We start from the raw sequence: 72,089 nt of genomic DNA on the forward strand, positions 1-72,089 counted from the left end.
TGATATATTGCTCACACATGCTATGGGCATATGTGAAATGACACCCCAAAATACATTCTGCTGCTTCTCCTGAGTACGGGGATACCACATGTGTGGGACTTTTTGGGAGCCTAGCCACGTACGGGACCCCAAAATCCAAGCACCGCCTTCAGGATTTCTAAGGGCATACATTTTTTATTTTACTCCTCACTACCTATCACAGTTTTGAAGGCCATAAAATGCCAAGATGGCACAAAACCCCCCCAAATGAGCCCATTTTGGAAAGTAGACACCCCAAGCTATTTGCTGAGGGCCATGTTGAGACCATTGAATATTTTTTTTTGTCCCAAGGGATTGAATAATGACAAAAAATAAAAAAAAAATTTTTTTTTTTACAAAAAGTTGTCACTAAATGATATATTGCTCACACATGCCATGGTTATATGTGGAATTGCACCCCAAAATATATTCCGCTACTTCTCCCGAGTATGGGGATACCACATGTGTGGGACTTTTTGGGAGTCTAGTCGCACACGGCACCCTGAAAACCAACCACCACCTTCAGGATTTCTAAGGGTGCAAATTTTTGATTTAACTCCTTACTACTTATCACAGTTTCGAAGGCCATAAAATGCCAAAATAGCACAAAACCCCCCAAAATTACCCCATTTTGGAAAGTAGACACCCAAAGCTATTTACTGAGAGGCATGTTGAGTCCATGGAATATTTTATATTTTGCCACAAGTTGCGGGAATATTACAAACTTTTTTTTTTTTGCACAAAGTTGTCACTAAATGATATATTGCTCACACATGCTATGGGCAGAAGTCAAATTACACCCCAAAATAAATTCTGCTGCTTCTCCCGAGTACGGGGATACCACACGTGGGGGACTTTTTGGGAGCCTAGCCACGTACGGGACCCCGAAAACCAAGCACTGCCTTCCGGATTTAAATATAAAATGCTACCAAAAAAACTGTTAGCGATCGCAGGGATCAGGCCTGACTCTGCGATCGCTGTAGTTATGTGTTTAGTGTTTTGTAAGTGACAGTGATCGAGCGATACTGCACTTGGGTGGGCTGGGCAGAGGGGCAAAACGCAGGTGCTAGCAGGTATCTGGGCTGATCCCGCTAACAATGCGTTTTTTTGGAACCCTAAACTGCTGGGGACGCTAGTATAGATCTGATCAGATCAGATATTGATCTTTTCAGATTCTATACCACTACGGGAGGTGTATGCTTTGCGCTGCCTGGGGCGACACAGACCCTGATCCTAAAACCTAATTGATATCACCCGCCGGGTGATCAGGGGGGTTAAACCTTTATTGGGTAATAAATGGTGGGTGCCCTGATGCTATAAAAAGCAAACTAACCAGAGTCACCCGTAACACTTATACGGTGATCAGTGGTGAAAGGGTTAAATAGGGCAATCAAGGGGTTCAAATTTTTATTAGGTAGTATATGGGGGTCCCTGGCGCTATATAAAAACCTGACGGGGAACCTAAATAACTAACTGGCTAACCAGCGTCACCAGTGACACTTATACTGTGATCGCTAGTGAAAGGGTTAACTAGGGGCAATCAGGGGGTTAAAAACATTATTGGGTAGTATATCGGGGTACCTAGCGCTATAAAAACCTGGCGGTGAACCTAAAAAAATAACTAGCTACCTACCGACAGTAGCGACACTGATGCAGCGATCAGAAAAATTATCGCTTAGTGACACTGGCAAAAGGGGGTGAAAGGGTTAACTAGGGGCAATCAGGATGTTAAAACCATTATTGGGTAGTATATCGGGGTACCTAGCAATATAAAAACCTGGCGGTGAACCTAAAAAAATAACTAGCTACCTAGCGACAGTAGCGACACTGATGCAGCGATCAGAAAAATGATCGCTTAGTGAAATGGATATTTTGATGATAGGCAACTCCTATCCTCATATTGATTAGTGGCTCCAAATTAATAACTACTGCAGTAGGGAACAGACACAAAAGATACGCTCAGCATCTTTCCAAATAACCGTTCTCCTTTATTATGACGCATTTGAAGGCTTTTATACACATGATTACGTAGGTATCACATTAATATTACAATTGTACATTTATGGTAACAAGGGGCGTTACATAGGCAGGCTAATTCTAATCTGGACTTGAAAGAATGCAAAACATGTACTGAAAACATTATTAGTGCCGTGTGCACAGTGAGGGCATTGTGCAATACATATAAAATAGAATACAATTATATACAGAACCTACAAATTTCCATTACAGTCTCCTCTCTTTTGATCAATATTTTGATCACTAACCATACCTGCTATCACCTTTAACCTGGAACCTCTACACGCTTAGGTGGAGGTAGTCCTGGCCAAAGAGGCAAAAACTCCATTGTGGAGAAAATAATAGCTGAGCAGCTTTTTTCATTACAAAATGACATTTCACTGTGAAAAACAAATGATTGATAAGACATATATACAGAGTACTGGCTGTACACTCCTGTGGCCAGAATGGCCTTCTAGCTTAATTGCTGGTATGCTGACTTATCAGCACATGTAAACACCGACAATTCTACATAAAATGGAAGAGGTACAAAAGACAAATATGACTTCAACATGGCTAAACTACTTTTCAAATATATGTATCCCTTACAATTAAAGTAATTGAATCAAAAATTACCCTAGACTGTGATCGCAAGAGGGAAACAAATCAAACACAGAGATTTCTTTCATTTAGTCATTTTTTGCAGTGTCTGGTGTGGATCCAGGTGACTTTTCCTTCAAGTTTTACAAAACTGTACATGAAATAGATGCTGTATTGAGTCTCCAAACATTTCCTTATATATAAATGTCTCTTAACAATCCACAAGTCAACTGGCTTTAGTTTTAGATCCTTCCAAACTTTTAGGATCTGGAATTGGGGAGAAAACACATAAATGAGTTTGTCAAAAACCTTAAAAGATCAGCAACATTCTCTGTGAGATCCGAATGGAGGGCTTCAGCTGCTGAGACAAAATATAAGCAAGTGAGTAACACACTCCCAACCCAAATCCCATAGGGAGAGAGTCCAACAGCCCCTTACAGGCTTGATAAAATATAATAAAACATTTAGGGAAACGTTTTCTAGTGTCTTACTCTACTTTGTCTGCTACATTGTAGACAGTAGGGGGTGTAAAAATAAAACCTCAAAACTTCTAATAAGGACTCTCCTATAAAAATGATTTCCTCTGTTACTCTCTGTAGATTCTGCACTCTGTACTTAAAACCGACTTCTGATAACACTTTTTACTGTGGCCTTTGCAGTAGCATTTGCCACTGGACATCCAGAAAACATGTCCATACAAACAAAATACATACTCGTAACATCCTGACTTGGGCATCTGGATATATCTTTTTGCTATCTCTGGAAGGGATGTTCAGCTTTTGGTAACACCTTTGGTAACAGGTAAAACAAGAAGTGGTATGTTATAAAAACAACTGTGGTGAACCCTGGCTCTATCCCACACTCATTTACTAAGGCAGCCATAACTACTTGTGACTGATGACACGGTCCACGTGTCAAGCTGAAGGGAAAAGAGTGTCTGGCAGACATAAATGATCACCTTTTCCAAAGTCTTGTTTCGTAAGAAGTTGCCCTCTGTGGACCACTTGTGCTTCTCGTTCTGGGGTCCTAAACCACTTGCCGCCCGCCCTATTACAAATTGACGGCGGCAAAGTGGTTTCATTATCCTAACCGGACGTCATATGACGTCCTCAGGATAATGAGCCGCTGCGCGCCCCCGGGGGCGCGCATCGCGGCGATCGTTGTTGCGGGGTGTCAGTCTGACACCCGGCAACTACGATCTCGGTAAAGAGTCTCCGACGGAGACTCTTTACCATGTGATCAGCCGTGTCCAATCACGGCTGATCACAGTGTAAATGGGAAGAGCCGGTGATCGGCTTTCCCTCACTCGCGTCTGTCAGACGTGAGTAGAGGAGAGCCGATCGGCTGCTCCTCTGACAGCGGGGGTCTGTGCTGATCGATTATCAGCACAGCCCCCCCGAGGATGCCCACACTGGACCACCAGGGACGCCACTAGACCACCAGGGAAAAGGTAATTAAAATCAGTAATCCCCCTAGACCACCAGGGTGCCAGTCAGCACAATGGGTGCCAATCAGTGCCCATAATGGATGCCAATCAGTGGCCACAATGGGCATCACTGATTGGCATGCATTATTGTTTGGCACTGATTGGCATCCATTACTGTAACACCGATGCCGCCTATGAGTGCCCACCTGTGCCGCCTATGAGTGCCCACCTGTGCCGCCTGAGTGCCCACCTGTGCCGCCTGAGTGCCCACCTGTGCCGCCTGAGTGCCCACCTGTGCCGCCTATCCATGCCCACCTGTGCCGCCTATCCATGCCCACCTGTGCCGCCTATCCATGCCCATCCGTGCCAGCTATCAGTGCCAATTTGTGCCACCTATCAGTGTCCGTCCGTGTCGCCCATCCGTGTCGCCCATCAGTGCCGCCTATCAGTGCCGCCTATCAGTGCCACTTCATTGGTGCCCATCAGTGCCACCTTATCAGTGCCCATCAGTGTAGCCCCATCAGTGCCCATCAGTGAAGGAGAAAACGTACTTATTTACAAAGTTTTGAAACTGAAACAAAAAAAAACATTTTTTTTTTCAAAATTTTCTGTATTTTTTTATTTGTAGCGCAAAAAATAAAAACCGTAGAGGTGATCAAATACCACCAAAAGAAAGCTCTATTTGTGGGAAAAAAATGATAAAAATTTCATTTGGGTACAGTGTAGCATGACCGCGCAATTGTCATTCAAAGTGCGACAGCGCTGAAAGCTCAAAATTGGTCTGGGCAGGAAGGTGTTTAAGTGCCCGGTATTGAAGTGGTTAAAGTTGAATTATTAATCCCAGCTATACTGGGCCAGAACTAGGGTGGAATCTGTGAGTTGCACAGACCCAGCAAGTGTCCGGGGCTGTAAATGCAGCATCCTAAGAGTTGCCTGGTCTGCTTCCATATGTGAGTTTTACTGTTAGTATGGCTACCCTAGCAAGAACCTGGTATGCTGAAAACAGCCGATCAAATTAACTTAGCATGCTTGATTGGTTTACCTGCCGAAGTAAAAACAAACTTCTGGCCTATCAAATGGAACCAAAAGCTCTCTATATCTCAACTATCTATATAAATATATACTCTTTTTATAGCTCACAGGCTTTTCTAAAACATGGGGCTCTGCTTCTTGAGCTGGGGAAAAAGGATCCAATGACTCTGAATACAGAGAATCCTTCTGGCTGATAAACTTCATACTCAGTATAAAACCAGGAATAACACTATAAAAAAGTAAATACTCGGGTCTTCTGGGAGTGTGTCCTGCACTGGGCTCACAGCAGATGATTCCCACGTCATCAATTTAACACATGTGCTTTTTCTTTGTCTCCAGCCTCCTCCAATAGAGGTAATAAGGTGGCTGGATTCAAATGTACACATTTTTCATTGTTAGATTTGTACATAAACACACAAAACAAATTCATATTTTGAACCTTTCATTAGACAAACACTTAGCTATATATTTGCTGTGCAGAATGTCGGACTATTAAAAATTAAATATTCAACCAAAATAATATCTGTAACTTTGTCTAAATAGCAACTTTGCATAAAGCTACAGCTCTGATATATCGGAGTGAACCCTTCATTACTGGGTCCAGCTTGCATAAATATAACAATAGCTTTTTCCTATCATGCTGTTTGTGTAAGAACTCCTGTTTCATGTTTCAAAAAGACAACTTTTTCCTGGCAATAATATAATAAATGATAAGAATACCCTGCAGTCATGCAGAGATGTCCATAAATCCAAAATATTCTTCTACTTATACCCACTGCACTTACAAGGAAAAGGGGCACATCATTTCACAATCCACACATTCTACTTTGGATTTCAAAAATAAAAATACATAAAAACAAAAGGACTAACAATATGTATGATGGACCAGAAAGCACTCGGCCATCAAAAGCTATAAACCAACTGGCTGCAGGCAGCAGCTATCCTAACAGGGTGTATGGACTTGATGTGATGGGTCTGTTATATTTAAATGTCATTATTACTCTCACATCATGGACTGCACATTAAGTTATTATCAGACTTTGTTGTGGTGATTTTGAAATATAATATTTATATCAAGGTGTTTAAAGGAAACCATTCTGAATGTAGGACTTAATATTTTCAGGTCTATGTAGGATAGCACCCAGATTGACCACAATATCTGCACAACGTTCCATCCCTGCCATTAGGGGTGCGAACAGTGCAAGTTAGATTTTTTTTTTTTTTTTTTTTTGATCCTGGAACGGAGTCATCAACCAATCTATTACGACTCATAGGCAACCTGGATACTACCCCCTGCCTGCCTATCCTTGCAAAGTGATGCTGGACAGAGCAAGTTGGTTTTACTAACCCCTTCCCTGATATGTAGCACAAGACCTCCCAATGTGGTCCAGAGTATCTCCAGCTCCGTAGTGTTATAAGGTACCCAGTGCCCCACCTCCAACTCTGAAGGCAGTCTCCCTTAACCCTCTCTTTTATCCTAAGTATGGGAAATGTTCTGAGTATCCGAATTGAAACCACCTGCCAACAGGTACACCTTCTCCCTCCTTTATCAATTTGGTAATCAGACCATGTTATCCTTCACCGATACAAAACAAACTGTCCACACTCTTTAGACCGGACTCCCATGAATGACAGTGGCACAGTGCAACATTGGGGCACTGGTCTTCTTGGCACGCAGGCCATAGACCACTAGTTAAGGTACCCTAGGACAGGGAGGACACTGGTAGGTATTAACTGATGAGAATACAGCATGCCCACACATATATCTAAAGTGAGGGTCCTTGGAACAGCCAAGAGCACCCCATACAAACTTCCAGCACAACTTTTCTCCAGACTGAACCCAAACTACACAATACGGGGCCAGACCTATACACTTTCAACTTGTCTTCAATCTGGCATATAGTATGCAAACTACACATCTGCAGGTAAATCGCATGCAAGGAAAAAGAAAAAAATTGTCTATGGTAATGGTGATATTCTTTGTTCTGTAAGCCAGGAAACCCAATTATTGAATCTGAGGGATAAAAACACCAATAAATTTAGTAATAAACATTACATTTTTCTCGCCTGAAAAAAAACTGGTTATATACCTGTGATAAGACATTATTAGCATGTGAAACCAATATACATTACATTACAAAAATAGTGCACTTTTTTTAAACTACCCAAAAAATTGTTGAGCCCAACTCATTAATATGTATTACTTAGTACATATTAATACCACGTGGATTTTTGTTTTATGGTATACCAATAATTCCCCCAAAAAAAATGTATTCACCATGGTGAGAGAGAAAAAAAATTAGCAACTTGTAATAAACCTTTCTAGCGGTTACCAATTCATCTCGCAGACCTGTCCTTTCTGGAAAAACAAACACAATTTAGTAAATGCACCTTTTCAGTTCATTAGTACAAGTCTTGGCTCAAGTCATTTGCATGTCAATACAGTTTGCTTTACATTTTCACTGACCTGGTCAGAAAGAAGGGGGGTCATTAGAATGGGCTGTCAGCAGCTGAGAACAAACTTCACACGACACATCAGTATTGCATACTCCACACCCCCACACTCACACAATTAGGTCAAAGATGACCTCTAGATATCACACCTATTAACATTTCTATCAGAACCTGTACTTCTTGTTAAACCCATAACATCTGTTTGGTAAGTTTGAAATTCGTTCCGAGATCCATCCCATTTCATTCGCCCCTTCTCCGCCTGTATGGGGGCAATAAAAACTCTTACCTTCCTGGGATTTATTCTTGCAGAAACACCAGGAATGGAACATTGTTGGTACATACCTTAAGTGTGGAGGATGTCCCCCTGAATTCAGACATACCCAAATCCCTTGCTCTGTTATCTCCTGGGCAGCTGAAGTCCTATGGCCGTGTCATCTTAGTGCGATGAGCACAGTACAGATCTTCCCGTACATTAAGTTTCTTACAATACCTCTTTACAGTTCACCGATCCCAATCTTGCATATATAACCCAAGGCCCATATTTATCTATCCTCTCTTCCGTTGGGGTCACGTAGTATGGTTTCTCGGGCTCTGCGTACAGAGAACCCGGCGCTTTACCTTCAGAGCGGCTATAGATGGCGCCTTCATCACTATAACCGGCCCCGCATCTCCGATTATTGTACACGGCCTGTGCGGGCTGCTAGCGTACTACTCTGAATGTACCCACGGTTAGACACCCTCTTTGAAGTGATTCGATTACCCATCCTTTATGGACGATGGACCTTGATTCCCCCAAACTTTTTACAGGTTGTCTTTACCCCAGAGGTAGCTAATCTCTGGCCAAGAATTGGGTTGACAGGCCCTGCCCCTGTCATCGTTGCTGCTTTTTTTTTCACTACTTGTCTGAGTATCCGAATTGAAACCACCTGCCACCAGGTACACCTTCTCCCTCTTTTATCAATTTGGTAATCAGACCATGTTATCCTTCACCGATACAAAACAAACTGTCCACACTCTTTAGACCGGACTCCCATGAATGACAGTGGCACAGTGCAACATTGGGGCACTGGTCTTCTTGGCACGCAGGCCATAGACCACTAGTTAAGGTACACTAGGACAGGGAGGACACTGATAGGTATTAACTAATGAGAATACAGCATGCCCACACATATATCCAAAGTGAGGGTCCTTGGAACAGCCAAGAGCACCCCATACAAACTTCCAGCACAACTTTTCTCCAGACTGAACCCAAACTATACAATACGGGGCCAGACCTATATACTTTCAACTTGTATACAATCTGGCATACAGTATGCAAACTACACATCTGCAGGTAAATCGCATGCAAGGAAGTTGGAGAATAAAAATTGCATAATGTATATCCCGCTCGAGGAACTGTTGCTACCCGACATAACTTGCCAACAGGCAAAGAAAAATCCTTTGCAGGACTAAGGCGCTGTGATCACTGAACAGTAGTAGGTACACGAGCCGACCGGTGTTCCTTGAAACACACCAATATTCATTAGGTAATTGATAACAAATAGAAACATCAAAGCAGACAAACAGGAAATTCTAGGAGAAAATAGGATTGCATGGTGACACAGAAGGAACCAGTTGTGAACTACACTTGGGGACACCCAGATAGCTAGGCACATTAACATACTGTAGCCTAAGGCAAAAAGCTAAGCTTGCAAAGAAAGCACTGGCTGTGTGTACCTAATTACAATGACAGCAGGGGGGGGTGAAGCAGTCTTTAACACAAGTCTTGTGAGATAACATCTAATCGCTGACCCTTACCAGTTAAATCCATGGAACTACAAGTATCAACATGGCTAATCAGTGGTACAAAGAAACTCGTTCATACCAGAGCTTCATACATGTTGGATCAGAACATACCACACCCACTCAGGTAGTCCGAGACACAGCTGATTGTAGTCTGGGCAACAGCTGATTGGGCTAACCAATAGAAGCACCCACTAGATATCGGTGCTGAAACCAGGAAAAAAACAATTGTCTATGGTGATGGTGATATTCTTTGTTCTGTAAGCCAGGAAACCCAATTATTGAATCTGAGGGATAAAAACACCAATAAAATAAAACATTCAATTTTTCTTGCCTGTAAAAAAACTGGTTATATATCTGTGATAAGACGTTATTAGCATGTGAAACCAATATACATCACATTACATTACAAAAATAGTGCACTTTTTTTTAAAATACCCAAAAAATTGTTGAGCTCAACTCATTAATATGTATTACTTAGTACATATTAATACCACGTGGATTTTTGTTTTATGGTATACCAATAATTCCCCCCAAAAAAATGTATTCACCATGGTGAGAGAGAAAAATTAGCAACTTGTAATAAACCTTCTAGCGGTTACCAATTCATCTCGCAGACCTGTCTTTTCTGGAAAAAACAAACACAATTTAGTAAATGCACCTTTTCAGTTCATTAGTACAAGTCTTGGCTCAGGTCATTTGCATGTCAATACAGTTTGCTTTACATTCTCACTGACCTGGTCCGAAAGAAGGGGGGTCATTAGAATGGGCTGTCAGCAGCTGTGAACAAACTTCACAGGACACATCAGTATTGCATACTCCACACCCCCACACTCACACAATTAGGTCAAAGATGACCTCTAGATATCACTATCTCTATTCTATTCTATCACAGATCTCTATTAACATGTTTTCTATCAGAACCTGTACTTCTTGTTAAACCCATAACATCTGTTTGGTAAGTTTGAAATTCTTTCCGAGATCCATCCCATTTCATTTGCCCCTTCTCCGCCTGTATGGGGGCAATAAAAACTCTTACCTTCCCGGGATTTATTCTTGCAGATACACCAGGAATGGAACATTGTTGGTACATACCTTAAGTGTGGAGGATGTCCCCCTGAATTCAGACATACCCAAATCCCTTGCTCTGTTATCTCCTGGGCAGCTGAAGTCCTATGGCCATGTCATCTTAGTGCGATGAGCACAGTACAGATCTTCCCATACATTAAGTTTCTTACAATGCTTCTTTACAGTCCACCGATCCCAATCTTGCATAACCCAAGGCCCATATTTATCTATCCTCTCTTCCTTCGGGGTCATGTGGTAGGGTTTCTCGGGCTCTGCGTACAGAGAACCCGGCGCTTTAAATTCAGAGCGGTTATAGTTTACGATCACTATAACCGGCCCCGCATCTCCGATTATTGTACACGGCCTGTGCGGTCTGCTAGCGTACTACTCCGAATGTCCCCACGGTTAAACACCCTCTTTGAAGCGATTCAATTACCCATCCTTTATGGATGATGGACCTTGATTCCCCCAACCTTTTCACAGGTTGTCTTTACCCCAGAGGTAGCTACTCTCTGGCCAAGAATTGGGTTGACAGGCCCTGCCCCTGTCACCTTTGCTGCTTTTTTCTTCACTACTTGTCAGAACAGTTTTTTTTTTTTTTTTCTCGGGCTCTGCGTACAGAGAACCCGGCGCTTTACTTTGGAGCGGTTATTGTTTGCGATCACTATAACCGGCCCCGCATCTTCCGATTATTGTACACGGCCTGTGCGGGCTGCTAGCGTACTACTCCGATTGTTCCCTGTTCTGACTATAGTCCTTCAAAAAACTTAGCCTGGAGATTATCCAAACTATAATAGTTCAATCTCCCCGTGGACTTTTCTGAAGTACTTTAAAAGAAATGCTTAATGAAGGGCTATTCTCAATGATTAATCAGAACCCTGATGCTTGTAGTACAGGAGGCCATTCACTGAGGCACACCTAATTTCAATATGATTTGTAGCATTTATAATGTTTACAGGTCTAATTACAAAGCTTACCATCCACAGTTAGCAGTTTACAAAAAGACAGATTCATACTAGGGCTGAAACAACTAATCGGCCATGAAATCAATTGACTACTACCTTCACAAATCGATCAATCGGCCAGTAACATAATGGGGTAAAAGAAGCAAAATCGAGCCCTCTATTGTACAAAAAAACAACACTTTCACAGATCTACAGTACAAATTAACCCCTTATATTAGTGACTATCTGCTCCTCCTGCACCACAAAGGAATCCTGCCTCAACGCAAAAAGGTGCCTTTTTGGTTCAACACACTTTAATGGAGAGGCTGCAGAAAAACATGCAATGCGCCCCTGCAGCAAGCCGTGTGCTAAAAGAAAATGCAAATCGCAGCAAAATCGCATGCCTGAAAATCAAAAACGCACAGCAAAAAAGCACTGCAGAAACAGATCAAGAGCAAACTGCATAGGCCTGCACCAAGCTCCATGCTGGCCACACATCTCAACTCTCAGATGAGAAAACATTGACGAAAAAATCCACGTACATTCGCTGAATGTTTGAAATTTAACTTGTTTTTAACATCCTGTTTTTAAAATCAACTTAATTTCTGAACGAAAACCACACACACCGCCAAAAAAATCCTTTGACCAAGAAGTTCCCTATTCTCTCCAAATCTTCCCATCACTGTAGTTGCAAACAAACATTGATCCGACCCCCATCAACGGTCAAAAACAACTTAACCGAACGCTCCCAAAATTACATCCTTCTTGACGGAAGAATTAAACAGTAAAAGCAGTAAACACAGCATACATCCTCTGTCTGCCACACTCCATATAGATGGTTATTTACATTCACCACTGCATAGAAATATTTAAGAACAAACCGCCTCTTTCTTCAAACCCCACATATTAACCAAATCATACACCATGCTTTCCCCCAAGGCTATAGTACAAGTCTTGAAAAAAATAATCGCCCAACCAATCGATTATGAACACAATCGTCAGTTGCAGCCCCAATTTATACACATGAGGTCATTCCGTGCGACTTAGGCTCTGTTTCCACTAATGCAACTTGCCATGCGACTTTGGACACAAAGTCGCATTACAAGTCCCAGCCCATTGAGTTCCATAGCACCAGTCCCAATTTATGCGACCCAAAGCTGCAATGACTATGAAAAGGTACCTGCAACACTTCTATGCGACTCCGGATGCGACTCCGACCCAGAGTGTAAATTTGGATCAAAGTTGCATTCAAAGCCACACCAAAGTCGTCCTGCACAGTCACACTCTAAATCATGAGACTCTGGAGTTGCACAAGTGGAAACACAGCTCTATGCCCACCGGTGTGTTTCCATTACAACGATTGGCCTAATCTCACTCAAGGGGTCAACTGAAATTGCTTTCTGGTAGAGACACATCCTTTTCTCAGAGATTCCAAATTTCACCATTATTCGCACGTACAATTTCATTTTATATAGCCACATTATTCAAAATCAGTCTCATTAAAGTATTAGTACAGACAAAAGGTTATATAAATATAAACAATGTTCAAAAGAAGCTTGTTAGTTTGATGGTCCTACAGGGAAGACAAACATACAAACAATGACATAAAAATTCTTACCGTTTCTCGAGTTTGTCTTGCCTTCCACATACAAACGTTACGCTTCCTCACAAAGGGGCACCATCTGTTATGGCGATTTTTATATCTCACTTAAATGACTAACGATACAAGAAAATAAGTGATTAAACCTTTGTCTACATAAGAATAAAAATGAACGATAACAGTGCGAAAAGATAAACAATTACATTTATTTATACAGAAAAGAAACTTTAGAATAATTTGAACTTATCATATAACTCAAGTGATGTTACAAATACAGTGTTGCTTAGGCTGCCAAAATCATTTAGGTCATATGCTTACAACAGACATACACTTTCTATATATTTATCAATATTTCAAGATAAGTCCTAAGAAAGAAATAATTAGAAATAGAAAAGAGACATAATAAAAAGGAGAGAGAGAGAGAGGGGGAGAGAGAGAGAGGGGGAGAGAGATACAAGTATACGTTACATGGACTTCCGGTGGTCTGGAATTCAAGCGACTGGGGAGCTAATCTTAGCCCTATTTTATATGCATTCTGGGCCAATCAGAAGATGGAACGCACCCATTGGCTCTGAGTTTACATCAACCTCTGATTGGTTAATTCTCAAGCTCCAAAAAATGTTCATAGATCAGGCCTGAATGTCACCTCCTTTGATCTCTGACCCTGCCAGTTCCGACATAAGACCGGTTTAATTATCTCTGGATGTACAACTGTCAGCCCTCTTTGATACAACATAAATTAGCACTTCAAGGACTTGTGGCACAGGAAGAGGCATTATATCTGAAATGGCCATCTCTGAGAACAATAGGGTATACAAAGAGCAGACCAACAGGTTTGTGTGTTTGAGATACCAAGAACAGTAAATATTCTAGTATACATGTTACACACACATATATATATATATATATATATCTAAAACAGGGCATAGTAAGTTAATTGGTCCTCACAATGGCTTTCTTTTAAGCTCTTTGATATAAATATTATCCTTCAAAATCGCTACCACAGCTCCTTTGATCTTTAAACCCAAGTAGTTCCGACATTAGCATGTTAATGTCCCCTGGTGAGATGGAGCCTCACTGTCTGAACAGATGATTGGGAAGACAATGGGGAATACGCTGAACAACTGGGGCCATTCAATGGTTCATCAGGTGTATTAAAACCTCTGTTCACACACACACATAGACCTGAAAATATTAAGTCCTACATTCAGAATGGTTTCCTTTAAACACCTTGATATAAATATTATATTTCAAAATCACCACAACAACTTTAAGATTTCATTTCTGTAGAAAAACTTCCTTATGTATCCCATCCATCTTGGCTTTGTTAAACATTATTGCAGCTGTATTCAAATTAACAACCTCATCTTAATCTTTCTTTTCTTTCCACTCAATAAATGTAAAATTACAAAATTGTTATCTTAATCTAAACTAATTCCATTTTTACCAATTTCCCCATTAACCTGGATTTCATTTCCAACCAAAGGTTGTCTAAACCAGTTTCAATATATCTATATTTATTAATAAAACTGTTAAACTCATATTAGAAATGAATACTCATATGATAATTTCAATATCACACACTAATATATATGCACAGATAAATGTCCTTAACCACTTCCCACCCGGCCAATGTATATATACGGCCGGGTGGGAGCCGCCTGCTCCTGATAGGACGTTCAGGAACGTCCTTCAGGAGCAGCGGGATCGCGCGCGCGCGCGCCCGCGCAGCGGCGCGATCCCGATGTGCTCGTGTCACCCGGACACGGCACATCTAAGATCGGCAGGAGGGCTCTGTGATTGGCCCTCCTGATCACATGACGGCCGTGTCCAATCACGGCCGTCATGTGATGTAAACAAACAGCCGGTTGCTAGGCAATCGGCTCTCCTCTCCTCACACGGAAGTCACCGCTGAGGAGAGGAGAGAAGAACGCTGCAGCCGGCTGATGATCAGTGAGTATGGGCTGCTTTTCACAGCTTTTTACTCACTGATCATCAGTGTAGTGTAAACACACAACACACCACACAGTGAAAACACAGTCCCCACATATGTCCCCAAAACACACATGTCCCCAAAACATACATGTCCCCAAATAATAAAAACACATGTCCCTAATAATAAAAACATGTCCCCCACATATGTCCCACTAAAATCACATGTCCCAATGATTATCTGCACACATATGTACGTGATCACCTGCACACATATGTACATGATCATTTGCGTACATATGTCCGTGATCACACAAACCAATTATTATACACTTAACGGAATTTTTTTTACCAAAAACATGTAGCAGAATACATTTTGGCTTAAATTTATGACAAAATTTGATTTTATTGGATTTCTTTTCAAATAGAAAAAAGAAAATATTGTTTTTTTCCCAAATTTCCGCTTTTTTTGCGCTTATATCGCAAAAAAAAAAAAACGGAGTCGTGAATAAATACCACCAAAATAAAGCTCTATTTGTGCGAACAAAATGATAACAATTTCATTTGGGTACAGTGTAGCATGACCGCGCAATTGTCACTGAAAGCGCTAGAGCGCTGAAAGCTGAAAATTGGGCTGGGAAGGAAGGGGGTGAAAGTGCCCTGTATTGAAGTGGTTAAAGGGGGACATATTACTTCATTTAACTCAATTTCTCTCTCTCTTTTTTTTAAATGCACTGTTTCCACTATCAAAGGATATTCAATTTGTATAAGACACGGTTAATTTGTAACCTTCATTTTACCATGTTTGGAAAACAGATTCAAAAATAATTGTGATCACATTGTTTATCATTAACCCGGCACATTTTGTTATAAATGTTTTGTCTAAAAAAACTGAAATTGGCATGGTGTCCTTGCAGCTTATCACCAATCTCTCATCCCAGCTACATTCTTTGAGGAGAGCACAAAGGAAAGGGGTCACATCTGCGTACATGACACAAGCGAGCGAACTAAAGGTTCCAGCATTCACAAACATACTCAAATATATCTCTAAAATCGCTTACATTATTCCCATTTGTACACAACACATGCCTATCATTCTCTCACTTTCTTTTAACGCTTTTTAATACTTCCTTGCTTAAATTTCTGCTTTCTTTATTTTGTTCTGATATCTTTTGCATCCAGTGTATTGTAATTCCATACTTCACATACTGTACCTTCAATGATCAGACGGGCAGCCATAGTGCTCATCCCATCTTTCCTCTCTGACAACATATAAAGGATTCTGTTTTAACTCTCATTTCTCTGTTTCTTGACTTTACTAGTTGTAGTGCCTGACCCCAAATTCATAAGTTAACATCAAAAAGTCCCTTTCTGTCTAGTGTTAATGTCACTCTTGATCCATCCTGCTCACATAAATAGCTGTTTCTCTAGCTGTATACTCTGCATGATTCTTTGTCCCTATGGACTTTGGTGGTAACCCAGTTACCCTTTGTGGATCCCTGTCCACTTTAACCATTAATCTAGGGGCTCAGTATAGGCGGAACCGCACCTTCGGTTCATATATAGCGCTCCTCTTGCGCTGGGCATTTTTGAGGGTCTCTTACCCATCATTCCCTTACTTAATTTAATGCCCATAATGACTGGCCAGTCTTCTCTACGTGTGCCTATACCCTCTTGCCTCTAAACTACTTTATCTAGCAGATGTACTACATATACCTGTGAATAGTATTATTCTTCCCTTTCTCTATAACACTCTGATGGACAGTAGACAGTGACAACATAACATATAACCACTAATCAATACAGTTCGATTAAGGGGAGTAAAATAGGTACCCTTTGTCCCGAAAATGCCTTACCGATCAAGGAAGTCTGATAACTCAAATGTAAGCAAAAGGCTTACCTCAGCCGGCTGATTATCAGAAATTCCCGGATCGTCTCAAGCTCCTCGTTTCGGATACTCAGGGTCACCTGATAACCCCTGCTGGGCTGGCTTCGCCACCTGAAATGGATATTTTGATGATAGGCAACTCCTATCCTCATATTGATTAGTGGTTCCAAATTAATAACTACTGCAGTAGGGAACAGACACAAAAGATACGCTCAGCATTAGTGCCGTGTGCACAGTGAGGGCATTGTGCAATACATATAAAATAGAATACAATTATATACAGAACCTACAAATTTCCATTACACTTAGTGACACTGGCAAAAGGGGGTGAAAGGGTTAACTAGGGGCAATCAGGATGTTAAAACCATTATTGGGTAGTATATCGGGGTACCTAGCACTATAAAAACCTGGCGGTGAACCTAAAAAAATAACTAGCTACCTAGCGACAGTAGCGACACTGATGCAGCGATCAGAAAAATGATCGCTTAGTGACACTGGCAAAAGGGGGTAAAAGGGTTAACTAGGGGCAATCAGGATGTTAAAACCATTATTGGGTAGTATATCGGGGTACCTAGCGATATAAAAACCTGGCGGTGAACCTAAAAAAATAACTAGCTACCTAGCGACAGTAGCGACACTAATGCAGCGATCAGAAAAATGATCGCTTAGTGACAGTGGCAAAAGGGGGTGAAAGGGTTAACTAGGGGCAATCAGGATGTTAAAACCAATATTGGGTAGTATATTGGGGTACCTAGCGCTATAAAAACCTGGCGGTGAACCTAAAAAAATAACTAGCTACCTAGCGACAGTAGCGACACTGATGCAGCGATCAGAAAAATGATCGCTTAGTGACAGTGGCAAAAGGGGGTGAAAGGGTTAACTAGGGGCAATCAGGATGTTAAAACCATTATTGGGTAGTATATCGGGGTACCTAGCGATATAAAAACCTGGCGGTGAACCTAAAAAAATAACTAGCTACCTAGCGACACTAGCGACACTACTGCAGCGATCAGAAAAATTATCGCTTAGTGACACTGGCAAAAGGGGGTGAAAGGGTTAACTCCAGGGGCAATCAGGGGGTTAAATCTTTATTGGGGGGTGATAGGGGGCTACCCTGGACCTAACACTAACTGCCCTGACAGTTTTTACTTTTACAACTGACACTGAATGCATTGATCAGTAAAGAAATGATCAATGCAATCAGTGACACTGTGACGGGGGGGAGGGGGGGCGGGGGGGATCAGGGGGCGATCGGGGGGGGATCGGGGGGGTTGTGTGCCTGTGTGTACCTACATGTCAGTGTAGTGTTGGTGCACACTTACTATTAGTCTTCTCCTCGTAGTCCGGTCAAAAAGACCGCCCCGAGGAGAATGACATCACTTCCTCCTTCCTGTGTAAACAATACACAGTGGGAGGAAGCTTGTTATTGGCCAGGAGCGATCCAGAGGGGGTGGCCGAAAACCAACGGCCATCCCCTCATCACGGATCGCTGCTGGAGGGAAACGGACCGCCGTATCCAGCGGGAGGGGGTCCGATCGGACCCCCCACCCGCTGGAAGGCAGGCACGTAGATCTACGTGATTGTGCCTGCCTGTGCCATTCTGATGACGTAGAATGGCAACATGGCAATACGGCGGTCCTTAAGTGGTTAACAAATTTCAAATTTCCAAAATTATGAATTTTCACATTTCTAATTTTCTAATTTCCTAATTTCCAAATCTCCAAAATTACAAATTTTGGAAAGTCGTAAATTTGTAATTTCGTAAATTCATAAATTTGGAATTTCGGAAATTTGCAAATTCATAATTTCGGAAATTTGGAAATTCAAAATTTGAATAAGGAAATTTGAATACTCATAGATTTTCATTCTTATGCCCTGTACACAAGGTCGGACTTTCTGAAAGAAAATGTGCGCTCGGATTGTGTTGTTGGAAAATCTGAACATGTATGGGCTCCATCGGACTTTTTCCATAAGAATTTCTGAAACACAAAGTTTGAGAGCAGGATCTAAAATTTTCTGACAACAAAATCCGATCGTTTAAATTCCGATCGTGTGTAGATAATTCCGACAGACAAAGTGCCACGCATGATCTGCCTTGTTTACATAAGAAGAACTTCGTTCTGAGTCTCTGCCCCACAATCGGTGGGTGCCAGAGGACATCAAGTGCCCGCCACCTGCAGGTTGGCTTCTGTTGTGAATAAGACCGCATACACACGAGAGGATTGTCCGCCCAACTTAGTCGTTTCAGCGGACAATCCACTCGTGTGTGGGCTTCAGCGGACGTTTTCAGCGGACAGTCTGGCGAACCAAGTCTTGCGGAATTTCCGTAATTTTGTCCGTCCAAACTTGGTTTCAGCGGACAGTCCGCTCGTGAGTAGGCAAGTTCGACGTACTAAGTTTGGCGCATGCTCAGAAAGGATTTCCACGGTGGAAGGTTGCATTGCAGTGTATTGGACGTCGAATTTCTAGTCCCATCGTACGTGCTGTATACGTCATCACGCAAGTTTTCAGCGGACTGTCTGTTCATCGTATGTGGTCAAGTCTGTTCATTCAAAAGTTGGACGGACTGTCTGCCAGACTGTCTGACGAACTTAGTTGGGCGGACAATCCGCCCGTGTGTACGTGGCCTTAGAGTGATCAAAGGGTTAAATGTGTGCCTAACCAGTGTTTATGTGTGTACTATATGGTGTTTTCAATAAGGGATGTGCTGGTTTTTATTCCCGATGTAGCCAGGAGCTGGCTAATTCTGCCTGCATTGTCAGGAAACACTGTGCAGCATCGCTGCTGTAGAGTTGTTCTTGTCTAGTGCTCAGCTGGACTCTGTGTTGTCATATCCTAAATATCGGATTGGCATGTGTAGTCCATGGAGTCAAGATTTGCATTCAGCAGGACTGTTTTGAACTACAAATACCAGCTGACTGGTAGACATGTGCACTGACGAAAAAAAATTAATTTGTTTTTGCTTTTTTCGTAAATTTGGAAATTCGGAAATCCGAAAATTCAGATTTTGACATTTGCCAATTTTTGAAATTTCGAATTTCCATATCTTCACATTTCCAAATTTTTCAAATTTTCGGAATTCGAAAATTTGGAAATTCCAAAATCCGAAAATCTGAAAAAAAGAAAGAAAATCAGAACAATTCGAAATAATAACTACTGGTAACTATTAAATTATAGGTATTGGAATTTCCTTTCAAATTTAGCTGTTTGTGAACATAATGAAAACAAATTTATCTGAAGTTACGAATTATCGGAAATAACAAATGCTGCATCTAAACGAATGGAATGGAACAAATTAATAATAAATAATAATAAACTTTTTTTAAATTATTATTATTGTTTTTTATTGTTATTAGATCATTACGTTCCATTCGTTTAGATGTGACATTCGTTATTTCAGATAATTTGTAACTTCGGATAAATTCGTACTCGTTACTTTCACAAACAGCCAAATTTGAAAGGAAATTCCAATACCTATAATTTAATATGTATTATTAGTTAGTTAAATTTCCAAAATTTTGAATTTTAGAAAATTTGAAATTGAAAATTCGGAAATTCAAAATGTCGGAAATTGAAAAATTCGGAAATTTTGGAATGAACTAATTTATCAAAATTCGTTTAAAAACTAATTCGGAAGTAAAAGAATTGCACATGTCTGCTGACATGATGCTGGGAGAGGTGATAATCGGCCTCTTTGCAGTGGGACCCAGGCCTGGAAGCTGATAGCGAGTGACCCTGTGTTGGTGTGTGCTGTGGCCAAGTTGTGACCTATGCTGCGAAGAGAGGGAGCGTCACATAAGCTTCAGCTGAATAGAGTGTTGCAGCCTCTATCTGGTACAATGCTGTCACCAGAACGGGGAGCGCAAGGAATATTTATTCTTCAGATATCAATGGTGCAAACTACCAAGACATACTTTGTTCCCTTTGGGAAGTGTACATTTCCTTATGCAAGGCTAAACATCCTAGATTGATTTAATCTATAGCAGGGGGGACATTAGCTTTTTCGGCAGGACACCGGCAGCAGGGTGTATGTCCTAGTAAGGCTGGTGAAGTTGCTGGAAGGCTTCAGCAGGAAGACTGACAGGCAGGCAGGCAGCTGGTGCAGGTGAGGCCGCGTACACACGGGCGGACTGTATGGCCTACTTAGTCCGCCGAAACACATTTCAGCGGACAGTCCGCTCGTGTGTGGGCTTCAGCGGACTTTTTCAGCGTGCAGTCTGGCGTACTAAGTATTTCGGAATTTTCGAAATTCTGTCCGTCCTACTTTGGTTTCAGCGGACAATCCGCTCATCAGTAGGCTAGTTCGACGGACTAAGAATGGCGCATGCTCAGAAAGGATTTACGCGGCGGAAGGGTGCATTGCTGTGTATTGGACTTCCTATTTCTAGTCCCGTCGTACGTGCTGTACACGTCATCGCGCAAGCTTTCGATGGACTGTTTGGCTATCCGTGTGTGGTCAAGTCCGTTCATTCGAAAGTAGGACGGACTGTCCGTCGGATTGTATGACGGACTAAGTAGGCCATACAGTCCGCCCGTGTGTACACGGCTTGACAGCAACAGAGTAGCAATGTCAGGCAGGCTGGGTTATACACGGCTAGGAGAATCGGATGCAGGTTATGCATCGTGGTCAGGAGGCAAGCCAGGTCAATAGCTGGATCAGTAGTACAGAAGCCAAGAATAAGACAGGAGATTGGTCAAAGGACAAGCTGATCTCGGTGCAGGTGCATTTCAAGACAAACCGGTGGATAACAGGAATCAAGATACAGGATGCACAGAAGCTGAAGACGAAGCAGCACTGAAGCTAGTTACTAGCTGAGCCTAAATAGTCTCACTTGGCGCCAGCATTAATCACGGGTGCACGTAAGCGTTGACGCGCACAGGGGTGCGCGATGGCTTATGTTTGCACTCCAGTCCACGCATGCGCACTTCTAAGCGACAAAGCCCAATTACTATGAGCAACAGGAATGCGTGTTCTTCTGCGCCTCAGAGTTCTTCTAGGGAGACTAATCTGTCTGCTGGAATTCTGACTAGGGATGGGCTTTATGCCCGAGTCGAACATGAGTTCAACTCAAACGTTGCCTGTTCGCCTGTTCACTGAATAGCGAACACTTTGTGGTGTTAGCGGCAAATTTGAAAGCCGCGGAACACCCTTTAAAAGTCTATGGGAGAAAAGTGCCCATTTTAAATGCTAATATGCAAGTTATTGTCATAAAAAGTGTTTGGGGACCCGGGTCCTGCTCCAGGGGACATGTATCAATGCAAAAAAAGTTTGAAAAACTGACGTTTTTTCGGGGGCAGTGATTTTAATAATGCTTAAAGTGAAACAATAAAAGTGTAATATTCCTTTAAATTTCATACCTGGGGGTATGTATAGTATGCCAGTGAAGGGGCGCATGTTTCCCGTGTTTAGAACAGTCTAACAGCAAATGACCAGACCCTTTATATTAGATCAGAGTCTTGTTTAGAGGTTCTCAGCAATCTTGATGGAATCGCTGACACCTCCAATCCTGTCGCTCACTCGTGTGAATGGCCGCTCCTGATCACTGAAGCAGAATATAAATAAAGCAGTAAGGGTTTTCTGGGTGATATCATTGAACAAATATGCACATGACCATGTTTGGGGCGATGACATCACGTGTGAATTCAGAGACTCTGGAGACTTAATAAATAGAAGGTGTTCCGAGTGAGAAAAAGAAGGGCTGATGGTTTCTTCTTTTAGCCTCCCTGTTTCTCTGTGAACAGTTGCTGAGTATATCTACTATGTATGCTTGCAAAGCACCAGCCATCCTCCCAACCACCTGGTGGTGGGCTTAACCGGCAGAGAGCTTTGGAATCCTTTTTCTCCTCACGCATGGACAGGCCCAGCAATGAAACCAAGATGGTGCCCAGCTCCTTAGCCAGCTTCCCCGGAATATGGTGAAGACCACGCTATGTCTCTGTCAGGGTTGGGCTCGGCCCTTCCTTCTTTAAACTGGCCGCTCAGCTGTCGGCTAATTGCCAGCTCCTATCTCTCCACAGTGACTCACCTGTTGATAATATCCTGCTCATCAGTCCTGCCTTCTTAAGCCATCCAGACCAGATGATCTCTGCCTTCACCTTGGTCAACATCACAGAGACTTTCTCCTCTGCTCCTGTTAAAGGCTTGGCTGACATTCCTTCTGGCTCCAGATCCTGCTTGCTTTTCCACTATGCTGATTCCTGGGTTGCTGACTTTCTGGCTTGTCTGATTATCCATTCCAGTTACCGAACTTTGGCTATGTTTTGAGTACATTTGTCTATTTACTTTTATTATTAAACAAGTAGGATTTAACTGTATTTCTGTCTCGGTATGAGTCATGGTTTCTGACAGTAGGCGAAGGCCATGAATTCAGAAGATGCAGTCAATCCATTTGTTGGTAATATTTTTTCCACATTGGATGAGCAGGATCTCTGCATGGATCAGTTTGCCATAGCATTACAAGCACTCCCCATCTGGAATCTCTCACTGTGCCTGCTCCGGTAAAACCTGTGTTGCAGGCCGTCCCTGCTGCTGCTCCAGTCTCTGTGTAGGCACCTGCCTCCAGTACAGCCTTTATAAGAGGTATGTCTGGTTCTGCTCCGCTTCCCCAGCGATTTGGGGCCGATCCAGTCCAATGCAGAGGGTTTCTCAAGCAGGTTGAGGTATACTTTGAGATGCTGTCCCAGGCATTTCCAGTGGACAGAAGCAAAATAGATTTTGCGATATCTTTGCTTTCTGAGAGAGCTTTGGCCTGGGCAAACCCTCTATGGGAGATGCAAAAAACCATAGTCCTGAGTTACCCAGAGGTGGTGGCTTCCTTTAAAAAGGTATTTGACGTGCTTGCAAACTCCACTTCTGCTGTCAAGTGCCTCATGTCCATCAGAGTATGAAAACTGTTGCTGATTACGCCATTGAATTCTGTACTCTGGCAGCAGAAGTTGCTTAGAACAATGAGACCCTCGTGGCTGCTTTTTCTCATGGTCTCTTGCATAACATCAAGAATGAGATAGCAGCCTGAGATATACCCACAGAGCTGGAGAAGTTGATCACGTTTGCCATCCTCATTGACTCCAGACTCAGAGAAAGACTCTCTTTTAAGGAGCGCGTGTGGAACCCTCCTATACCTTTGTCTCCGAGCTTTGCAGTCCCACCCTTGCTTCCCGGTACGAGTTGGTCAGTGAAGGTGAACCCACTTGGTCTTCACGCGTCTCTCTGCGGATGAGAGAGCCCTCAGGAGGAGGGAGAGATTCTGCCTTTATTGTAGCCAGAGAACGATTGATTGCTGTGCTCTGGGGTGGTAATCAAAACACCCCGAATGACAAAGTGCCACATCCTAATATAGAAGAATTGAAGGATAAGGAAAAATGGACTTTAATGGCACGTAAAGAAAAATATAACAAATTTTAATAGTTAATAGTTCACATTAACTACATATACAGTGCACATTCAATAAAACACATTTAAATATTGAATACAGATAAAATAACCCATTGATCAACCCAAAACATAGAAGCTGCTTATATACTTCCTATGGGGATATACTTGATATACATTGGAAAAGCCCACGCTGAGATACGGCATTCACTGTTGGGGTTTTCAAAGGTCCTTGAAGAGTTAAAAGATGCTCAACATGTTTTGTGGCCAGGATTCACAGGAGCTTTTGTATCTCTAATTGAAGAGATAGATTGTAATTAAAAAAAGATACAAACATTTTAATATATAGTTACTGTAGTATGTATACATATGCTTAACCATATATGTAGGTTATGTGGACTCACCAAACTTGGGTTTGAGGAAAATCTTAGCTCTCACCCCCACTGATGGGACACTGCTACTGACCAAAGAGCCTCTCCTGATGGAAGGGAGAGAGGAAGACCATGGAACTTGGCTCCAAGCACAACAGGGCGGCAACCCAGGATATAAAATGAGATATGGGGGTACATCAGGTAGCTAAAATTATAACTAAACTGGCTTATACATTGCTTGACATATACGACAATTGCGATAGTAAGCAATTCCGTACGCACATATATACTGTACCTTCATTTCCACAAATGCCCATAGGCACTATGAAGGGCCTTGTGTAGGAACTGTACTGTCTAAAAGAAGATATAAGGTATGTTTGTACTTTATAAATTATATTCCTATGCTATGTATATGCCTATGCTTTTACATTTTGATGGGGAATCATCCTCCTGACAGTGAATCGGGTAATGGCATCAGCCATTACCCCTTGGGATTTTTCAACCTTACAACCCCTTTTCCAACAATGTTACTTCAGTAGTTAATCAAAATAAAGTCCCATACACACTATCAGATTTTCTGCTGATTTTTTCCTTCAGATTTACCAAAACCATATAATATGAGGTCAAACCTTAGGAGTTTCAATGTGTATGCAATCAGGCAGGCCCTTCCACTACATGGTTTTGGTAAATCTGAAGACAAAAATCATCAGAAAATCTGATAGTGTGTATGGGGCTTAACAGGTGTTAATCTGAATTCTACATGTACTTGTAGAAACATGTTATGAAACAGGGACAGGGTTACTTTCTACAGCATGGGTAACATGCATCCTACATTGTTTACTGTGTTGTCTTTCTCTCTGTGTTATTGAATGCAGGGATACTGTTGCAGTTACCCATTATGACCACTGGGACACACTTCAACCGGAGAGTGACGCGGCCGCCCAAGCCGTGGGTATCACGTCCCACTCGCCCTTGTCTCAGTCCTGAGAGGGTTAGGAGCAGGGGACTTTGTTTACCCCAACAAACTGCAGGTATGTAAGGTCATGGAATCCTCTTGACCGCTCAATAGAAGCATTTAGGAACCTGAATGCTCCTTTTCTCTGTACTTAATAGCTGTATCCTTATGTTCCTTATGTTTATGTCTATAGGACAAACACCATTGATGCAATCTCTTGAGCCTATGGTTCCCCAGCTGTCCGATACAGGCACATTATTTAGCAACCCTAGCCAGGTAGTATGCTTTTTGTTTATCTGGCTAATTGTGTATACAATGATTCAATCTAATTATATTAATCCCAGTCGAAATTATCCATATTAAATTTTAACAGCTAAATATATTGGCAGGCAATTATGTACCAAACAGGTATGTGTATATATATATATATATATATATAGAAAGGCCAGTATGGTGGCCTGAAATTATGGGAGGAGCCCGGTGGAATATATAACCAGCCCGTTCGCCTGTCCTCCTCGTCGGTTCCGGCGCGCGATACCCGATACGTCAGGTATCAAGCGCCGGCTATTCAGACCAGACGCAGTGAGCCCGTTCGTCAGTTCCCGCATTTTTCGTCCCCGTCTTGACAGCTCGTCTCCTCGTTCAGCAGCGTCCGTCGGTTTCGCCGTCGGAGTGTCGCCGTACCCATCGAATTTGTCGTTGCACGTCGGGCTGGCTGTCGCAGGTAGGGCTTCGGCACCCCCTTTTTTCAATCCATGTATTCGATGTACCGCCAACATTCCCTGTACTCACGAGCCGCTCGCTGCTTTCAAATCGAATGTTTTCTGTGGCCCTCGTACGCATGTCGCTGTTTTCTACTTTCGATGCAGTCGTTATCACTTTTCGACACGTTCGATTACGCCACGTCAGGCGATTCATTCGCAGGTACGGCATTTGAAACCGTTCGACTGCCCGAGCATTTCGATTAGTATCGGTCGAATCGTTCGACTCACAGCCGACTGCTTGTTATGACAAGGCAAGCAGTCCGCACGTTTCGCTTGCTCTCCTTCAATTCGAATATCTCTTCATTCATGTAGTTATGTTATGTATTTCATTCCATCTCATTCCAAGTTATTTCAGTCCCAGTCATTTCTTCCATTTCGAATCATTTCTGTCACTAGTCGCGCTCCGGCGCGAATCCTGTTGCACCTCTGGTGCACCGATTCGCTTTGAAGTGCCCCCAGGGTTTGGCCTCATTTCTGTACATGCTCCAGAGACCGAATCACTCGCAGGTTCACGCACGATCCCTGATTCTTGTCTTTGTCATGGCATATCATTTCTGTCACTTATTACGCTCCAATTCGAATCCTGTCGCATTCTTTTATGCACTGATTCGTCTTGGCGTGCCCAGCTGCTACGCCTCATTTCGGTACATGCTCCAGAGACGGATTCTTTGTAACCTACAGTCCAGTCGTTGAATCCTGTCTCTGTCATGGGATATCATTTCTGTCACTTATTACACTCCAATTCGAATCCTGTCGCATTCTTTTATGCACCGATTCGTTCTGGTGTGCCCAGCTGCTACGCCTCATTTCAGTACATGCTCCAGAGACGGATTCTTTATTGTTACCATCAGTCCAGTCGTTGAATCTTGTTTCTGTCATGGGATATCATTTCTGTCACTTATTACGCTCCAATTCGAATCCTGTCGCATTCTTTTATGCACCGATTTGTTCTGGTGTGCCCAGCTGCTACGCCTCATTTCAGTACATGCTCCAGAGTCGGATTCTTTGTTGTAACCATCAGTCCAGTCGTTGAATCTTATCTCTGTCATGGCATATCATTTCGGTCACTTATTACGCTCCGATTCGAATCCTGTCGCATTTATTTATGCACCGATTCGTTCCGGTGCGCCCAGCTGTTACGCCTCATTTCAGTACATGCTCCAAGGACAGGATTCATCTGTTTGGTTCAAGGGCTCGTCCTCTGATTCTTGTCTTTGTCATGGGTTTCATTTCATTTCACCTATCACGTTCCGGTACGAATAGTCACATCTGTGTACCAAATTCATCCCGGCGTGCCCCAGGAATGGCCTCATTTCAGTACATGCTCCAAGGACAGGATTCATCCGTTTGGTTCAAGGGCCTCGTCCTCTGATTCTTGTCTTTGTCATGGGTTTTCATTTCATTTCACCTATCACGTTCCGGTACGAATAGTCACTTCGGTGTACCAAATTCGTCTCGGCGTGCCCCAGGAACGGCCTCATTTCAGTACATGCTCCAGAATCCGTTTCGTGCTCAGTCGCAAAGTTGTGGCATGGCGATCCGGATCTCTGTCATGGCAGCTTCTCTCATCTCACTATCACATGCCGCTCCCCGGTTTGGGTCCAGTTGATTTTCAAGGTTTGGATGCCTACCAGGGGGGCCTTGCTCCTCGGCCTCATTTCATTATAAAGTTGCCTCAAAAGGGAAAAACACAGCTTCGTTTAGGCGTGTTTCGTTGTTTTTCTCCACATTCAAGCGTAGACTTCGTGCAATCGTCGTAAATACACATCCAAGCGTAGACTTCTTGCAATCGTTGCAAGCACGCATCCAGAGATAGACTAATCGCAATCATTGTAGACCTCTCGCACTCATTGCAAGCACGCATACGAGCGGAGACCTCTTGCAGTCGTTGCAAGCACGCATTCGAGCCTAGACCTCTTGCACTCGTTACAAGCACGCATTCGAGCATAGACCTCTTGCACTCATTACAAGCACGCGTTCGTGCATAGACCTCTTGCAGTCGTCGCAAGCACGCATTCGAGCATTAACCTCTTGCGGTCGTTGCAAGCACGCATTCGAGCATAAACCTCTTGCAATCGTTGCAAGCACGCATTCGAGCATAGACCTCTTTCAATCGTTGCAAGCACGCATTCGAGCATACACCTCTAGCGATCAGTGCAAGCACGCATTCGAGCGTAGACCTCTTGCAATCATGGCAAGCACGCATTCAAGCATAGGCCTCTTGCAATCATTGCAAGCTGATGTCCGGGCACAACTTATGGCAATCATTGCTGGCAGGCACTTCTGCCTGCTCAATAGGTTGCTTTGGGGAAAGCCTGGATACCTTCCTAAATGTTCGTTGTATTACAGGGTACTTATACTTATAGGCATAGTTGATCCAGGGAAAATCTGATTGCCTCTCGAGGGGTCAGGAAGGAATTTTTTCCCCTACCGTAGCAAATTGGCCATGCTCTGTTGGGGTTTTTTGCCTTCCTCTGGATCAGCTGCGGGCGTAGAATTGGGGTGTCGGGTGGTGTGATACCTTATTATTTCGATTTGTGGTTGGACCGGATGGACTTCTGTCTTTCCCGGCCTGGCTACCCACGAAGCCTACTGTAAATCCTTGCAATCGCTGCAGGCACGCGTCCTAGCATAACATCTTGCATTCATGGCAAGCACGCATACTGAGTAACATCTTGCAACCATCGCAAGCACGCGTCCTAACATACATGCAAGCACAACTCCCGCAGTCTTCGCAGTGCACATGCGGTAACACGAATTGCTCACAGTCACCACGTACACTTCTCCTCTGACAAACTACCGGGCAATTGTCGCAAGCACACGTGCAAACACAACCTTTAGTCATGCCAAGGCTCGCGACTTGGCATAACTTCTTGCAATCATTTGTTGCAAGCACGTTCTCAGTGGTACGCTAACTGGCTACACGTCGTTTTCAGCAGCACTTAATTGGCCACTCGTCTCCTGTGGCCTTTCTTACAAGCCACTCACTGTTGCCTGTCTGTCTGTCTCTTCCTTGGGACAGTTGAGTTCAACCTCCGTCCGCACCAGGATCATGTTGACATACGCGACTGGCTTCTTCCTGTAGCACGCCCAGGCTATTTCTAGCCAGCGTTCAACATTTCTTATCCTTACAATGCTCGGAGAGCCATCTGTTGTTACAGCCCATACAGCAAGATCCCCACTGCGATGCGTCCGGAGGCATCGGCCCATGGTCGTCGGCCGGTGCTCGCCCATTGCGGCTGCCATCTTTACGGACATATAATACCCTCGCATATTCCCCAGTTTAGTCATCCGGAGGACACCTACAGTCCCTTCACGGCGTGTCGAGCGTCCCTATGCACATCATCCCTCAGGGGTCGCGCCTTTGTGTCACGCCGATTGGTCTTGCTGTCTCTCTCACAGGATCCAGAGCAAGTCCTCAGCCGGGTCCCCGCGGCAATAGCGGTCCTTGCTATGCGGGAGGAGTTCCTGTCGTCTGGGAATGACGTCTCTCTGTTCATTCCCTTCGCGTCTTCCCTTTCTCCCCAGGTGATGACCGACGCAGCGGCCTCCACGGGCTTGCGGCTGGTTTTTGGCCACCTCTGGCTCGCAGCTCCCTGGCCTCCCCAGTTACTGGCAATTCCTGGCTGCGCCAAGGCGCCCTCTCTGTTGGTTATGTACTTCCTACGTCGACTGGTCCAGCTCTTGTTGTTGTTTCAGTTCAACATCCATTCTTCCTTTATCCCCGGTAAGTTCAATCAGGCAGCGGACGCCCTCTCCCGCTTTTAACCTTGTCGCGTTTTCGTTCAGGTACCCGGAGCCGGACCAACATCAGCAGCTATCCCGGACTGGTCTCAACTGACCCTGGATTAGCCCCTCACCTCCTAGCGGCTACCCAACTCATTTGATCACTCCCTTTCCCGCAATACCCTCAAGGCCTATCAATCAGCCTGGAGGGCCTTTAACCAACTTCGTCACGTATCACAGTACAGAGACGTCCCGTGTCAAGCAAGTCACAGCCTTCATTTCCTACTGCCACTCGCAATTGGCGTTATCCTTTAATACGATCCGGCTATACCTGACCGGTGTACAATATTTTACGTCCCTCCAGGACCCTACCGTACCCTTCCTATTTTTCCACGTCGTTCGGGCTGTTATGCGCGGTATCCAGGAAGCGCCAGCCGATGACCGGCACCAAAACGACCGCCTATCACAGGAGACGTTTAGAAATATGTCAGATTTCCTGGCTACTTCACCTTTTCGGTCTCCACATTGGTGTCATTTACAAGCAGCCATACACCTGGCCTTCTACGGCTTCTTACGGCCAAACGAGTTTACTTGTTGTAGCCTCACGGCACGCATGCTGTACGAGCACCACCTGGTCCGATACAAAGACCATTTCGTCTTACACTTAGCAGTCTCCAAGACGCAGCAGCTTGGCTCGGGTTCGGACATACACCGCTATAAGTCCAACAACCGCTGGTACCCGGTCGCCATTTTCACGCGCCTGTCGGCCCCTTTTTGGCTGATCAACCAGGAGTTAGTCCTCTTCTGCCATTTCTCACTAAACCTCTGAACGCTGCCCGGTGGAACGTGTCAGGATACTCCCGGGTGTCCTTCACCTCTGTCCTACTCACATTATCAAGAAGTTGGGCAGATGGAGGTCCACCTGTTTCGCCCGCTACATACCCAATCCGCAAGCGGAGATGACCCAGGCCTTTGTCGAGCTCACCCAGTAACAAACTTGGATCAATAAAATACAACCCCTACCTGAATGATTTTGCCCCCTTATTTTGGTATACCGTACGTCAGACCAGGGCACACTTTCAGGTCCATTTCAAGTAAGCGAGTTTATGTTAACCTTGTTTGTCATCCTTAACCGTATCGGTCAGAGGGCTCCACACCATAAATAGAAAGGCCAGTATGGTGGCCTGAAATTATGGGAGGAGCCCGGTGGAATATATAACCAGCCCATTCGCCTGTCCTCCTCGTCGGTTCCGGCGCGCGATACCCACCCACCCATCCCCTTTTTCAGGGCATTTCTCAAACATCATACTCCTCATGAGAGTACTCATTTCACTCCATTCATATTCATTTCATTTATCACCCACTTTCTATCTAAGGTATGCCCCCTTATTTTGGTATACCGTACGTCAGACCAGGGCACACTTTCAGGTCCATTTCAAGTAAGCGAGTTTATGTTAACCTTGTTTGTCATCCTTAACCGTATCGGTCAGAGGGCTCCACACCATAAATATATATATATATATATATATATATATATATATATATATATATATATATTTATAGCTTGTAAATACAAATGTAATTAAATACAATGAGCTTTACTAGCTCTTAATATGAATGTTTTTGATAATTGGGAATATAATTTATAAAGTACACATATACCTTTGTCTTCTTTTAGACAGTACAGCTCCTACATAAGACCCTTCATAGTGCCTATGGGCATTTGTGGAAATTAGGGTGCAGCATATATGTGAGTACGGAATTATTTACTATCGCAATTGTCGTATACTGTATGTTAAGCAATGTATAAGCCAGTGTAGTCAAACATATATACCTTATAATTTTAGCTACCTGATGTACCCCCATATCTCAATTTATTTGTTAGGTTGCCGTCCTATTGTGCTTGGGGTCGAGTTCCATGATCTTCCTCTCTCCCTTCCATCGGGAGAGGCTCTTTGGTCAGTAGCAGTGTTCCATCAGTGGGGGTGAGCACTAAGATTTTCCTCAACACCAAGTTTGGTAAGTCCACATAACTTACATATAGGGTTACGCATATGTATATATACTACAAAAACTACCATATTTATCGGCGTATAACACACATTTTTTCCCCCTAAAATCAGGGGGGAGTTGGGGGTGGGTGTTATACGCCGATTCCCCGCTGTTTGTAACCCTTTTTGACATTCTCGGCGGCTTCTGGGTATTTTCGGATGCGCTTGGCCGTTCTCGGCTATCTTTGGCCATTCTCGGCTATTTTCAGCCACACTCAGCCGTTCTCGGAAAATTACCGTAGCCGACAGTCCTCGGTCCCTCAGCACCTGGCTTTCAACAGCCATGCCGTTAAAACCAGCAACGGTTCCCTGACCACTTGTCCCCAACTGCAAATCGCAGGAATCTCTGGTGTCTGACACATATGGGGACATGCAAGTATGCGTCCTTGAAATCCCTTTGATGCAGTGCAGTGACCACGGAATGAACCGATTCCATCTTGAACCTTCACACCTTCACAAAGCAATTGAGGGCCTTGATATCCAGGACCGGATGGACCCCTTCCTTCTTCGAGTCTACAAACAGATTGGAGTACAATCAGTGAAACCTTTCCAACGTTGGTATAGGCATTATCAACCCCCACAGAAGTAAGTCCTGTACTGCCCCAAACAGGGCCTCCGAACGAGCCGGAAGAAGATGAAGGTTATTTAACCTGGATACCAGAGGGTCAACAACCGGTGCAGATGTCCATTTTTTCAGGAAACTCCACTCAAAGGGTTAAACCGCCATTCGCCTCGGGACTGAAAAGGCCCGCTGCAGGCTTCCCCACTACTTGTAAATAAACTTATCAAAATAAGTTAAATAAGGAAACACCTTAGCAAGTGTGGGCCGGCTTGTGGGACCCAAAAGGTACCGACACCCCTGCAGATGCCCCCGCTGTATCCTCTTTCTTTAAGGTATCCCACACTGCTGTGATAAGTGCTCCTACTAGTGCTCTTTCCTGTGCTGACCCAGATGCGGAAGTCTTCCTCCTCACTGTCTGAATGGTCCTGGTCCGCATCCTCTGAAACATCAGAACAGCGGCTGCCTGCCACTGTGGGAGTCTGAATCAGAGCTCTCCTCAGAAGACAGGGGGCTTTTTTTACCCCCCTTGCACCTGCACAACGCTTCCACTCTGGCAACAAATGATTCCAGGACTGCCGACAGAGCATAAATAGGCATTGCAAGTGCAGGGGAACCAGTTGCTATAACAGGGGTGTCTGGAGATGAAGCGCCAGCTCCTGATACCATGCTCACCCACGATCACCGGTCACCCTTAGGGACCTAAGGCAAGCAACAAAAAATGTGCACCCTCCTAGCTGCCACAGACTGAGGGGCCATCCGCTCTCCCCTCTGCCTGCCACAAGGTGTCCTGTGTCCGTTTTCACGCTGTACCAGTCTAAACCAGCCACCCAGTGCTAGAATACAGACTTGAGGCTACAAGAAAATGGTTACTGGGCGCCTCAGTAAAACTGTCTGAAAAAGTTGGAAAAATTCCCACGGCGACCATTCCCCCCACATGACAGCACACAGACACCCAAAAAGGCACCAAAAACAGGGAAAAAAATGAGCGGACCACCAACCGCACAGAGCAGCCCCCTGCCAGGACCCAGAGAATGGGGAGGAGCGAAATATGCAGGGAGAGAAGAAAGGGAGAGAGCAAGACTCCTAGTTGACCTCCCAGGGAATGTCCAGCTGCTCCATCCTGCCTAAACAGGTGGAACCATACTTACCCCTCCTGCAGGGACTGCTGTATGCACTCCACAGGCAGACCCATCACCTGAGCAGTAAGAGGTGGCTGTCGGCCATGGCACACTGTGACTCGGGCAGCAGTATCCCGGTCATATGTGTGCCCAGGAGCATATAGATCACCAGTGCATAGCTAAGGTCTGCACGCACCCAATGGCCAGGCTGGGGAGACTACCAGGAACTATATTATCCAGCCTGTCACCCAGCCCGGCTGTTGACTGTAGATCACAGGAAGCAAAAACAGCAAAAAAGAAAAAAATCCAAAGACCACTGGTCCCCACAGGGAGCCAGGTCCTTATCCTAGACTAGGCAGAATAAAACTGAGCTGCTGGGAGCAGAGTGAGGTGTTATAGCCAGTAGGAACGCCCCTGGGCGGTGCTGTGTTGTTTTTTATGTGTTCTGCCTAGTTCTCTCCTAAAGGTGGCGATATAACCCTAAGGTTGAGATTAAGGTGCTGTGTCCATCAATGAAAGAAAGATAAACTGCATTTAATATCACAACAGGCCATTATGAGTACCTTGTAATGCCATTTGGCCTTTGTAACGCTCCGCCAGTTTTACAGGAATTTATTAAGAATGTCCTTAGAGTTTTGTGGTAGTTATGTGTGGTGGTTTATCTTGACGATATCTTCATATTTTCAAGTCCCTGGAGAGAAACCACACAGATGTCTGTCGTGTGCTTCAGAAACTAAGAGAGAACAATCTCTATTGTAAATTGGAGAAGTGCAAATTCTATCGTGAACATTAAATTCCTGGGTTATGTCATTTCCACTGTTGGTTTTTCAACCCAGAGAAACTTTCAGCAGTCCTACAGTGCCCCCGACCCATGTATTTACGTCCTCTGCCGCATTTTCTTGGCTTTGTCAACTATTATCAGAAGTTTATTCGTAACTTCTTGTCTTTGGTCAAGCCCCTGACTGATATGACCAGAAAGGGCGTTAACCCACAGAGTTGGTCTCCGGAGTACATTAACCCCCCTAGCAGTAATGAGTAGGAGCGGTAACCCCGAGCCAGACTCGGGATGACTTCGCTCGATGCAGGGGAGGACACAGGGATCGTTACTCACCTTGTCCCCTGGATCCAGCGATGTCCGCCACGCTGTGTGATCGAGCCGTCCTGCACTCGATTCACAGTGCCGAATGCTGCTGGGCTCCATTCCCTGCGACGTTACGGCGCACGGGAGCGGAGAACGGCGGCAAATTCAAAAAAGTTAAAACACACTAAACACACACAGCACTATAATCTTACAGATTACAGTGCTGTATTAAAAAATACACACCCCCTTTGTCCCTAGTGCTTTGTGCAATGCCCTGCATGTACTTTTATATTATAAATACTGTTTTTTACTGCCTGGAATATGGAGATTGTCCATAGCAACCAAAAAGTGTCAATTTTTCAGTGTTTTAGGATTTTATTACATTATTGAATAAATTTTATTATTCTTTATTATATTATAAACTTTATCATACCCGGGATGTCTGCTAGACTCTGGTTTGAACATATTTAAGAGTGTTATTCCTAAGAATTACAGGACTACAAAATAAAAGCCAGATTTCCGTGCAAAATAATTGTACCACTTTCAGCACCTAATTCCAGACTGAATCATACCGCCAGGGAGGTTAAGGCCTTTGAGAGTCTCAAGGTTTCCTTTATTTCTGCTCCCGTGTTGGCACATCCTGATCCTACATTGCCTTTTATCTTAAAAGTTGATGCTTCTGAGACTGGAGTTGGTACCCTTCTGTCTCAACGTCCTACATCTGAGAGCGCTATGCATCCTTGTGGCTACTTTTCCAAGAAATTGTCACCTGCAGAGTGCAATTACGAGATTGGGGACAGAGAGCTGTTGCAATCATTTTAGCCCTGAAAGAATGGAGACATCTCCTCGAAAGTACCACTGTGCTGGTTCTCATTTTTACTGACCATAAGAATCTCACATTCTTGTCTGAGGCTGAACGCCTCTCTCCCAGAAGGGCACGATGGGCTCTTTTCTTATCAAATTTCAATTACATTGTCTCATTCTTACCTGGTACTAAGAATGTAGGGGCTGATGTTTGTCGTGACAATTTCCATCCACTTCCAAGATGGAGTCGGTTTCGGTTTCCTGCCATTCCTCCTGGTCGTATTCTGGCTACAGTTCGCACCAGTCTCATTCCTTTGGGTGACAAAATGTTTTCCGCCCACGTCCATGCTCCTCCTGAGAAACCTTGTGACCATGGCTTTGTCCCAGAGAGTGTCCGTACTGCCGTGCTCCAGACTTACCATTCTCCCAAGGCTGCTGGCCACCCTGGGAAGAAGCTTACTAGATCTTTCTTGCTCAGTTGCTTCCTCAAAACAGGCTAGTCCTAAGTGCAGGATTTGCCTGCATTTTCACAATATGAGTGGTATCCTCGGGGTGGGGTTTGACACCTTCTTCTCTATGCTACCATCCCATTTAGTATTTGTAATTACAACCAGTGTACTATTTTTTTTTCTATATGTTTTTACTGCTTTGTTACTTTCTTCTGAGGGAAATATGGTTACTATTTAGAGTACACCATGTGTTGACAGCAGCTTTTTCATATTTGAAACTGCTTATTATATAGACGCAATGCTCTCTGATTTTCTGTCCTTACACTATGGCCTCTAAGTTGAAATTTACAAATTCAGATAGTTCAGGCACAAGGAATGCATACAAACAGCAATTCAGGTGGATAAAACAGCAGATGGGGTTGTATCAGTCTATAGAGTCCTTTGTAGCAGGCAGTGTAAAAATGGAAGCATGCATGCAAGGCACTGGAGGTTGCTGTCCTCAGAGTTGAGCCAGGTCTGTGAAGAAGACAAGAAAGGAAGGAAAAGGGGAAGTGCCACCCAAGTGCAGCACTACAATAAGAGGTTTATTGCCAATAGTTAAGAACACTTACAAGATGAAAATGATACATTCGCTTATTGTGTCAGTATGACGTCCGACCATTGTCTTCTGTCCTGCAAGGTCCACCGGGATTGGGTCCACTGAAGTTGGATGACGTCACCTCTGCTGGTGACATCACGTCCGCCGGAATGTCTCGCAATGGTCGGTGTGGATTCCCTGTCATCTACAAAGCATCCATTCCTCTTCCATACATCTTCAGTGGACCCGATCCCGACAGAGCTTGCAGGACAGAGGACAGTGGCGGATGCCATACCCACACGATAAGCAATTTTATGATTTTCATTTTGCAAGTGTTTTTAACCATTGGCAATAAACCTCTCATTGTGATGCTGCACTTAGCTGGTGCTTCCCCTTTTCCTTCCTTTCTTGTCTAAGTTGAAATTATTGTCTTAAAATACAAGGAGGTTCTGCTCTCTGCAGAAGATGGGGCAGTTGTGGCCAGGGCCGTTTTTAAGGCAGGGCAAAAGGGGCAACTGCCCTGGGCCCTGTCATTGTTGTGGGGCCCAAAGCAGCTGCCACATACTTGCCAACTATCCTGGTTTAAATTCCCTTGTTCCTTGAAGTTTTAGTCCCCTGCCGTGTCCCAATATCTCAGTGTGAAGTGCTGCCTCTAATGCTGCCCAGCTCTGCCCCATCGTTGTGTACAGATGACTCACCTGCAGACCCTGTGTTTACATGTAAATAGTGGCGCTATTCATATGTATATCATGTCCCCCCAGGTAAAATCCACCATCACCTATACTGAATGCTTCCCACTGGGGAGGTAAAGGGGCATGCTTGAAAGTCCTGCCTACAACTGTGGTCATTAAGCCTAACATCTGCCTGTTCTTCAAAGGCAAGCGAATAGGTGGGTCCAAAGATGAGCAGAGTAGGCAGGTAGAGTTAAAGGGGGTAGAGGGTTGGTGTGGAGAGGATGGGGGAGGTTTGGGGTGCAGAGGTTAGCAGGGGTTTTATGATGCAAAGGTGTACTGACAGGGTGGATAAAGATGTAGGTCGCGTGTGGGGCAGTCCATTCATTTCAATGGGCTGCTCTATGTGCTAGAAATGCGGATGAAGGTCCCTAACCCTTTTTCAAAATCACACGGTGCCGAGACACATGTCAGCAGATGTGTGAGGGTGTCATTAACAATTGATGGCATTACTGTGTATCTTTTAAAGGGCAGCTGCAGATTTTGCATGTGTTCCTGACACACAAATGTGAACGCAGGCTAAATGTCTGAGTTACATTGGTGGTCAGTGTAAATCTTCTCATTACATTGGGGCTTGGTGTAGAATCCTTTCACTCATGCCTGATCTGATACAGTAAAACGATTTTGAGTCTAGCTGCTATTTATTGTATATCTCAGAGCAGGTGGAGAGCGAAATTGCATGGGGGGGTGGGTTGGGCTTTGGCGTTGGGGGCCCCAATTTTTGCCCAAGGCCCAATCCATATTAAAGACAGCCCTGGTTGTGGCAGAAATTGCACCACCTGGTTCCGGACATTGTACTACTCCAGAAGAAGCATTTTATGTCCATGTTCACCCCACCTTTACCTTTGGTGGTGTTTGACCAATGGTATCAAAGCCCCTCTCCTGTTTCCAAAGCCAGAGGTGTCACTAATTCCATGTACAAAACATGCCCGTTTTCTCGACTTTCACTTATTTCTGGCTTCTTTTTATTAAGGGTCTAATCCATGGCCAAAAATATACCATTCCAAATATCTATGCCCCTAACTCACAGACTGTTAATTTCCTTTCTGCCACCCTAAAAAAATTAACACACTTCCATGGGGGCCTGATGTTATTGGTTGGGACATTAATGTAACCCTGGCTCCCAGTTTAGATACCTCCTTGGGGGGAATCTTCTCTCTCCTTTCAGATTTTAGTTACTATTCTATCCAATACTATCCGGAAGAAGTCAGTTGTAATGAAATACGTAAGGCTGAGTGACACAGTATCATAGCATAGACCAGAAGTGACTGTAACTAATGCCATACAAAAAGGAAGAAACAAAGTCCTGCGAGTCTCAATGTCTCCCTATGCCAAACTTACACCACTATTAAGCTGCACGCGTTAAACATTTCTCGAAAATTCATGCATAAGCAAGAACTAATATATATTACACTGCGCTAAAAGTGTGCCACAATGTGAGTCTGCATCATAGTCTATTCCCTTAAACCCACAGACACATGTAAACATATATAAAAAAAACTGAAAATATATACATCAAAAATGATATACACACAACTAGGGATGAGCCGAACACCCCCCGGTTCGGTTCGCACCAGAACTTGCGAATGACCCCCGCGTTCGGCACGAACGTTAGAACCCCATTGAAGTCTATGGGACTCGAACGTTCGAATTGGAAAGTGCTAATTTTAACGGCTAATATGCAAGATAGTGTGCTAAAAAGGGTTTGGCGATCTGCCTCCTGCCTCAGGGGACATGGGTCACTGCAAAAAAAAGTTTTAAAAACTACCGTTTTGGCGGGAGTACTGATTTTAATGACGATTAAAGTGAAAAAAAAAAAAGTGAAATATTCCTTTAAATATGGTGCCTGGGGGGTGTCTATAGTATGCCTGTGAAGTGCCACGTGTTTCCCGTGTTTAGAACAGTCCCTGCACAAAATGACATTAAACGGAAATAACACCATTTAAAACTGCTTGCGGTTTTAATGTTATATCTGGTTCCTGCAATATGGTTGAAAATCATTCAGAAAAATGGCATGGGTAGCCCTCCCTGCCCATTACCAGCCTATTTGGGTCTTGTACGCATATTAAGGGGAACCCCGTACCCATATTAAAAAAAGGAAATGCGTGTGGCCCCCAGGCCCTATATACTCAGAACAGCAGTATACAGGCGGTGCAAACAAGACAGGGACTGTGTAGGTTTGTTGTGTTAAGTTGAATCTGTTTGTAATTTTCAACTGGTACATTTTTAAAGTGTAGCTCCAGTCAAAAAAACTATTTTTAAGCTTTTTGGAAAACATAGGGAAGGATTATCACCCCTGTATAATTTGTTTTGTCGTCCATCTTTTTTCATCTCACTTGCTGTTGTCTCCTTCCGTTTGCAAGTAGGAGATGTTTGTAAATTGGATGTTTGAAAGTAGGGGCCTGCCCTATATGCTCTGCAGAAATGGCGGAACAAGGTGTTGGTTTTGCAACAACATTGTAAGCCTTCAAAGTGACTCTTGGTGGCCGCTGGAGCGCCCTGCTGTGAACGATTATATCAAGAATTGTAATTACATGCCATTGTTGATCAGTGGTAGAAAAATTGACCTTTGGTGGTTGTGGTGCTGGTGCCACAACACTATAAGTCCTCACAGTTACTCTGGGTGGGCACAGGAAGGGGCCCTCCTGTGAAATATTATATCAAGAATTGTAATTACATGTCCCTGTTAAACAGGGGCAGAAAAATTGGGCCTTAGGCACTGGTGCCATCACACTGCAACCTCTGCCATACACTCTAGTTTTTTTGCAGGAATTAGCCCTGCTGCAAAGCATTGCATCAAAAATTGTACTTAAACGCCCCTGTTAAACAGGGGCAGAAAAATTGGGCCTTAGGCACTGGTGCCATCACACTGCAACCTCTGCCATACACTCTAGTTTTTTTGCAGGAATTAGCCCTGCTGCAAAGCATTGCATCAAAAATTGTACTTAAACGCCCCTGTTAAACAGGGGCAGAAAAATTGGGCCTTAGGCACTGGTGCCATCACACTGCAACCTCTGCCATACACTCTAGTTTTATTGCAGGAATTAGCCCTGCTGCAAAGCATTGCATCAAAAATTGTACTTAAACGCCCCTGTTAAACAGGGGCAGAAAAATTGGGCCTTAGGCACTGGTGCCATCACACTGCAACCTCTGCCATACACTCTAGTTTTATTGCAGGAATTAGCCCTGCTGCAAAGCATTGCATCAAAAATTGTACTTAAACGCCCCTGTTGAACAGGGGCAGAAAAATTGGGCCTTAGGCACTGGTGCCATCACACTGCAACCTCTGCCATACACTCTAGTTTTTTTGCAGGAATTAGCCCTGCTGCAAAGCATTGCATCAAAAATTGTACTTAAACGCCCCTGTTAAACAGGGGCAGAAAAATTGGGCTGCTGGCATCACCCAGAACCAAAAATGTTCTTCCAACATATCAGCGGAGGAGGAAGAGGATAGACAATCAACATAACAGGACAGTCACTCAGCATCAGCATAGGCAGTCTTGAAGGGATGTGGTATTTCAAAAAAAATTATTCGGTTACATCAGCTTCAGGTGCTTGGTAGCTGTGGGTGATCCAAGACAGATTCATCTTGATGAAGGTCAGTCGATCAACTGATTCGGTGGACAGGCGCACCCTGTGATCGGTAACGAAGCCACCAGCAGCACTGAAGGTGCGTTCCGAAAGAACGCTGGATGCAGGACAGGCCAGTAGCTCAATTGCATACTGTGCAAGCTCTGGCCAGTGATCCATCCTCAAGACCCAGTAAGCCAGAGGATTTTCGGTGGGAAAAGTGTCCAAGTCTGACCTTGCCCCTAGGTATTCCTGCACCATGTAAATTAGACGCTGGCGATGGGTGCTGGAACCAATCATACCTTGGGGCTGCGGACTAAAAAATTGTCTGAACGCATCAGTCAGACGGCCACCTTCTCCACCGCTCCTTCTGACTGATGCCTCAGCAACACGTTGTCCAGGACCAGGAGTTTGTGATCTCCCAGTCTCTGGGAACGCGTTGCACAGAGCTTTCTGCAAGGCCTCCCGGAGATGTCTCATCCTCTGCTCCCTCTGCGATGGCAAGATAAGGTCGGCAACCTTACCCTTGTACCGTGGATCAAGGAGAGTGGCCAGCCAGTAATGGTCCCTCTCCTTGATCCGAAGAATACGAGGATCCTTCCGCAGGCTTTGCAGGATCAGGGAGGCCATGCAGCGTAGGTTAGCTGAGGCATTCGGTCCGGAGTCCTCTGGGTCACTAAGGACAACATGATCCGCAGCTACCTCCTCCCAGCCACGTACAAGTCCACGTGTTTCTTGGGACTGTAAATCATCCCTATAAGACTGCTGCTGCTGATGCTGAGTGCCAGCCTCCACCTCCATGCTGACACAATCATCCTCCTCCTCCTCTTCCTCCTCCTCACCCTCTTCCTGTGTGATGGGTGGCACAGCAGGAACACTGTCTGGATAAAGGGGGCCTTGAGAGGCAAGGAAGTCCTCCTCTTCCTGCCTCTGTTCTGCCTCAAGTGCCCTATCCATTATTCCACGCAGCGTATGCTCCAAGAGGTGGACAAGAGGTATAGTGTCACTGATGCATGCACTGTCACTGCTCACCATCCTTGTGGCCTCCTCAAACGGTGACAGGACAGTGCATGCATCCCTGATCATGCCCCACTGGCGTGGTGAGAAAAAACCAAGCTCTCCTGACCCTGTCCTGGTGCCGTAGTCGCACAGGTACTCATTGATGGCCCTCTGCTGCGTGTGCAGCCGCTGCAGCATGGCCAATGTTGAGTTCCATCTGGTGGGCATGTCACATATAAGGCGGTTCTTGGGCAGGTTCAACTCCTTTTGGAGCTCAGCCAGCCGAGCACAGGCATTAAATGATCGGCGGAAATGCACACAGACTCTCCTGGCCTGTTTCAGGACATCCTGTAAGCCAGGGTACCTGCCCAAGAACCGCTGCACCACCAGGTTAAGGACGTGAGCTACACAGGGCACATGGGTCAGTTGTCCCTGTCGGAGGGCGGAGAGGAGGTTGGTGCCATTGTCGCAAACCACCATTCCTGGCTTAAGCTGGCGTGGCGTCAACCACCTCTCGGCCTGCCCCTGCAGAGCTGATAAAACATCCGCCCCAGTGTGGCTCCTGTCCCCCAAACAAACCAGCGCAAGCACGGCATGGCATCGTTTTGCCTGCGTACTTGCGTAGCCCCTGCAACGCCTACGGAGCACCGCTGGTTCTGAGGACAGAGCACTGGAAGAGGCTGTGGAGGAAGAAGAAGAGGAGGGGGTGGAGGAGAGAGGTGTGTCACAACCAATAGTAGCATTTTGGAGGCGTGGTGGCGGAACAACCTCCAATACTACTGCACCTTGTCCTGCATCCTTCCCAGCAGCCAGAAGAGTGACCCAATGGGCCGTGAAAGACAGGTAACGTCCCTGTCCATGCCTGCTGGACCATGAGTCAGCGGTAATATGCACCTTACCGCTGACCGCCCTGTCCAGTGAGGCAAGGACATTGCCTTCCACATGCCGGTAGAGAGCCGGAATTGCCTTCCGTGAGAAAAAGTGGCGTTTGGGGACCTGCCACTGAGGAACCGCACATTGTACAAACTCACGGAAGGGGGCCGAATCTACCAACTGAAAAGGCAGCAGTTGAAGTGCTAGCAATTTAGCCAAGCTAGCATTCAACCGCTGGGCATGTGGATGGCTGGGAGTAAATTTCTTCCGCCGGTCCAGCAGCTGGGGCAGGGACATTTGTCTGCTATAATCGGACGTGGATGTACCACTAGCAGAGTTCCCGGAAGCACTTGGCTGTGACACACCTAATTCTACACCTTCATTCCTCTCAGAGCAGGTTTCAGAGAGGACTGAAGGTCTAGTGGGGTTGGAGATGCCAGCTGATGAGGAGCAAGAAGAGGTCCGCTTTGTTCTTTGGTGTGGGTCTTTGAGGTATGCTTGCCAACGAGCTGCATGGCAGGTCAACATATGTCTGGTCAAGCATGTGGTGCCCAAGCGGCTGATGTTTTGGCCACGTGAGATACGCTTGAGACATATGTTGCAAATAGCAGCGATGCGATCTGATGCACTCGTCTCAAAAAAGGCCCACACCAAAGAACTTTTAGAATAACGCGCAGAGGAAGCGCTCTGCGCAGAGGAAGCGCTCTGCGCAGGCGGAGCTCTGCGGTGTGATTCAGTCGGTGTGCTGCCCCTAAGCTGGCCCCCGGAGGGCATCCTGCCTCGTTGGACATGTGCCTCCTCCTCCTCCTCCTCCTCCTCCTCCTCCCTCCTTCCAGGCACCCACGTGGAGTCAGTGCCCTCATCATCCCCTCCCTCTTCATCGCTGTAGCAAACCTGGCAGTATGCTGCAGCTTGTTGAACATTACTGCCAGATTGCTGTCCTTCTTGAGCATCCCCTCTCTCTGTGCTCACGCTACTGCCTTCCTCTAGCTGAGTGTCATCATCAGAGCCCACCAAACACTGGGCATCCTCCTGGAGCATGTACCCAACACTGTGCTCAAAGAGTTCAGGAGACTCCTCAGGAGGACGTGGTGGGTCTAGGGAAGGAGTCACTGATGATGACATTGAGAGGAGGGACGACGATGTGTTGGCAGCTGCTTTTCTACTACCCTGAGACTGGGTGAGAGAGGATGAGGAGGATGAAGAGGGCTTGGTCATCCACTCTACCAAGTCGTTGGCATGTTGCGGTTCAACATGTCCAGCTGCAGAAAAGAAGGACAAGCATGTCCCATGGCCACGTGCTGATGACAATGCACCGCGTCCCCGACCAGCACTGTTGTCTCTAGACACAGAGCCTGCTTGCCCTCTTTTATCGGCTCGCGCCTGTCTGCCTCTCCTTGCTGGCCTTCCAGACATGGTAATGGCCTGAAGGGAGTTGGGTAAAACAGTAGTTGGGTAGTTTATATTGTGCTGGAGGCACACAACACCCACTAACTCCTGCAGATGCCTTTTTTATAGAACAGCCGAGTTAAAGGGGTATATACAGATGTATACTGTGCTGTGCTGGAGGCACACACAACTTCCAATAACTCCAGCAGATGTCAATCGGGCCCAAATACAGAACAGCTATGTAGGTGGATAATAGCGGTATGTACTGGGTACAGAGCAGGCACACAGCACGCACTATCTCCTGAGTGACACTGCTGACTGCAAGCTCTATTGTTAAAGATGGACCACTAGCTATATAGGTGAGGTGAATATCACGGTGTATACTGCGGTCAGGGCACGCAGACAATAACAAGAAAACAGCAGAGTTAAAGGGGTATATACAGATGTATACTGTGCTGTGCTGGAGGCACAGACAACTTCCAATAACTCCAGCAGATGCCAATCGGGCCCAAATACAGAACAGCTATGTAGGTGGATAATAGCGGTATGTACTGGGTACAGAGCAGGCACACAGCACACACTATTTCCTGAGTGACACTGCTGACTGCAAGCTCTATTGTTAAAGATGGACCACTAGCTATATAGGTGAGGTGAATATCACGGTGTATACTGCGGTCAGGGCACGCAGACAATAACAAGAAAACAGCAGAGTTAAAGGGGTATATACAGATGTATACTGTGCTGTGCTGGAGGCACAGACAACTTCCAATAACTCCAGCAGATGCCAATCGGGCCCAAATACAGAACAGCTATGTAGGTGGATAATAGCGGTATGTACTGGGTACAGAGCAGGCACACAGCACGCACTATTTCCTGAGTGACACTGCTGACTGCAAGCTCTATTGTTAAAGATGGACCACTAGCTATATAGGTGAGGTGAATATCACGGTGTATACTGCGGTCAGGGCACGCAGACAATAACAAGAAAACAGCAGAGTTAAAGGGGTATATACAGATGTATACTGTGCTGTGCTGGAGGCACAGACAACTTCCAATAACTCCAGCAGATGCCAATCGGGCCCAAATACAGAACAGCTATGTAGGTGGATAATAGCGGTATGTACTGGGTACAGAGCAGGCACACAGCACGCACTATTTCCTGAGTGACACTGCTGACTGCAAGCTCTATTGTTAAAGATGGACCACTAGCTATATAGGTGAGGTGAATATCACGGTGTATACTGCGGTCAGGGCACGCAGACAATAACAAGAAAACAGCAGAGTTAAAGGGGTATATACAGATGTATACTGTGCTGTGCTGGAGGCACAGACAACTTCCAATAACTCCAGCAGATGCCAATCGGGCCCAAATACAGAACAGCTATGTAGGTGGATAATAGCGGTATGTACTGGGTACAGAGCAGGCACACAGCACGCACTATCTCCTGAGTGACACTGCTGACTGCAAGCTCTATTGTTAAAGATGGACCACTAGCTATATAGGTGAGGTGAATATCACGGTGTATACTGCGGTCAGGGCACGCAGACAATAACAAGAAAACAGCAGAGTTAAAGGGGTATATACAGATGTATACTGTGCTGTGCTGGAGGCACAGACAACTTCCAATAACTCCAGCAGATGCCAATCGGGCCCAAATACAGAACAGCTATGTAGGTGGATAATAGCGGTATGTACTGGGTACAGAGCAGGCACACAGCACGCACTATCTCCTGAGTGACACTGCTGACTGCAAGCTCTATTGTTAAAGATGGACCACTAGCTATATAGGTGAGGTGAATATCACGGTGTATACTGCGGTCAGGGCACGCAGACAATAACAAGAAAACAGCAGAGTTAAAGGGGTATATACAGATGTATACTGTGCTGTGCTGGAGGCACAGACAACTTCCAATAACTCCAGCAAATGACAATCGGGCTCAAATAGAGAACAGCTATGTAGGTGTATATAGTGGTATGTACTGGGTACAGAGCACGCAGACAGCACGCACTAACACTACTGACTGCAAGCTCTATTATTAAAGCTAGATCACTAGCTATATAGGTGAGGTGAATATAGTGGTGTATACTGCGGTCAGGGCACAGACAGTAACCACTACACAAGAGCAAAATAGTAAATCAGCCAAAAACGATTGGTGTGTAACTGTGTTGAAGGTACACAGAACACCCACTGCTTCAGATGCTAACAAACACTACACGAGGCCGCCTGAAAGGCAGCTTTATATAGTGTGGGGCGTGCACTACACAGTCTGAGCTATGATTGGCCACAGGCAGGATGCCTGTGGCCAACCATTGCTCTTCCCGCTACTGGCGCTGCGATTGGCCAAGCATGCGGGGTCACAGTGCATGCTTGGCCAATCGTGAGACAGCAATGCATTGCGCCATCGCAGTGCATTGTGGGCCACACGAATTTTGCCGCGAACGGCCCAAACGTTCGGAATTCGGCGAACGCACGAACGACCAATGTTCGAGTCGAACATGCGTTCGACTCGAACACGAAGCTCATCCCTACACACAACTGATAGCGACACTAAAAAGAATACCAAATAATAAAATAAAGTGCTCCTGTGACTCAATGTGATCAATATGCTAGTATGATCCAATGGGATATAAATTTCCTTCTTACGTACTAGCCAAAAAGTGCTTCCATGACCAAATTAATTCTGTGACGATCTTGATAAACTGTGACAGTCTTAATAATATGTGACAGTCATATTACAGTACTGTGCTCTTCTCCTGCACGTGAGAAGAGGTAACACACAAGCAGTTGTTTCCCTCCCACCCTCCCTTTAGGCAGTTATATGATGCGGCATTGGGAATCTGTGATCCAGGAAACAGCTTAGAACCCTGTAAAGGTTCATATGCATGATTTGACTAATGCCACGTACACACGATCGGAATTCCGGCCAGAAAAAGACCGATGAGAGCTTTTCATCAGAAATTGCGGCTGTGTGTAGGGTCCATCGGAATTTAGCTGTCCGAATTTCCGATAGCCAAAAATTGATAGCACGTTCTCAATTTTCCCGACGGAAAAACTTTCTATCGGTAATTCCCATCGTGTGTATGCAATTCCGACACGCCAAAAATCACGCATGCTCAGATTCAACTACGAGACAGAAGCTATTGGCTACTGGCTATTGAATTTCCTTTTTCTAGTCACGTCGTACGTGTTGTACGTCACCGCGTTATAAATGATCGGAATTTGATGTGACCGTGTGTAGGCAAGACAGCTTGAGCCGAATTCCGTCGGATTTCCGCCGGGAAAACCATCAGAGCTTTTTCCGATGAGAACTTCGATCGTGTGTACGCGGCATAAGAGTCACACACTCTAAGGTGAGCATATTACCTATGGGATCACCGGAGTGCAGCAATCACTAAAAATCACTATATAAAAATAAAATATTACCTATGGGATCACTTCCGTGCAGCGTGATTTGCAGCACGGAAAAATATATAGTGAAAAATGCTCCTTGAAACAGTGATAAGGAACCATCCCCATTGCTTCTTGGAAAGGAACCACCACCCAAAGTTTCAGATGTACTCTTAACAGAAATGGTTGACCTTCTTATTAAAGGAGGTCAAACAAACTTTATGATATATATTCCTCCATGGGCTCCACTCCAGTTGGTAATGTTAACAGGTTACTGCATTCATTATCGCTCCACACTGCATGCATTCCCAATCAATGCTCAGGAGAATATATTGGAAGCAAATAAAGCTGCATAGCATAATAAACCCCTAAAATTGATTTATGTATTGTTAAAATGCACTTACAATGTTTAAAATCATATCTGCATTACAGCAAAAGTTAGTCACTTCCGGTCTATGAAATGACATTGTGTCGCTCTGCCTTACGCATTTCATTACAACTGACTTCTTCCGGGTCCAATAGTATTGAATAGAATAGTAACTAAAATCTTTTACCTGTGCATGCAAAGCTCTCCAACTATCTGGAGGATTTCTGTTTTGCGTGTTTTAAAGCCTGAAAGAAGAGAGAAGGTTCCTCCCAAGGAGGTATCTAAACTGGGAGCCAGGGTTACATTAATGTCCCAACCAATAACATCAGGCCTCCATGGAAGCGTGTTAATTGTTTTAGGGTGGCAGAAAGGAAAGTAATAGTCTGTGAGTTAGGGGGTGTAGATATTTGCAATGGTATATTTTTGGCCATGGATTAGACCCTTGATAAAAAGAATCCAGACATAAGTGACAGTAGAGAAAACTGGCATGTTTCGTGCATGGAATTAGTGACACCTCTGGCCTTGGAAACAGGAGAGGGGCTTTGAGTATTGACACATAAAGTTACATTTTTTTTATACTACAAGCCTTAAAATAATTATTTCATGTATACACATTCCTAAGTTCTTTTTGTGTGTAAGGTTTCTCATTCTCTCATTCTCTCTCCCCTGTGAGGATTACTATTAGACTCTGTACCCCACTGATTACCTTGACTCTGCAAATCGTCCCTTACCTCTGACACCCTGGGTTCCGTCATGTCACCAGCTGTGGTAGTAAATAGAGACTCACACAGTATTAAGGAAACAGTTCAAATATGTTTATTATCAAAACACAAGATATAGATCAACTTTGTCAGTAATGGAAACACTCCTGTATACACCGCTCTTTATCTCAAACCTATCAAATAAAAACAATATATATTGGAGTAAGGTCCTCTTAGTTGTGAATGTACACAAATACTAACTCAAACATGGAAACCTATATAAAAAGGTTGACAGGAGTGTAGACACCTGACACTATGGGAGTTATTTACTAATAATCCACTGCAAGTGCACTTGGAATTAAAGTCGCTGTAGATCCGAGGGGGACATGCGAGGAAAATAAAAAACAGAATTTTAGCTTTCACATGATTGGATGATAAAATCAGCAGAGCTTCCCCTCATTTCAGATCTACCCCTTAGATTTACAGTGACTGCACTTCCAAGTGCACTTGCAGTGCAAAGTGGATTTGCCTTTCGTAAATAATCCCCTATATCTTCTGTCAGATCTCTCCCTTCTGCCTCCAGTGCTCAACTCACAGGCCAGCAAATCCTGCATAATGTGGAGAAACAGCATAAACAATATTATATTCAATAGGATGGCTCCCTTTGGCAGTTCAATGCAATTAGAGCAGATGAGGGGACAAGATAATAAAAAGGTGAAAAAGGATATTCCTTGAAATCCAGATATCTTCATCTAGCCTCTTTATGTTGTAAATAAAGTAATCCAAAATGGCAAGATATAGCAAAGCTGGCCAAGCTGTAATGTATGCTGGTAGTATTATAAATTCCTTCTTTTATGATCCTAAAGATGTCATCTGAGGTGGCTAATAAAATGTGTAATGTATACTGAGCATAGGCATCTGCTTGCTATGTCCATTATAGAATAGGATTTAACTTCTGTGGGACTATAAGCAACACCATCTAAATTGTGTGGTAATGGTTAACAGCAGTGTCCTTAAAGGGGTTGTAAAGGTAAATATTTTTTCACCTTAATGCATTCTTTGCATTAAGGTGAAGAAACATCTGACAGTGCCGGCGCTCCTTTATTTACTAAGGCTCATCACTTCACAACTGAAGTCCTATAGAAAGGTCAAAGGCAAAATCGTACTATCCCTTATGTGCCTTGTAAAATGTGTGACTAATATCAAGGTGTTTGTTTTTTTCTCTTGTAATTTCTTTCTTTACTGCAACACTTTTTTCCTTTTGTTTTGTAAAATCTGTAAAAATGTATTAGAAAAAGAAAAACCTGTTTTATAAGGTCTTGAGACGGGAATGTGAAGCGGAGGTACAAACTTTCATTAAAAAATGGGATAGCCTCAAACCTACCCCTTAAAACCTTGCCGTGGATTCTCCCCCCCCCACATGCCTAAGGGAGCTAAAGAACATCCCCTCATAGCAGCCACCCTAAACAACTTCAAGACAGCCTGCAAACAATTTCAGCTATCATCCAACCCAGGACCGCTTATGCCGGTTCGCATGAACCCGGCATTTGCTCCTGGCATGAATGATTGTTTTTTGAAGTCGTATTTTCAGATCCGTCACTTTCTTAGAGCGTCCAACCGGGAGGGAGCTTTGTCACAAAACTTGACCCCGTTCGAGACTCTCTGCTCCCAAGCTGCTCCACAACAACACCTGATATCGACTATACACACTATGCTTTTCTGGCAGAGTTCTCCGAAAGACGGCTGGGCCTGCCCTGCTTGGGAGAGAGAGTTGCAAACGGTCTTTTCAGAAGCTGAATGGGAAAGCATTCTGATCACCACACACAAGGGATCATTAAATGTACACACACAAGAAAATAACTACAAAATTCTATCCAGGTGGTATCGTACACCGACACGCCTACACAAATTTAACGCAGCAATATCAGAGACCTGTTGGAGATGCCAGTCGGAACTGGGATCTTTCATTCACACCTGGTGGTCATGCCCCAAAATCCAGACCTTCTGGACTCAGATCCACGCATTGATCTCCCGTGTCACGAACCAGCAAATCGAATTTACGCCAGCCACGCTCCTTCTTCACCTCTCTTCCACATCTAACTCCTCATACAGAAAGTCTTTATGCCTACATATGCTTAACGCAGCCAAGTTGTGCATACCGGTACACTGGGGATCTACAGAGATCCCGACTATTTCAGAATGGCTAAATAGAGTGGGAAAGATAGCGGAGATGGAGGAGCTTATTCATATTGCCCGAGACTCGCCCCAAAAATACGCCCGCACCTGGGACCGTTGGACCCAATTTCGTTCTTCTGCAGAATTCGGGGCCCTCGCAAACTCGGTCACACATAACTCCAGGAATACTCATACCTCTGAGCAAAATTGATCCTATTCACCCCTCCGAGGGTGACATGTCCGGGACCAGATGGGTCCTCTCATACCAACCCCGAAAATGGAAGGGGTACCCACATTTGTAGATGGGGCTACCATACCTAGCCCCTATTAACGGTTTGTCTCGGCGGGAGTCAGGGGGGCGGACCGTGAAGGTCCTCACCCCTCCCCCTGTCTTCCTCTCCTTCCCCTCTTAGGTACACCTCCTCTCCCTTCCCCCTGTCCCCCCTCCCCCATCCCTTACATTGCCCCCCGACTGTTACCCACATACCTGAAGACCTGACACCAGACACATACCCCCAACGCCCTTACATTGAAGACCGTTGTAGACGAGACCTTTATTGAAGAAAAGTACCAACGACTTCTTGACGACACCATTCGTGCACGATGCCCAGGAGAGACCGCCCTGTGACACAGGGTGGACCAATGTGACCCTAATCAGGCTAAGCGCCACCGCGTTTTCTCCTTCCGCTGAGGGAACGATTCAGTGATAACGCGAAGGCAGACACATAGGGCACTCCTTTCCTACACCCTCCCACTTGGAAATTTATATCCCCCATTTCTTCAGCTGACTTCTCGGGGTGCGGGGATTTTTCCAGCTAAGGTGTTCTAATTATTTAACAGATCGTACACCCAGTACCATGTCTACTAAAAGTTTTATATTTTGTATTTCTTATTTTTGATGTTTGGGACGTCTGTATATTACCTATCTGATTGTAACTCTGGCACACTCTGAAATGCAGTCTGTATTTTTCCTTTTCTTTGAAGAAAAATAAAAACTTTTATGGAAAAAAAAAAAATGGGAAGAAGAGATAGGAGCATGGGGTGAAAACCAAAATATAGAAAAAATATTGAAGATGGTGCACAGATCCACAGAAAATAGTAAGATGATAGAAACAAATTATAAAATTTTAGTAAGATGGTATAGGACCCCAGATATAATGGCAAAGTATCAGGAGGGACAATCTGGGAAATGTTGGAGGAATTGTGGATAAACGGGAAGTTTGGCCCATATATGGTGGGACTGTCCCAAGATTAAAGAATATTGGAGAGAAATAATAAGATATATAGAAATAATAGCTAAAATACAGTTACCTGAGAACCCATGGGTATGCCTATTCCATGCAGTAGATACCCCAATTAAGGAGTATAGGAATTCCCTTACAAGCTCATTAATAAACATGACAAAAAGTCTGATTCCGGAAAAATGGAAAGAAATAGAAGCACCCAAAGTAAAGGAATGGTTAGGAAAAGTTGAGGAAATGTATAGCATTGAAGGGCTGGGAATGGAAGAAGAAAGAGAAAGAAAGAGATTCCATGTGAAATGGAAATACTGGAAAATCTATAGACAATCTATGATTTTTAACGAGGTAATGGGTCGGTAGGGGTGGGGGAGGGGTGGGAGGGAGATATTTTAGAAGAACTCGAGAAGTAAAGAAAGAAAACCAGGACAATGTGAAAAATTGAAGGGCATGAATGTATATTGGTCCTATGGTTTTCTTTTAATACTTGATTATGTTTTGTACGCAACTTAAATGAAAAATTTAAATAAAGAATAAAAAAAAAAAAAGAAAAAGAAAAACCTCTTTTGTAGTGAACCGCACACAGTGATATCCCGCAAGGTTTTAAGCCTTTTCCTGTGGTGTTTAATTTTAATCACAAGCACAGTACAGACCTTCATTCCTTCATTACACAACTCCCAACCCTTTCCCTATTTCACTTAAAGGGTAACTCTGGTTTCGTAGAAAAAAATAGCAAATAAAAAAAAAATAATAATAATATTGCGACACAAGTCGTATTATAACTGTATGTTATTAAAAATGACCTTTCCTTTTCAATCTGCAGCTCTGTAATTTTCTGTAAAATGCAATGCAATATTTGCTACCTGGAGGTGTTCTGTACACAGAATGTGTACAGAGCGCCCCCCAGAAACATAATTTCCTGCTTGTGTGATTGGCGCACTGATTTTTTCAGAAGTCTGCACTAAGATACAAATCAGATTTCAGGCATCCCCTGCAACAAAAATGTCATTTTTGGTTATATACTCCATAGGAAATCATGTCTAAAGGGATGTAGACCCTGCAACTTTCCTCATTAGAGCCCTGCAGGTGCAACAGCTAATTGAAAATTATGAAACCACTCTCATTAGATACATTTTCCACATGGACACAGACAAACACAGACAGGGATTACTTCAGAATAACAAAAGATCTGGAACAAAGTTTTATAAAATACTTGCAAAGTACATAGATCACCTGGAGGGGAGTGTTTTTTTCTCAACAAAAGTGGAGTTACTTTTTAAAGATTGTTCTGCTAAACCAGGGTTTCTCAAACAAGGTTCCTAGGGTTCCTCAAGAGCAGGGGTCTCCAAACTTTTTAAAGAAAGGGCCGGTTTATTGTCCTTCAGACTTTAGGAGGACTGGATTGTGGCCAACTGTTTTCAGCTGGCGGACTAATCCACTACAAACTGCACCCACTGGTCCACGCCTCTCATCATTGGGTGTTCTATGGTTGTGGGTATAAGCACTCATTGGTTGGGGTGGGGGATGCATGGAGGGGGGTGGTTAGGGGTAAGGGTTGGGGTTATGGGTAAGTTTATGTACATAAGTTTTCAAGGTGCTTTGTTATGTCTCTATGCTCTGTCCTCAGACATTGGATTGGTTAAATGTTATACTAATGTGTTGATCTGCAGTGTGCTTGAGTGCTATATATCAGATTTAATTTCCTTGAGGGATGGGTTGCTGCCCCTGCGGGTGGGTTTCTCATCCTATGATGCCGCCTCATTATTCAGATGTCTCAGTGTAGGTGATCTCTTGGAGCGTCAGGGGTCTGAACTCAGCTGTTAAGCGATCCCTCGCATTCCGCTTCCTTCAAAAAACGCAATCCACATACCTTTACAGGAGATGCATCTTCAAACCCCTAAAACTATCTGCCTAAAGAAAGCATGGGTGGGCTTCCACTAACACACTACATTCTCTGCATATGCACATGGGGTGACCATCCTAGTGAGGAAATCCCTGCCATTTTGACTCATTGAGGTGAAAACAGATTCAGATGGTAGATATGTGGTCATTCACACCCCTATCTATGACAAGACAGTGGTATTGGTGGGGGTATATTTTCCTCCTCCCGCCTCGGTCCAGGTTTTACACCATATTATGCAACTAGTGGTTCAATTAGACAGTGACCTGATTTATTTTATGGGGGACTTCAATATGGTCGGCCCTTGATAGGTGGCACTCCTTAGCCTGTGACCCTCCTGACCTCCGGCTTTGCACAGATACTTATGCCCTTATGGATGTCTGGAGGCATATGCATCCAAGCATGAGAGAGTTCACCTGTCATTTGGCTACTCATAAGACCCTATCTAGGATAGACCTAGTCTTTGCATCTAGAATTGCTTTAAGGTATGTCCAGGTCATGTCTATGCTTCCCAGGGGCATCTCGGATCATCCCCCAATATGTCTCTTCCTTGCTCTGACTGTTCCCCCTGAGTCTAGATTGTGGAGACTGTCTAGATTTTGGGTAAATGATGAAAGACTGCAAGAGCCGTTGACGGCCTCTATTTGTAACTACTGGACAGACAACCGAGATACTACCTCCCCAACTGTGCTGTCAGATTCATTTAAATTATGGGCAAGGAGAGAATACATCTCTAGCATTACACGCCTCCAGAGGGAGCCTTCCCTGTCCCTGGAGGAGATGGAGGGTGACTAGGTTAGAGGTAGCCTATGTACAGGCCCCAGATCCAGACTGGTATAAGACGTGGCAGAGGACTCTTAGGGAATTATCCACTCCCAGAGTGGCCCAGACTGATAAGGCCCTCCTACACATGACCCAAAAGGTGTTTAAATTCCAGTGGAAGAATGGGAAACTGCTGGCCTGGTTGGCAAAAGGAGACATTCCGGCCACCATTAGGGACGATCACATACTGGCAGCACCTGACCAAATTAATGCTTGTTTTCTACAATTCTTCCAGGACCTATACTCCTCCCGGGCTGATTTCTTGCCCTCCAATCCTTCCGCTTTCCTTGTTCCTATTTCCTTTTCAAGATTGGCGGCGGAGGATAGTGAGAGATTGGACGTGGATATGACCCTGGAGGAGGTACAATTGACCATGGGACGGTTGAAGAGTGGTAAGGCCCCAGGAACGGATGGCTTGCCATCTGAATTTTATAGCAATTTCATGGAAATTCTTGCACCTAAATTGACTGCCTTTATCTCAGACTATGGTTCCCGGGAGGTGTTGCCCGACCCTATGAATGAAGCCGTGACTGTGTTGGTTCCCAAACCTGGCAAGGACCTGCAGGACTGTGCGGCGTATAGACCAATATCCTTACTAAATGTGGATGCCAAAATCTTTGCGAAAGTCCTAGCTAGTCATTTATCCCAAGTCATTGAGGACCTGGTTGATGTTGACCAGACCGGTTTTAAGCCAGGGAAGAGAACTGACATAAACATAAGGCGACTTTATCGAAACCTGACTGTTCCCCATGACAATCGGGGCTCTAGAGTTATCACCTCACTAGATACCAAAAAAGCATTTGACTCTGTAGAGTGGGTGTACCTTTGTGAAGTCCTTCAACGATTTGGGTTCGGCCCCAAATTTATCCACGGAATCAAACTACTGTACAATGCCCCTAGAGCGAGGGTCCATACTAACAACTGGCTCTCTACCCCTTTTAACATATTTTGCTGTACATGGCAGGGATGCCCGCTTTTCCCCAGTTTGTTTGCCCTGGCACTGGAGCCCTTGGCCATTTTGATCAGGTCTGCTCCGGACATTATGGGCCTTCGGCTGGGAAAGTTGGGAGGGTGGCTGTCCTTGTATGCCGACGACGCATTGCTGTATCTTAATGACACTGGCCCCTCATTATTAGCCGCTCTTCGTATTTTTGATGAGTTTGGTGCCTTCTCAGTTATTAGGATAAATTGGTCCATTTCGGTCCTATTCCCCATTGATGCAAATGCGGTAAAGACGGCTGCCTCCTCCCCCTTGTGGTGGGTAGAGGAATTCTGTTATTTGGGGGTAATAGTGACACAACGCCCCGCTAACTATATGAATAAGAACATTCTCCCTCTGTTGACAACTCTGAAAGCTAAATGTAACTCCTGGGCCCACCTGCCACTCAATGTACTGGGAGGGATAAATCTCCTTAAAATAGTCTTCCCGCCCAAATTCAACTATTTTTTTAGGAACTGTCCAATATGGGTCCCGGTTTCCTTTTTTAGAGAAATTGAACAATGTGTGGGGTCCTTCCTCTGACTGTCATGCTCTACACTGTGGCTTCCTTCTCGCATGGGGGGCCTGGCCTTGCCTAACTTTAAGGTCTACTATTGGGCTGCAATGCTGGTAGCAGTCCAGTGGTGGTTTATGGGCTCGAGATCGAACGCGGCCACTTGTTTTGAGGAGGTTAGTCTGGGTTCCCTAGCTGATTTACGCAATTTTGCATATTGGGCCCAAAAGCATACACACAGGTTCCTGGACCAAGGAGAGACACTTGAAGAGTGTGGGTGGCTGCTAGACGTAGACTTGTACAACCCAATCATCTGTCGCCAGCCCAACCGCTTTGGGGTAATCCCAGCTTGCAACAGTTCTGTACCCTGCCTGATTCCCAGGCTTCATCATGTGAGGTGTTGTAAACCTAGGAGATGTCATGCATCAAGTACCTTTACTACCCATGGATGACTTAAAGGGATTGTAAAGTTAATTTTTTTTTTTTAAATAACAAACATGTTATACTTACCTCCACTGTGCAGCTCGTTTTCCACAGAGTGGCCCCGAACCTGCTCTTCGTTGGTCCCTCGGCGGCTGTCTCTGCTTCCTCCCGCAGGTACTTCTCACATTCATGCGAGCTCCCTCGCATGGTGAGAAGCATCTGCGGGGGTGCCCCCGTGATACAGCCGGCAGCTATAGCCGCTCATTGTATCACACGCCCCCGCCCCCGGCGCTCCGTGTCAGTGGATGTGATTGACAGCAGCGCGAACCAATGGCTGCGCTGCTTTCCATCCATCCACTCCAGCCAATCAGCGGCCAGGCTGAGTAGTGAAGAAGGACCACAGGCGTGAGCGTGGGGTTTTCAAGGGTTCAGGTAAGTAAAACGGGGGGGGCTCGGGGCGCAGGCAATGTGAGAGTTTTTTTCACCTTAATGCATTCTATGCAATAAGGTAAAAAAAACTCTCACATTGCCTGCGCCCCGAGCCCCCCCGTTTTACTTACCTGAACCCTTGAAAAAAAAAAAACATTTACCTTTACAACCCCTTTAATTCACAAATTTCAACTGCCCCAGTGAATGTGGTTTAGAATCTTCAACTGCTACGTGCTGCTAGAGCACAGTTTCCCCAGCCACCGCTCCTCCAGGCTGACCCTATTTAAGACTTATGCCCCATACACACGGTCGGACATTCCGACCACAAAATCCGTCTGATTTTTTCAGACAGATTTTGGCCCAAACTTGTCTTGCATACACACGGTCGCACAAAGTTGTTGGAATTTCCTATCATTCTGAACGAGGTGACGTCAAACACGTATGTTGGGACTATAAACAGGCCAGTAGCCAATAGCTTTTGTCTCTTCGTTTATTCTGAGCATGCGTGGGACTTTGTCCATCGGAATTGTCTACACACAATCAGAATTTATTTGATCGAATTTTGTTGTTGGAAAATTTTAGATCCTGCTCTCAAACTTTGCACGTGATGGAACCCACACACTGCTGGATTTTCCGACAATATGACCTGATTGCACATTTTCCGTCAGAAAATACGACTGTGTGTATTTAGTCTCCCACGGTGACTTAGATAAACCCCTATCGACCTTGTATATTGCGCTTTTGGGCACTGACTCCATTAAGATGGAGGGGTTGTGAAAGGTGTGGCAGAGTGATCTACCATCACTGGACAGGGAGGACTGGGATGACTGCCTGGATCAGGGACCCAGACTGGTAATCTCCTCTAGGGACAAACTTATTCAGGTTAAGTTCCTACACAGGGCATACTACACTCCTCAGAAACTACATCGTATTTTCCCGTACCGAGACCCGATATGCCCCAAATGCAGGACACAAGTGGGATCTTTCCTGCATATGTTCTGGGGATGCCCGATTATAACATCTTTTTGGTCTGAGGTCTTTAGTGAAATTAATCTTAGGCTACAGTTGTCCCTTTCAGTTACACCTGAGTTGGCACTGCTGGGGGTCCATGATGATGCGCAATTGAAACTGCTGATATCCTACCTCCTGTTTTATGCAAAGAAGGAGATTCTCCTGAAGTGGATATCCATCACCTCCCCTTCTGTCGCCTCCTGGGAAGCTTTGATAGAGGCAGCCCTACCCATGTATAGATTAACCTACATTAATAGAGGATGCCAATGGAAATATGACAAGGTGTGGGTCCCATGGGTGAGCATGTAGAGACTAGAAGGGTGGGGTATGGGTATGTATATGTTTACTAGCTGCAAATCTCTTCTCCTGTTCAATCCTGTAGCTGTTTATCTATGATTGCAAACGTGTACTTAATTACTCTGCTACATACGGTTGTGTCTGTCCTTACCTTCTGTAGGGTATCCAAGCATTTTGTAAGGTTTTGTTTCAAGCTAATCTTTATTCCCTGTCGTATTCATTTTAAAACAATAAAGCACCTTTGTTTTGTTAAAAAAAATAAAAAAAATCACCACATTTGATATTGGTGGGGAGGAATAGTGGCCCATCATTGGTACCCTAGGGAGGAATAATTGGTGTCAGGTGAAGAAATGGGGCCCTGTTTTTGGTGTTAGATGGCAGGATAATGTCTTGTATTACTGGGAGGAATAATGTTCCAAGTACCAGATAAAGGCAAGCAAAGGGCCATATCCTGCAGTTTGGAGACCACTAATCTAGAGGTTGCTAGGGGTTCCTTGAGCAATCAGAATTTTCTCACTGATACCATTGATCTTCTACCTATCTGTAAGTTCCTCCCAATGACCACAAGTGTAATGAGCATCCTTCCCACTGACTATCACACTAATGTATCATGAGTTGTAGATATAGGAATTATAAGTAGGAGTTCCCTGAGACCAGAAAGATGTTTCAAGGGTTCCTCTCTGTTGAAAAGATTGAGAAAGGTTGTGCTAAACTGTTGTGAGTGCAGGACATTATGGTCTTGTCTCCGAAAACCAGCCACCATCAGGAGAAGATCCAATGTGGACCCTGCATGTGATGTCATGTGACAAGCCTAGAGATTTCTGGAAAGGGTAAATATCCCATATCCACAGTGTATTACGTGTTATATTATTTCCATCTAAGGACAATGTCCTTTTATGGGGAGGGTTCCAAATTTGCTTTCCTAAATGTGCCTTACAACTAACGTGCTCTAAATTTACCCACGTTTTTTCCGTGTTCTCACTTTTGGTCCATTCGGTCGTTCTTGATAGGACGACCGCGTTATAATATAATTGAACATCAAGCATCGCCAACCCACCCCTAAATTTCGGTTGTCGCATAGTGGCTAGTGTAACTCTGGGTTTCTTATTCTTCCATATAAATTTAGATAGTATCGATTTCAATTTTGCAAGATAAACCTGTGGAAGTGCAATCGGCATCATCTGAAACTTATACAGAATTTTCGGGAATATTATCATCTTTACTGTATTTATACGCCCTAGCCATGATAATGGCCTATTTCCACATCTTTTACATTCCACTTGAATTTCATGTAATAATGTTATATAGTTGATCCTGTACATTTTCTTCTCAGAGATGGCCAGTTTAACACCCAGATACTTGAGCTCCTTCAGCCAGGGGAACTTCCATTCCCTCTGGAACATTTGCTCCGCTGCTTTGCTGCTACTAATATTTAATATCTCCAATTTAACCTGGTTTATTTTAAAATTTGAGAGGTTGCCGTACTGTTTTAGCATTTTTATTAAATTGGGCATCCTAATCTTAGGGTTGCTCATTTACAATAGTATATCATCCGCAAATGCTGCGAGTTTATGTTCTTCCATCCCAATTTTTACCCCTAGTATGTCTTGATTTTCCCGGATCGATGCAAGGAGGGGTTCTATTGACAACACGAAAAGGAGCGGTGACAGCGGACACCCCTGCCTTGTTCCCCTTTTCATTTCGAAATAGGGCGAGTCCAACCCATTGACTTTTATCCATGCCCCTGGGTGATGATATAAAATTTTCATTTTCTGCACCATTTTTGAGCCTATTCCCATATTCTCTATCATCTGAAACATGAACCCCCAGTCTACTCTGTCGAATGCCTTTTCCGCATCCATCGACAGAAGCAGACTGGGGGTTCCCCTCCCCCCGCATCTTTTGGAGCAATAGGAGGGTTCTTATCCCATTATCTCTTCCTTCCCTACCCGGCACAAACCCCACTTGGTCTGGATGAATTAGCATAGTCATCAGACCCCTCATTCACCCGGCTAGAACCTTTGCGTAGAGTTTCGTATCCGCATTAAGCAGGGAAATAAAACTAAAACTAGAACATTGTGTTGGATCTTTCCCTTCTTTCTGGATTAGGGTGATTGTAGCTAATAGGGCTTCCTTACTCATTTTGTACTCCTCCCCCAGCCCGTTCATGTAGCGGCATATTTTTGGGATCAAGCTTTCTTTCTATCTTTTGTAACAATACATTGTGAACCCGTCTGGTCCAGGAGATTTTCCCGGGGCTGATGTTAACAGTGCTCTATTTATTTCCTCTTCCGATATTGGCCTCTCAAGGGTCTCCCTAACTTATTTTAGCAAGTCTAGCTTTTTAAAAAAAAGTCTGGATGTCCTTTACTCTAGCTTCATCTTGTATCCCTGGGGGTCTATCCGAGTATATCCCCTCAAAATATTTCCTAAACGTCTCCGCTATTTCTTTTGTTGTATACACCATAGTGCCTTCCTTGTTTAACATTTTCCAATAACATTTTTAGATTTTTTTTTGCGGAGCATCTTGGCTAGGAATTTACTCGGTTTATCCCCCCAGAGGTATCGTTCCTGGGCCAACCCATTAAAGGATCTATTGGTTTCTTGTTCCAACAGGCCCTTCAGTTCTTCCCTTTTCTCCACTAGTTTTTTATATACCACCTCTTTTTGCTTCTGCCCTTTTTTATGTTCTTGTTCTAACTTATGAATCTCCGCCATTAAAGTTTTAATGTTTTCAGCCTGCATTTTTTTCCTTTTGGCCCCTAAGGCTATCAAGATTCCCCTGATGTAGGCTTTATGGGATATTTAATTAAATTTTCACTGGGGTGTGGTCCGAGAGGGTGATCACCCCTATATCAGCTACAACCACACAATCTAATATACCATGATCGATAAATATGTAATCGAAACGGGAGTATGTTCTGTGGACTGGGGAGTAGAACGAGTAATCTAGGGCCTTTGGGTTCATGATCCTCCAACCATCTACCAGTTGGTTAATGTATAAATTTTTCTCTAACTTTTTTAGCTGTTCGTTTCTGACCCTCTGTCCACTCCCGGTTTCAAGCAAAAATTTATATCACGATTACATGGCCCTTTTTAAATTCTCTCCTTAGTATTGTATTTACATATCTAATGGGGTTACTGTTAAGCCGCGTACACACGGGGCGGACTGTCTGGCCAACTTAGTTCATCAGACAATCCGACGGACAGTCCGTTATACTTTCGAATGAACGGACTTGCCCACACACGGCACTTTTTGAGTGTACTAATACGGCGTACTAAGTCCGCCATACTATCCGCCCTACTTTTGAAATGACGGACTCGCCCACACACGCGGAGGAAAGTCCGCTCATTTCGAGCGCGTCTCCAGCTAGGCAGGGCTCCCCCTCCTGAGCCGTACCAGGCCGCGTGCCCTCAACATGGGGGGTGCCTTGGGGAAGGGGGGGCCGCGCGGCCCCCCCACCCCAAAGCACCTTGTCCCCATGTTGATGAGGACAAGGGCCTCTTCCCGACAACCCTGGCCGTTGATTGTCGGGGTCTGCGGGCGGGGGGCTTATCGGAATCCAGGAGCCCCCTTTAATAAGGGGGCCCCGGGTACCGGCCCCCCACCCTATGTGAATGAGTATGGGGTACAATGTACCCCTACCCATTCACCTGTAAAATAAAAGTACCAAAAAAACACAACAGACGAGATAAAATACTTTATTGCACAGCTCCGGGGGTCCTCCGTCTTCGGGGGTCTTCCGTCTTCGGGGGTCTTCTCGCCGGACTCCTCCGCTATCTTCTTGTAGCTCTTTTGCTAGCGGAGGAGTCCGGCTTTCTTCCTCGCCGCCGGCCTCTTCTCCCGACTTCGGGGGTCTTGTCCCCCTCTTCGGTTCTTCTGCCGGGCCACCGCGCCTTCTTATAGCTCTTTTACAGGCGGTGGCCCGGTCTTCTGTCGCCGCCGTCGCCGCCGCCTTCCGTTCTTCTTCTTCTTCTTCTTCTTCTACAGGAGATGTTGCCTCGACGATCTCTCCGGCCGGAGTGCCAGGGACGCACTGCACGGCCACTTATATAGGGACAATGGGGCGGTGTCACATGGCTTTATGTCACATGGGTTGGTCACATGGGTTGATGTCACATGGGGACTATGACATCGTAAGGGGGCGGGGGCACCATGTGACACCAACCCATGTGACATAAAGCCATGTGACACCGCCCCATTGTCCCTATATAAGTGGCCGCGCAGTGCGTCCCTGGCATTCCGGCCGGAGAGATTGTCGAGGCAACATCTCCTGGAGAAGAAGAAGAAGAACGGAAGGTGGCGGCGACGACAGAAGACCGGGCCACCGCCTGTAAAAGAGCTATAAGAAGGAGCGGTGGCCCGGCAGAAGAACCGAAGAGGGGGACAAGACCCCCGAAGTCGGTAGCAGAGGCCGGTGGCGAGGAAGAAAGCCGGACTCCTCCGCTAGCAAAAGAGCTACAAGAAGAAGACCCCCGGCGAGAAGACCCCCGAAGACGGAAGACACCCAGAGCTGTGCAATAAAGTATTTTATCTCGTGTGTTGTGTTTTTTTTGGTACTTTTATTTTACAGGTGAATGGGTAGGGGCACATTGTACCCCATACTCATTCACATAGGGTGGGGGGCCCGGTATCCGGGGGCCCCCTTATTAAAGGGGGCTCCCGGATTCCGATAAGCCCCCGCCCGCATACACCGACAACCAACGGCCAAGGTTGTCGGGAAGAGGCCCTTGTCCTCATCAACATGGGGACAAGGTGCTTTGGGGTGGGGGGGCCGCGCGGCCCCCCTTCCCCAAGGCACCACCCCATGTTGAGGGCACGCGGCCTGGTACGGCTCAGAAGGGGGGGCGCTCGCTCGCCCCCCCTTTCCTGGCCGGCCGGGTAGCGTGCTCGAACAAGGGTCTGTTGTGGACTTGGGGGGTACCCCATGCCGATTTTTTTTGGCGTTGGGATTCCCCTTTAAGTCCATACCAGGCGGCGGGGCCAGCGACGTCTCCTTTGCGGGCCCCTCCTACCTGGATACCTGCTCGAAATGAGCGGACTTTTCTCCGGGCGGGAAAAGTCCGCTCATTTCAAAAGTACGGCGGACTGGCACACACACGGGCGGATTGTCCGCCGAAATGCGAGTCCAACGGACTGTATTTCCAACATTCCGAAATACTAAGTCCGCCAGACTGCACGCTGAAAAAGTCCGCTGAAGCCCACACACGAGCGGACTGTCCGCTGAAATGTGTTTCGGCGGACTAAGTAGGCCAGACAGTCCACCCGTGTGTACTCGGCTTTAGGAGCGTAGATATTAGCTAATGTACAATCCATCTCGTCTAGTTTACCTTTTAGAAACAGATATCTCCCTTCTGCATGACTCATTTTTTCTTCTAGTTGATACCTAGTTTTACTCGAGAAGCCTATTGCCACTCCTCTACTTCTCGTAGATATCATATCACTATAGTACCAGGTCGGAAAATGCCTGGAATATAGTCTAATGTTTGATGTCAGGCAGATATGTGTCTCTTGCAGGGCAACAACATCTGCGTCATATCTTTTTAACTCAGCCAGAATCTTGTGCCTTTTTGTTGGCGTGTTCAGTCCTTTTACATTATAAGTAATGAAGGTAGTTCCAACCAATTAAAACTTTTTTTTTTCTTTCCTTTCCCTTTGCCACATTATTCGGCTGCTGCAGTTTCCTCCCATATCCCGATATTTTCCTACATTGCACGGGTGTTCTGCGGTTAATCCCTTCCTCTCGTTTCCCTCCCTCCCTCCTTCCCCCCCTCCCATCCAACCTCCCTCGCCCAACACTCCCCCCTCAAACCCACCCCCCCTCCCTGTGGTCTATTCTCGACCCTTGATTTGGTGATGGTTTTATACTCCCATACCATCTTCCCAATCTACTTGTTTCGGGGTCCTAGGCTACGGATCCAGCACCTCTACTCATTCCTCCCATTTAGCGGGAATGAGTAGGCACTTATCCTGACTACCCTATGATCTCCAGTTTCTTCTCAACTAACCTCCCTCCCCCTCCCCATTTCCCCCTCAGCCAAGACCGCCTGGCTGCTAACTGGGTTGTTCTCCTTCTTTGTTAAACCAGTCCGGGAGATCTGGTATACACAATTCAAGCTTGCTACAAAAATCCACCAAGTCTTCCTGGAATCTAAGCCTTGCCGTTCTACCATCTTTAACTCCCATTAGGCATGCCAGGAAGCCCCAGTTGTATTTCACATTCCGTGCTCTCATTTCCACCAACAGAGGTTGCAATAATCGCCTCCTAGCTAACGTCTCGACCGCTATGTCCGCGAAAACCTGCACTTCAACTCCATTATATTGAAGGGGGCTCTTCCCTCTTAACTTTTTCCATAGTGCTGCTTTTTCCTCAAAGAAGGTAAATCTCATGATTATATCACATGGTCTTTCAGTACGTAGAGATCTTACTATACCTATTCAATGTATCCTGTCAATTCTTGAGGCTTCTTCCATCTCGTCACTCCAACAATGGGAAAATATAGTTTCAAATATTTTTTTTAAATCTTCACCTTTTGCCTCCGGAATCGACCGGATCCTTATAATTTTTCTTCTATTCCGGTTCTCCTGATCTTCCAATTTGTACATAATTTCCCTCTGCGTTAGCTGGGATGCTTTTAGTTGTTCCATCAATTTACTTAACTCGTGGGTCTGTTGTTCCAGGCGATTCTCAGTGGCCTCTACTTTCACTAGTAGACCACCCAGATCGTCCCGTACCCCTTTAATGTCTGTTTTAATCTCATTTTCCAATCTCCACAACATCACAAGCATTTCCCCTTTTGTAGGGGGAAGGTCCTCCAATCTTGATTCATCAACTTTACTACTTTCCATCTCACTATCTGTTGTTAACTCTGCACTAGATTGGTGGGCTCTCCCCTCTTTATGTCTTTCGGAACCTTTTTTCTTTTCCAAAACCGGCTGCTGTTTCTTCTCTGTTCCAGGATTTTTAGGGCTTGCTCCTCGTGTCATGTATTGTTGGATCGTACTATCTGTTATTTTCTCCTTCTGAGTTTTTGGGGCTCCACTTTTAGTGGTTTTATTCGTTGATTTACTCATGGTGTTCTACCCAGCTCTCTTTTTTATTTCCCCACCACCTTTATATGTATATATATATTTTTTTCCCCTCTTTTAGTTGTTTGCTTTCTGTGGATTATAGCACAGGCCCGCCCCCACTCGCACAGTCGAGGCCTCTTCACCCCAAATGTGCAATTCCTCCTCCCAAAACGAATAAGGAATAAATTCAGCTTTTACTTCTGTATGGATGTATCACTTTACGGGTAAGGGGCTTTTCGCAGTTCACCTCAGTCTCAACAAGGAGGGAGTGTCTTCCTATCCTGAGGTGCGACCTTATCCCGATAATAGCTGTCTGAGGCGTAACAATCACCACTCTGATTCCAAAAAACAGACCTATCCGCGATATTTTATGGTTTCAATACAGGAAAGCCTTATCTGAATTACAATAAGAGTCGCTTAATGCAGCAGTTGCAGCCACTTAAATATCCTAAGCAAATCCTTTATATTTGTATATGACGTAGATTCACATGCCAACCTTCCTTTAAAAGCCTCACGGCCCCACACCGTAGGGTGTTCTCCGCAAACTGACTTTCCTGTGCCCACCTCCACCAGGTACTACGATTTCTTAGTAGGAAAATACACCACAGATATACAATCAAACAGTTTCCACCGAGCAAATCCAGAAGGGACTTCAGTCAATGATAGCCCTGAACCGATCCAGTGATTATGCCTTAATTTTGCGTTTGGACCTGTATAGGTGAGTATTGTGAGCAAATCTTATCACAGATAACCTTCTGAATAGTATTACCAGAGTATTACACTCAAAATGCGAGGACAATCTTCATCAGCCCCCGCAACAGGTTAAATTCCTATATTAGACACCTCCCAAGTGGGAAGTATTCACTTGTATATTCCACCGCAACCACTTACAGGGATTTCAACACTGTTCCGGGTCCTGTGTTTTTCCCAACGGACAATCAATTTGGCGTAACCCTTTAGGGATAAATGCTATACTGTATATTACCCGCAGAGTTTATCTGAAGTGATATATTCATATTGGTATCAGTATTACAACTCTAACAAGGGTAAATTAGTTCCTATTCAGGATATTAAGGATATACTCCTAGTCCAAACTCTCTGTAAACCACTACTTTCCACCCAGAGGATTGCTATATACATAGATGGAGTAGTCCCAGTGCAGCAGACACCACATATATAACTCAGGCACTTTAACCATTAATTGTTACCCTCCTTTGGTGTGTTCCTCCGAATTTTCAGCAGCTGCGTGCGGTCCTGCAGAGGTTTCCGTCACTCATTATGAAGGAGGGGGGGGAAGAAAGAGCCGATGGGGGGGGGATACAGCCGGCAAGGGGTACCTTCAATCCTTTCCCTCCCTGCGGTCAGCATGAATGCCGGGGGCTTCCAGGTCCGTGTGTCATCGCGCTGCGGCTCAGGGGGATCTCACGTCTATCCCAGACGGGGCTTCGGTCGGTGCCTCCTGCTCCTCCGAACACCATGCTGCTTCCTTCATCCCCTGCCCACTCGCACGGCATGGTAAGGGCCAGCTAGCCCCTCCCCTCAGGTGGACGCTCCGTCCTCACGTCCTGCCTCCACCCATGCCTCAGGGTGACTGACTTTCAACTGAGTTACGACGGATTTCTGAACGGATGGACTTGCCCACACATGAACGAACTAAAGTCCGTTCAAACTGAACGTGATGATGTATGGCGGGACTAGAAAAGGAAGTAGCCAGTAGCCAATAGCTGCCCTTGCTTCGTATTTGGTCCATCGGACCAGCATAAACACGAACGGTTTTCCCAATAGGAATTGAGTCCGTCGGAAAGATTTGAAACATGTTCTATTTCTAGGTCCATCTGAATTTTTTAAAGAAAAATGATCGGACTATCCCACACACAATTGGACTATCCGATGGAATGATTCCGTCGGACCTATTCTGCCGGAAAGTCCGGTCGTGTGTACGCGGCATTACTCTTTAACCACTTGCCGACCGGCACGTGCTGATATATGTTAGCAAAGTCACTACGTCATCGGCGGCAAGTGGGCGTATGCTCCTGCCTCGTACCACGGGAGCATGCCTGCGGGTCCCGTGGACTCGATGTCCACTGATGGCAAGGAGAGATGCCTATGTAAAGAAGGCATTTCCCTGTTCTGCCTAGCAACATGACAGGGATCTACTGCTCCCTGACATCACAAGCTGTGATCTTTGTCATTCTAGTGAGCCCATCCTCCTTACAGTTGAAACACACTGAGGGAACACACTTAACCCCTTGATCGCCCCGTAGTATTTAACCCCTTCCCTGCCAGTGACATTTACACAGTAATCAGTGCATTTTTATAGCACTGATAGCTATATAAATATCAATGGTCCCAAAATTGTGTCAAAAGTGTCCAATCTGTCTGCCGCAATGTCGTAGTCATGATAAAAATCGCAGATCGCCGCCATTACTAATAAAAAAATTAATAATAAAAATGCCAAAATGACCAGCTCTCTATGGAACAGGTTCACATATCTTCGATATGGCTCTGGTGCAAATTTGCACAGGAGCCTTGTGCGTCCTTTGGTACCTTTTAGGTCCGAATTCAGCCCAAAATTTGGGTCGAAATCGGACCTGAAGTGGTGAACCGGGACGAACAGAACCCCTGCTGGGAGCTGCATTTTTATTAGGTGGGAACAAAACCTAAGGTATCACAGCATTCAAGTGAGGACCCTTTCACAGTAAACGGATAGCTATCACTCAGTTAAACCACAGTGGCTACTATCCAGCAGCGGCCCATTCCTGCTGCAATGAGCGGGTGGTAGGGGGCGGTGTGGCGCGCAATTCAGATCCAGCCCCCCCATGTGAATGAGTAGGGGGTACATAGTCACAGAAAAAAGTGTAGTGTAAAAAAATTACAGTAGGCAGTGTCCCATGCCCTTTGCCGATGATGTCACAAACAATTTTATTTAATCACTTCCCGTCCGGCCTATAGCAGAATGACGGCTGGGCAGTGGTTCAGTTATCCTGACTGGGTGTTATATGATGCCCTACATAACTGCCGCTGAGCACCCCTGGGGGCACACATCGCAGTGATTAGTGGTGTGATGTGTCAGTCTGACGTGCTTTTCCTCGCTCGTGTCTGACAGATGCTAGTAGAGGAGGACCGATTGGAGGCTCTCCTGACAGGGGGGTTCTGTGCTGATTGTTTATCAGGGAAGCCGCCAAACTACCAGGGAAGCACATAACATGTGGATGGCCAGGTACATCCCCCATGGCCATCCATATGTGCCAACATATGCCCAATCAATGCCAATCAGTGCCCACAAATATGTAGTGTTGCTGGCATTATAGAGAGATAGATAGATAGAGAGAGAGTGTGTGATTTCATTTACTTTGAGTGGGCAGTTTATTCAGTTACAGTAGGTGCCACCGATATTGTGTTTCCAGCACAATGGAATTGCACTGGAAATCACCACTGCGAGCTGTGCTTCTCGTGCTTGCTGGCCCCACAAGATGCCGTGCATCCATAGGAATGGATTGGGGGCGGGGAGTGGGAGGAGCGACATAGCTTGGCGAGATTGACACAATATCAGCGGCACCCACTGTAGGTGGATCTCACTGCAGACCATATCTGCTGTACTATATCTAATCTACTTCAGGCAGGCATTTAATCCAGTTTAGCTAGATCTCACTGCAGACTGTTCATGCTGTACTGTTTCTAATCTACTTCTGGCAGGCAGTTGATCCAGTTTAGCTAGATCTCACTGCAGACCATTCCCATTGTTCTCTTCCTTTTTTTTTTTTCCAATTCTATTTTTATTTTCAATTATTATAAGTCATTACACATAGTTAAACAGTTTTCAAACATACATATTACTTACATACATAATAATCACATTTATTATTTTATTTCCCCCTCCCTCCCAAAAAAAAAAAAAAAACAACAGAGAGGAGGAAAGGGGGAAAGGTGTACATCTAACCTCTTCCCCTCTCCCGCTCCTCTCTCTCCTCTCTCCCCCTTCCTCCCTCCTAGTTCCTTAATTTTTAACCAATTTCCTATGCTGTCTCCAGGGAGTCCAAACCAGGAGGCACTTTTCATATGTATCTTTTTCTTGTGCTAAGAGTATCTCCATTCTCTCTATATTATCCATTTCTAGAGTCCATTCATTTATCGTAGGCGACTGGGTTGATCGCCAGTGCCGCGGTATCACAGTTCTTGCCGCCGTCAACCAGTGTCCTAAAAGATTCTTTTTAACATTTTTATATGTTCTTGGTAACATAGAGAGAAGGGTGATTTGTGGTGTATTTGGAATTACCTCCCCAGTAACTGTTGTATATAATTGCATAAGCTTTCCCCAAAATCTAAAAATTAGGGGGCATTCCCACCAAATATGGAGCAATGTGCCCTTGTCTCTATGGCATCGCCAACATATATCTGATTTTTCTGGGTATATACGATGGAGTGTCACTGGGCTCCAGTACCATCTTGAGAGTATTTTATAATTCGTCTCTTGTGCTTTAATTGACGGTGATAGACAGTGAGCGAAATTAAATGCCTTCTCCCATTCCCCAACCTCAATTTGAGCGTTGATCTCATTAACCCATCTATTTATATATTCTGGGGGCTCCGGGTGATTTTTAATAATAAACATCTTATACAGTACTGATATAACATGATTTGGTTTTTGATCTTGTGTTAGGATAGTTTCAAGTTGTGTTAAATCTCTACCCAGAGACTTACTTGAATGAATTGTGCACCAGAATGACCGCAACTGCCAAAACTCCAACATTTGCATAAGTGTTGGTCGCTGTCTGGGGAATAAATTTAATAAAGACGGAATTGTCCCCTGGCATAAAATATTACTCAATCCATTGTTCTCGTCCTAATATACTTCAGGCAGGCAGTTGATACAGTTAGCTGCAGTATATTCAGTACTGTATCCTGTGCAGCTAGATCTCACTGCAGACCGTTCCTGTTGTTCTGTTCCTAATATACTACAGGCAAGCAGTTGATTCAGTTAGCTGCAGTATATTCAGTATTGTATTCTGTGCAGCTAGATCTCACTGCAGACTGTTCCTGTTGTTCTCTTCCTAATATACTACAGGCAGGCAGTTGATTCAGTTAGCTGCAGTATATTCAGAATCAGTATATATATATATATATATATATATATATATATATATATATATATATACACATCCCAGCTTTGTGCCGCTACATCTTACTGCAGGCCATTCCTGATGTACCTATTCCAATACATTACAAATTAGTCAAATACAGTATGTCTGGAAGGCCAACCAGGAGAGGCAGATGCTCACAGGCCAAGAGGGCAAGCAGGCTCTGTGTCTACAGCCAACATTGCTAGTCATGGACATGGTGCATCCTCAACACGTGGTCGTGGTGCATGATTGTCCTTTTTTTCGGTAGCTGCCCGTGTTGAGCCACAACATGCAGAAGAGTTGGTAGAGTGGGTGACCAAGCCATCCTCATCCTCTGTCACCCAGGCTCAGAGTACTTTGGCTGTCAATGCAGCTGCCAAAGCTGCCTCTTACATCGGCTCAATGTCATCAGTCACTTCTTCCCTAGCCCCACCATCATGCCCTGAGGAGACCTCCAAACTGTTTGATCACAGTGTTGGGTACATGCTTGGTGCCCAAGAAGGACAACAAACTGGCAGTCATGTTCCCCCAAGCTGCAGTATACTGCCAGGTTTGTTCCAGGGATGAGGAGGGAGGGGGTGATGAGGTCACTGACTCTACATGGGTGCCTGATAGGAGAGAGGAGGCGGCACATCTCCAATGAGGCAGGATGCCCTCCAGGGGCCAGCTTGAGGGCAGCCAACTGACTGCATCACACCGCAGAGCTCCGCATGTGCAGGGCGCTGCTGGCTCAGTGTGTTTTTCCAAAAGTTCTTAGGTGTGGGCCTTTTTTAACACGTGTGCAGCAGATTGCACTGTTGCTGTTTGCAACATATGTCTGAAGCGTATCAAGCATGGCCAAAACAGCAGCCACATATGCCACAGACATATGTCTAACTCCCATGCAGTCTGTTGGCAGGCATACTTAAAGACCAACACCAAAGAACAAGGCGGACCTCTCTTTGCTCCTCATCAGTTGGGATCTCCAACCCCACTATACCTTCAGTTCTCTCAGAAACCTGCACTGAGAGGAATGAAGGTATAGAATTAGGTGTGCCAAGTACTTGCTGGCAATCTGCTATTGCTCCCCCTATGTTCGATTGTAGCAGGCAAATTTCCCTACTCCAGTTGCTAAACCAGCAAAAGAAATTCGAACTCAGCCATCCACATGCCCAGTGGCTGAATGCCAGCTTGGCTAAATTGCTAGCACTCCAACTGCTGTCTTTTCAGCTGGTAGACTCTGCCCCCTTTCGTGAATTTGTGGAATGTGCTGTACCTCAGTGGCAGGTTCCCAAACGCCACTTTTTTTCAAGGAAGGCGATTACGACTCTCTATCTGCATGTGGAAGGCAATGTCTTGGCTTCACTGTGACAGGGTGGTCAGCGGTAAGGTGCATACTACCTCTGACTCATGGTCCAGCAGGCATGGACAGGGACGTTACCTATCTTTCACGGTGCGCTGGGTGACCCTGCTGGCAGCTGGGAAGGATGCAGGACAAGGTTCAGTATTGTTGGAGCTTGTTCCGCCAGTACGACTCCAAAA

This window comes from Lithobates pipiens, unplaced genomic scaffold (genome assembly GCF_037356315.1).
Source record: "Lithobates pipiens isolate NorthernLeopardFrog02 unplaced genomic scaffold, aLitPip1_a1.2 Scaffold_1, whole genome shotgun sequence".
Taxonomy (NCBI): Eukaryota; Metazoa; Chordata; class Amphibia; order Anura; family Ranidae; genus Lithobates; species Lithobates pipiens.